Source organism: Scardinius erythrophthalmus (assembly GCF_964197995.2).
Source record: "Scardinius erythrophthalmus genome assembly, chromosome: 7".
NCBI lineage: Eukaryota > Metazoa > Chordata > Actinopteri > Cypriniformes > Leuciscidae > Scardinius > Scardinius erythrophthalmus.
This window is the reverse complement of record NC_138227.1, coordinates 48,170,317-48,242,405: the sequence shown is the minus strand read 5'-3', so window position 1 is coordinate 48,242,405 and position 72,089 is coordinate 48,170,317.

Genomic DNA, 72,089 nt, shown 5'->3' with positions numbered 1-72,089 from the left:
CTGTCGGAAGACTGCACACCGATGGAACTGGTGGAGAATTGAGCTCTTGTGGGGGACTGAACGCTGGTGGATGACTGCGCACCGATAGAACTGGTGGAGAATTGAGCTCTTGTGGGGGACTGAACTCTGTCGGAAGACTGCACACCGATGGAACTGGCGGAGAATTGAGCTCTTGTGGGGGACTGAACTCTGGTGGATGACTGCGCATCGATAGAACTGGCGGAGAATTGAGCTCTTGTGGGGGACTGAACTCTGTCGGAAGACTGCACACCGATGGAACTGGCGGAGAATTGAGCTCTTGTGGGGACTGAACTCTGGTGGATGACTGCACACCGATGTAACTGGTGGAGAATTGAGCTCTTGTGGGGGACTGAACTCTGATGGATGACTGTGCACCGATGGAACTGGCGGAGAATTGAGCTCTTGTGGGGGACTGAACTCTGGTGGATGACTGCACACCGATGGAACTGGCGGAGAATTGAGCTCTTGTGGGGGACTGAACTCTGGTGGATGACTGCACACCGATGGAACTGGTGGAGAATTGAGCTCTTGTGGGGGACTGAACTCTGTCGGAAGACTGTGCACCGATGGAACTGGTGGAGAATTGAGCTCTTGTGGGGGACTGAACTCTGTCGGAAGACTGCGCACCGATGGAACTGGTGGAGAATTGAGCTCTTGTGGGGGACTGAACTCTGGTGGATGACTGCGCACCGATGGAACTGGTGGAGAATTGAGCTCTTGAGGGGGACTGAACTCTGTTGGAAGACTGCGCACCGATGGAACTGGTGGAGAATTGAGCTCTTGTGGGGGACTGAACTCTGTCGGAAGACTGTGCACCGATGGAACTGGTGGAGAATTGAGCTCTTGTGGGGGACTGCACTCTGGGCGATTACTGCGCACTGATGGAACTGGTGGAGAATTGAGCTCTTGTGGGGGACTGAACTCTGATGGATGACTGTGCGTCGATGGAACTGGCGGAGAATTGAGCTCTTGTGGGGGACTGAACTCTGTCGGAAGACTGCGCACCGATGGAACTGGTGGAGAATTGAGCTCTTGTGGGGGACTGCACTCTGGGCGATTACTGCGCACTGATGGAACTGGTGGAGAATTGAGCTCTTGTGGGGGACTGAACTCTGATGGATGACTGTGCACCGATGGAACTGGCGGAGAATTGAGCTCTTGTGGGGGACTGAACTCTGTCGGAAGAAAGCGCACTGATGGAACTGGCGGAGAATTGAGCTCTTGTGAGGGACTGAACTGTCGAAAGACTGCTCACCGATGGAACTGGTGGAGAATTGAGCTCTTGTGGGGGACTGAACTCTGGTGGATGACTGTCCACCGATGGAACTGGTGGAGAATTGAGCTCTTGTGGGGGACTGAACTCTGGTGGATGACTGCACACTGATGGAACTGGTGGAGAATTGAGCTCTTGTGGGGGACTGAACTCTGTCAGAAGACTGCGCACCGATGGAACTGGTGGAGAATTGAGCTCTTGTGGGGGACTGAACTCTGGTGGATGACTGCGCACCGATGGAACTGGCGGAGAATTGTGCTCTTGTGGGGGACTGAACTCTGTCGGAAGACTGCGCACCGATGGAACTGGTGGAGAATTGAGCTCTTGTGGGGGACTGAACTCTGTCGGAAGACTACGCACCGATGGAACTGGTGGAGAATTGAGCTCTTGTGGGGGACTGAACTCTGGTGGATGACTGCACACCGATGGAACTGGTGGAGAATTGAGCTCTTGTGGGGGACTGAACTCTGTCGGAAGACTGCGCACCGATGGAACTGGCGGAGAATTGAGCTCTTGTGGGGGACTGAACTCTGGTGGATGACTGCACACTGATGGAACTGGTGGAGAATTGAGCTCTTGTGGGGGACTGAACTCTGTCAGAAGACTGCGCACCGATGGAACTGGTGGAGAATTGAGCTCTTGTGGGGGACTGAACTCTGGTGGATGACTGCGCACCGATGGAACTGGCGGAGAATTGAGCTCTTGTGGGGGACTGAACTCTGATGGATGACTGTGCACCGATGGAACTGGCGGAGAATTGAGCTCTTGTGGGGGACTGAACTCCTGTGGATGACTGCGCACCGATAGAACTGGCGGAGAATTGAGCTCTTGTGGGGGACTGAACTCTGTCGGAAGACTGCACACCGATGGAACTGGTGGAGAATTGAGCTCTTGTGGGGGACTGAACTCTGTCGGAAGACTGCGCACCGATGGAACTGGTGGAGAATTGAGCTCTTGTGGGGGACTGAACTCTGTCGGAAGACTGCACACAAATGGAACTGGTGGAGATTTGAGCTCTTGTGGGGGACTGAACTCTGATGGATGACTGCGCACCTATGGAACTGGTGGAGAATTGAGCTCTTGTGGGGGACTGAACTCTGGTGGATGACTGCACACTGATGGAATTGGTGGAGAATTGAGCTCTTGTGGGGGACTGAACTCTGTCAGAAGACTGTGCACTGATGGAACTGGTGGAGAATTGAGCTCTTATGGGGGACTGAACTCTGGGGGATGACTGTGCACCGATGGAACTGGCGGAGAATTGAGCTCTTGTGGGGGACTGAACTCTGATGGAAGACTGCGCACCGATGGAACTGGTGGAGAATTGAGCTCTTGTGAGGGACTGAACTGTCGAAAGACTGCGCACCGATGGAACTGGTGGAGAATTGAGCTCTTGTGGGGGACTGAACTCTGTCAGAAGACTGTGCACTGATGGAACTGGTGGAGAATTGAGCTCTTGTGGGGGACTGAACTCTGGTGGATGACTGCAAACTGATGGAACTGGTGGAGAATTGAGCTCTTGTGGGGGACTGAACTCTGTCAGAAGACTGCGCACCGATGGAACTGGTGGAGAATTGAGCTCTTGTGGGGGACTGAACTCTGGTGGATGACTGCGCATCGATGGAACTTGCAGAGAATTGAGCTCTTGTGGGGGACTGAACTCTGATGGATGACTATGCACCGATGGACCTGGTGGAGAATTTAGCTCTTGTGGGGGACTGAACTCTGGTGGATGACTATGCACCGATGGAACTGGCGGAGAATTGAGCTCTTGTGGGGGACTGAACTCTGTCGGAAGACTGCGCACAGATGGAACTGGCGGAGAATTGAGCTCTTGTGGGAGACTGAACTCTGGTGGATGACTGCACACCGATGGAACTGGTGGAGAATTGAGCTCTTGTGGGGGACTGAACTCTGTCGGAAGACTGCGCAGCGATGGAACTGGTGGAGAATTGAGCTCTTGTGGGGGACTGAACTCTGTCGGAAGACTGCACACAAATGGAACTGGTGGAGATTTGAGCTCTTGTGGGGGACTGAACTCTGATGGATGACTGCGCACCTATGGAACTGGTGGAGAATTGAGCTCTTGTGGGGGACTGAACTCTGGTGGATGACTGCACACTGATGGAATTGGTGGAGAATTGAGCTCTTGTGGGGGACTGAACTCTGTCAGAAGACTGTGCACTGATGGAACTGGTGGAGAATTGAGCTCTTGTGGGGGACTGAACTCTGTCAGAAGACTGCGCACCGATGGAACTGGTGGAGAATTGAGCTCTTGTGGGGGACTGAACTCTGGTGGATGACTGCGCACCGATGGAACTGGCGGAGAATTGAGCTCTTGTGGGGGACTGAACTCTGATGGATGACTGTGCACCGATGGAACTGGCGGAGAATTGAGCTCTTGTGGGGGACTGAACTCCTGTGGATGACTGCGCACCGATAGAACTGGCGGAGAATTGAGCTCTTGTGGGGGACTGAACTCTGTCGGAAGACTGCACACCGATGGAACTGGTGGAGAATTGAGCTCTTGTGGGGGACTGAACTCTGTCGGAAGACTGCGCACCGATGGAACTGGTGGAGAATTGAGCTCTTGTGGGGGACTGAACTCTGTCGGAAGACTGCACACAAATGGAACTGGTGGAGATTTGAGCTCTTGTGGGGGACTGAACTCTGATGGATGACTGCGCACCTATGGAACTGGTGGAGAATTGAGCTCTTGTGGGGGACTGAACTCTGGTGGATGACTGCACACTGATGGAATTGGTGGAGAATTGAGCTCTTGTGGGGGACTGAACTCTGTCAGAAGACTGTGCACTGATGGAACTGGTGGAGAATTGAGCTCTTATGGGGGACTGAACTCTGGGGGATGACTGTGCACCGATGGAACTGGCGGAGAATTGAGCTCTTGTGGGGGACTGAACTCTGATGGAAGACTGCGCACCGATGGAACTGGTGGAGAATTGAGCTCTTGTGAGGGACTGAACTGTCGAAAGACTGCGCACCGATGGAACTGGTGGAGAATTGAGCTCTTGTGGGGGACTGAACTCTGTCAGAAGACTGTGCACTGATGGAACTGGTGGAGAATTGAGCTCTTGTGGGGGACTGAACTCTGGTGGATGACTGCAAACTGATGGAACTGGTGGAGAATTGAGCTCTTGTGGGGGACTGAACTCTGTCAGAAGACTGCGCACCGATGGAACTGGTGGAGAATTGAGCTCTTGTGGGGGACTGAACTCTGGTGGATGACTGCGCATCGATGGAACTGGCAGAGAATTGAGCTCTTGTGGGGGACTGAACTCTGATGGATGACTATGCACCGATGGACCTGGTGGAGAATTTAGCTCTTGTGGGGGACTGAACTCTGGTGGATGACTGTGCACCGATGGAACTGGCGGAGAATTGAGCTCTTGTGGGGGACTGAACTCTGTCGGAAGACTGCGCACAGATGGAACTGGCGGAGAATTGAGCTCTTGTGGGAGACTGAACTCTGGTGGATGACTGCACACCGATGGAACTGGTGGAGAATTGAGCTCTTGTGGGGGACTGAACTCTGTCGGAAGACTGCGCAGCGATGGAACTGGTGGAGAATTGAGCTCTTGTGGGGGACTGAACTCTGTCGGAAGACTGCACACAAATGGAACTGGTGGAGATTTGAGCTCTTGTGGGGGACTGAACTCTGATGGATGACTGCGCACCTATGGAACTGGTGGAGAATTGAGCTCTTGTGGGGGACTGAACTCTGGTGGATGACTGCACACTGATGGAATTGGTGGAGAATTGAGCTCTTGTGGGGGACTGAACTCTGTCAGAAGACTGTGCACTGATGGAACTGGTGGAGAATTGAGCTCTTGTGGGGGACTGAACTCTGGTGGATGACTGCACACTGATGGAACTGGTGGAGAATTGAGCTCTTGTGGGGGACTGAACTCTGTCAGAAGACTGCGCACCGATGGAACTGGTGGAGAATTGAGCTCTTGTGAGGGACTGAACTGTCGAAAGACTGCGCACCGATGGAACTGGTGGAGAATTGAGCTCTTGTGGGGGACTGAACTCTGGTGGATGACTGCGCATCGATGGAACTGGCAGAGAATTGAGCTCTTGTGGGGGACTGAACTCTGGTGGATGACTGCGCATCGATGGAACTGGTGGAGATTTGAGCTCTTGTGGGGGACTGAACTCTGATGGATGACTGCGCACCTATGGAACTGGTGGAGAATTGAGCTCTTGTGGGGGACTGAACTCTGGTGGATGACTGCACACTGATGGAATTGGTGGAGAATTGAGCTCTTGTGGGGGACTGAACTCTGTCGGAAGACTGCACACAAATGGAACTGGTGGAGATTTGAGCTCTTGTGGGGGACTGAACTCTGATGGATGACTGCGCACCTATGGAACTGGTGGAGAATTGAGCTCTTGTGGGTGACTGAACTCTGTCAGAAGACTGTGCACTGATGGAACTGGTGGAGAATTGAGCTCTTGTGGGGGACTGAACTCTGGGGACTTTGCACCGATGGAACTGGCGGAGAATTGAGCTCTTGTGGGGGACTGAACTCTGATGGAAGACTGCGCACCGATGGAACTGGTGGAGAATTGAGCTCTTGTGAGGGACTGAACTGTCGAAAGACTGCGCACCGATGGAACTGGTGGAGAATTGAGCTCTTGTGGGGGACTGAACTCTGGTGGATGACTGCGCATCGATGGAACTGGCAGAGAATTGAGCTCTTGTGGGGGACTGAACTCTGGTGGATGACTGCGCATCGATGGAACTGGCAGAGAATTGAGCTCTTGTGGGGGACTGAACTCTGATGGATGACTGTGCACCGATGGAACTGGTGGAGAATTTAGCTCTTGTGGGGGACTGAACTCTGGTGGATGACTGCGCACCGATGGAACTGGCGGAGAATTGAGCTCTTGTGGGGGACTGAACTCTGTCGGAAGACTGCGCACAGATGGAACTGGCGGAGAATTGAGCTCTTGTGGGAGACTGAACTCTGGTGGATGACTGCACACCGATGGAACTGGTGGAGAATTGAGCTCTTGTGGGGGACTGAACTCTGTCGGAAGACTGCGCACCGATGGAACTGGTGAAGAATTGAGCTCTTGTGGGGGACTGAACTCTGTCGGAAGACTGCACACAAATGGAACTGGTGGAGATTTGAGCTCTTGTGGGGGACTGAACTCTGATGGATGACTGCGCACCTATGGAACTGGTGGAGAATTGAGCTCTTGTTGGGGACTGAACTCTGGTGGATGAGTGCACACTGATGGAATTGGTGGAGAATTGAGCTCTTGTGGGGGACTGAACTCTGTCAGAAGACTGTGCACTGATGGAACTGGTGGAGAATTGAGCTCTTGTGGGGGACTGAACTCTGGGGACTTTGCACCGATGGAACTGGCAGAGAATTGAGCTCTTGTGGGGGACTGAACTCTGTCGGAAGACTGCGCACAGATGGAACTGGCGGAGAATTGAGCTCTTGTGGGAGACTGAACTCTGGTGGATGACTGCACACCGATGGAACTGGTGGAGAATTGAGCTCTTGTGGGGGACTGAACTCTGTCGGAAGACTGCGCACCGATGGAACTGGTGGAGAATTGAGCTCTTGTGGGGGACTGAACTCTGTCGGAAGACTGCGCACCGATGGAACTGGTGGAGAATTGAGCTCTTGTGGGGGACTGAACTCTGTCGGAAGACTGCACACAAATGGAACTGGTGGAGATTTGAGCTCTTGTGGGGGACTGAACTCTGATGGATGACTGCGCACCTATGGAACTGGTGGAGAATTGAGCTCTTGTGGGGGACTGAACTCTGGTGGATGAGTGCACACTGATGGAATTGGTGGAGAATTGAGCTCTTGTGGGGGACTGAACTCTGTCAGAAGACTGTGCACTGATGGAACTGGTGGAGAATTGAGCTCTTGTGGGGGACTGAACTCTGGGGACTTTGCACCGATGGAACTGGCAGAGAATTGAGCTCTTGTGGGGGACTGAACTCTGATGGAAGACTGCGCACCGATGGAACTGGTGGAGAATTGAGCTCTTGTGAGGGACTGAACTGTCGAAAGACTGCGCACCGATGGAACTGGTGGAGAATTGAGCTCTTGTGGGGGACTGAACTCTGGTGGATGACTGTGCACCGATGGAACTGGTGGAGAATTGAGCTCTTGTGGGGGACTGAACTCTGGTGGATGACTGCACACTGATGGAACTGGTGGAGAATTGAGCTCTTGTGGGGGACTGAACTCTGTCAGAAGACTGCGCACCGATGGAACTGGTGGAGAATTGAGCTCTTGTGGGGGACTGAACTCTGTCGGAAGACTGCACACAAATGGAACTGGTGGAGATTTGAGCTCTTGTGGGGGACTGAACTCTGATGGATGACTGCGCACCTATGGAACTGGTGGAGAATTGAGCTCTTGTGGGGGACTGAACTCTGGTGGATGAGTGCACACTGATGGAATTGGTGGAGAATTGAGCTCTTGTGGGGGACTGAACTCTGTCAGAAGACTGTGCACTGATGGAACTGGTGGAGAATTGAGCTCTTGTGGGGGACTGAACTCTGGGGACTTTGCACCGATGGAACTGGCAGAGAATTGAGCTCTTGTGGGAGACTGAACTCTGTCGGAAGACTGCGCACAGATGGAACTGGCGGAGAATTGAGCTCTTGTGGGAGACTGAACTCTGGTGGATGACTGCACACCGATGGAACTGGTGGAGAATTGAGCTCTTGTGGGGGACTGAACTCTGTCGGAAGACTGCGCACCGATGGAACTGGTGGAGAATTGAGCTCTTGTGGGGGACTGAACTCTGTCGGAAGACTGCGCACCGATGGAACTGGTGGAGAATTGAGCTCTTGTGGGGGACTGAACTCTGTCGGAAGACTGCACACAAATGGAACTGGTGGAGATTTGAGCTCTTGTGGGGGACTGAACTCTGATGGATGACTGCGCACCTATGGAACTGGTGGAGAATTGAGCTCTTGTGGGGGACTGAACTCTGGTGGATGAGTGCACACTGATGGAATTGGTGGAGAATTGAGCTCTTGTGGGGGACTGAACTCTGTCAGAAGACTGTGCACTGATGGAACTGGTGGAGAATTGAGCTCTTGTGGGGGACTGAACTCTGGGGACTTTGCACCGATGGAACTGGCAGAGAATTGAGCTCTTGTGGGGGACTGAACTCTGATGGAAGACTGCGCACCGATGGAACTGGTGGAGAATTGAGCTCTTGTGAGGGACTGAACTGTCGAAAGACTGCGCACCGATGGAACTGGTGGAGAATTGAGCTCTTGTGGGGGACTGAACTCTGGTGGATGACTGTGCACCGATGGAACTGGTGGAGAATTGAGCTCTTGTGGGGGACTGAACTCTGGTGGATGACTGCACACTGATGGAACTGGTGGAGAATTGAGCTCTTGTGGGGGACTGAACTCTGGTGGATGACTGCGCACCGATGGAACTGGCGGAGAATTGAGCTCTTGTGGGGGACTGAACTCTGATGGATGACTGTGCACCGATGGAACTGGCGGAGAATTGTGCTCTTGTGGGGGACTGAACTCTGTTGGAAGACTGCGCACCGATGGAACTGGTGGAGAATTGAGCTCTTGTGGGGGACTGAACTCTGTCGGAAGACTGCACACAAATGGAACTGGTGGAGATTTGAGCTCTTGTGGGGGACTGAACTCTGATGGATGACTGCGCACCTATGGAACTGGTGGAGAATTGAGCTCTTGTGGGGGACTGAACTCTGGTGGATGACTGCACACTGATGGAATTGGTGGAGAATTGAGCTCTTGTGGGGGACTGAACTCTGTCGGAAGACTGCACACAAATGGAACTGGTGGAGATTTGAGCTCTTGTGGGGGACTGAACTCTGATGGATGACTGCGCACCTATGGAACTGGTGGAGAATTGAGCTCTTGTGGGTGACTGAACTCTGTCAGAAGACTGTGCACTGATGGAACTGGTGGAGAATTGAGCTCTTGTGGGGGACTGAACTCTGGGGACTTTGCACCGATGGAACTGGCGGAGAATTGAGCTCTTGTGGGGGACTGAACTCTGATGGAAGACTGCGCACCGATGGAACTGGTGGAGAATTGAGCTCTTGTGAGGGACTGAACTGTCGAAAGACTGCGCACCGATGGAACTGGTGGAGAATTGAGCTCTTGTGGGGGACTGAACTCTGGTGGATGACTGTGCACCGATGGAACTGGTGGAGAATTGAGCTCTTGTGGGGGACTGAACTCTGGTGGATGACTGCACACTGATGGAACTGGTGGAGAATTGAGCTCTTGTGGGGGACTGAACTCTGTCAGAAGACTGCGCACCGATGGAACTGGTGGAGAATTGAGCTCTTGTGGGGGACTGAACTCTGGTGGATGACTGCGCACCGATGGAACTGGCGGAGAATTGAGCTCTTGTGGGGGACTGAACTCTGATGGATGACTGTGCACCGATGGAACTGGCGGAGAATTGTGCTCTTGTGGGGGACTGAACTCCTGTGGATGACTGCGCACCGATAGAACTGGCGGAGAATTGAGCTCTTGTGGGGGACTGAACTCTGTCGGAAGACTGCACACCGATGGAACTGGTGGAGAATTGAGCTCTTGTGGGGGACTGAACGCTGGTGGATGACTGCGCACCGATAGAACTGGTGGAGAATTGAGCTCTTGTGGGGGACTGAACTCTGTCGGAAGACTGCACACCGATGGAACTGGCGGAGAATTGAGCTCTTGTGGGGGACTGAACTCTGGTGGATGACTGCGCATCGATAGAACTGGCGGAGAATTGAGCTCTTGTGGGGGACTGAACTCTGTCGGAAGACTGCACACCGATGGAACTGGCGGAGAATTGAGCTCTTGTGGGGACTGAACTCTGGTGGATGACTGCACACCGATGTAACTGGTGGAGAATTGAGCTCTTGTGGGGGACTGAACTCTGATGGATGACTGTGCACCGATGGAACTGGCGGAGAATTGAGCTCTTGTGGGGGACTGAACTCTGGTGGATGACTGCACACCGATGGAACTGGCGGAGAATTGAGCTCTTGTGGGGGACTGAACTCTGGTGGATGACTGCACACCGATGGAACTGGTGGAGAATTGAGCTCTTGTGGGGGACTGAACTCTGTCGGAAGACTGTGCACCGATGGAACTGGTGGAGAATTGAGCTCTTGTGGGGGACTGAACTCTGTCGGAAGACTGCGCACCGATGGAACTGGTGGAGAATTGAGCTCTTGTGGGGGACTGAACTCTGGTGGATGACTGCGCACCGATGGAACTGGTGGAGAATTGAGCTCTTGAGGGGGACTGAACTCTGTTGGAAGACTGCGCACCGATGGAACTGGTGGAGAATTGAGCTCTTGTGGGGGACTGAACTCTGTCGGAAGACTGTGCACCGATGGAACTGGTGGAGAATTGAGCTCTTGTGGGGGACTGCACTCTGGGCGATTACTGCGCACTGATGGAACTGGTGGAGAATTGAGCTCTTGTGGGGGACTGAACTCTGATGGATGACTGTGCGTCGATGGAACTGGCGGAGAATTGAGCTCTTGTGGGGGACTGAACTCTGTCGGAAGACTGCGCACCGATGGAACTGGTGGAGAATTGAGCTCTTGTGGGGGACTGCACTCTGGGCGATTACTGCGCACTGATGGAACTGGTGGAGAATTGAGCTCTTGTGGGGGACTGAACTCTGATGGATGACTGTGCACCGATGGAACTGGCGGAGAATTGAGCTCTTGTGGGGGACTGAACTCTGTCGGAAGAAAGCGCACTGATGGAACTGGCGGAGAATTGAGCTCTTGTGAGGGACTGAACTGTCGAAAGACTGCTCACCGATGGAACTGGTGGAGAATTGAGCTCTTGTGGGGGACTGAACTCTGGTGGATGACTGTCCACCGATGGAACTGGTGGAGAATTGAGCTCTTGTGGGGGACTGAACTCTGGTGGATGACTGCACACTGATGGAACTGGTGGAGAATTGAGCTCTTGTGGGGGACTGAACTCTGTCAGAAGACTGCGCACCGATGGAACTGGTGGAGAATTGAGCTCTTGTGGGGGACTGAACTCTGGTGGATGACTGCGCACCGATGGAACTGGCGGAGAATTGAGCTCTTGTGGGGGACTGAACTCTGATGGATGACTGTGCACCGATGGAACTGGCGGAGAATTGAGCTCTTGTGGGGGACTGAACTCCTGTGGATGACTGCGCACCGATAGAACTGGCGGAGAATTGAGCTCTTGTGGGGGACTGAACTCTGTCGGAAGACTGCACACCGATGGAACTGGTGGAGAATTGAGCTCTTGTGGGGGACTGAACGCTGGTGGTTGACTGCGCACCGATAGAACTGGCGGAGAATTGAGCTCTTGTGGGGGACTGAACTCTGTCGGAAGACTGCACACCGATGGAACTGGCGGAGAATTAAGCTCTTGTGGGGGACTGAACTCTGGTGGATGACTGCGCACCGATAGAACTGGCGGAGAATTGAGCTCTTGTGGGGGACTGAACTCTGTCGGAAGACTGCACACCGATGGAACTGGCGGAGAATTGAGCTCTTGTGGGGGACTGAACTCTGGTGGATGACTGCACACTGATGTAACTGGTGGAGAATTGAGCTCTTGTGGGGGACTGAACTCTGATGGATGACTGTGCACCGATGGAACTGGCGGAGAATTGAGCTCTTGTGGGGGACTGAACTCTGGTGGATGACTGCACACCGATGGAACTGGCGGAGAATTGAGCTCTTGTGGGGGACTGAACTCTGGTGGATGACTGCACACCGATGGAACTGGTGGAGAATTGAGCTCTTGTGGGGGACTGAACTCTGTCGGAAGACTGCGCACCGATGGAACTGGTGGAGAATTGAGCTCTTGTGGGGGACTGAACTCTGTCGGAAGACTGCGCACCGATGGAACTGGTGGAGAATTGAGCTCTTGTGGGGGACTGAACTCTGGTGGATGACTGCACACCGATGGAACTGGTGGAGAATTGAGCTCTTGAGGGGGACTGAACTCTGTTGGAAGACTGCGCACCGATGGAACTGGTGGAGAATTGAGCTCTTGTGGGGGACTGAACTCTGTCGGAAGACTGCGCACCGATGGAACTGGTGGAGAATTGAGCTCTTGTGGGGGACTGCACTCTGGGCGATTACTGCGCACTGATGGAACTGGTGGAGAATTGAGCTCTTGTGGGGGACTGAACTCTGATGGATGACTGTGCACCGATGGAACTGGCGGAGAATTGAGCTCTTGTGGGGGACTGAACTCTGTCGGAAGACTGCACACAAATGGAACTGGTGGAGATTTGAGCTCTTGTGGGGGACTGAACTCTGATGGATGACTGCGCACCTATGGAACTGGTGGAGAATTGAGCTCTTGTGGGGGACTGAACTCTGGTGGATGACTGCACACTGATGGAATTGGTGGAGAATTGAGCTCTTGTGGGGGACTGAACTCTGTCAGAAGACTGTGCACTGATGGAACTGGTGGAGAATTGAGCTCTTATGGGGGACTGAACTCTGGGGGATGACTGTGCACCGATGGAACTGGCGGAGAATTGAGCTCTTGTGGGGGACTGAACTCTGATGGAAGACTGCGCACCGATGGAACTGGTGGAGAATTGAGCTCTTGTGAGGGACTGAACTGTCGAAAGACTGCGCACCGATGGAACTGGTGGAGAATTGAGCTCTTGTGGGGGACTGAACTCTGTCAGAAGACTGTGCACTGATGGAACTGGTGGAGAATTGAGCTCTTGTGGGGGACTGAACTCTGGTGGATGACTGCAAACTGATGGAACTGGTGGAGAATTGAGCTCTTGTGGGGGACTGAACTCTGTCAGAAGACTGCGCACCGATGGAACTGGTGGAGAATTGAGCTCTTGTGGGGGACTGAACTCTGGTGGATGACTGCGCATCGATGGAACTGGCAGAGAATTGAGCTCTTGTGGGGGACTGAACTCTGATGGATGACTATGCACCGATGGACCTGGTGGAGAATTTAGCTCTTGTGGGGGACTGAACTCTGGTGGATGACTATGCACCGATGGAACTGGCGGAGAATTGAGCTCTTGTGGGGGACTGAACTCTGTCGGAAGACTGCGCACAGATGGAACTGGCGGAGAATTGAGCTCTTGTGGGAGACTGAACTCTGGTGGATGACTGCACACCGATGGAACTGGTGGAGAATTGAGCTCTTGTGGGGGACTGAACTCTGTCGGAAGACTGCGCAGCGATGGAACTGGTGGAGAATTGAGCTCTTGTGGGGGACTGAACTCTGTCGGAAGACTGCACACAAATGGAACTGGTGGAGATTTGAGCTCTTGTGGGGGACTGAACTCTGATGGATGACTGCGCACCTATGGAACTGGTGGAGAATTGAGCTCTTGTGGGGGACTGAACTCTGGTGGATGACTGCACACTGATGGAATTGGTGGAGAATTGAGCTCTTGTGGGGGACTGAACTCTGTCAGAAGACTGTGCACTGATGGAACTGGTGGAGAATTGAGCTCTTGTGGGGGACTGAACTCTGTCAGAAGACTGCGCACCGATGGAACTGGTGGAGAATTGAGCTCTTGTGGGGGACTGAACTCTGGTGGATGACTGCGCACCGATGGAACTGGCGGAGAATTGAGCTCTTGTGGGGACTGAACTCTGATGGATGACTGTGCACCGATGGAACTGGCGGAGAATTGAGCTCTTGTGGGGGACTGAACTCCTGTGGATGACTGCGCACCGATAGAACTGGCGGAGAATTGAGCTCTTGTGGGGGACTGAACTCTGTCGGAAGACTGCACACCGATGGAACTGGTGGAGAATTGAGCTCTTGTGGGGGACTGAACTCTGTCGGAAGACTGCGCACCGATGGAACTGGTGGAGAATTGAGCTCTTGTGGGGGACTGAACTCTGTCGGAAGACTGCACACAAATGGAACTGGTGGAGATTTGAGCTCTTGTGGGGGACTGAACTCTGATGGATGACTGCGCACCTATGGAACTGGTGGAGAATTGAGCTCTTGTGGGGGACTGAACTCTGGTGGATGACTGCACACTGATGGAATTGGTGGAGAATTGAGCTCTTGTGGGGGACTGAACTCTGTCAGAAGACTGTGCACTGATGGAACTGGTGGAGAATTGAGCTCTTATGGGGGACTGAACTCTGGGGGATGACTGTGCACCGATGGAACTGGCGGAGAATTGAGCTCTTGTGGGGGACTGAACTCTGATGGAAGACTGCGCACCGATGGAACTGGTGGAGAATTGAGCTCTTGTGAGGGACTGAACTGTCGAAAGACTGCGCACCGATGGAACTGGTGGAGAATTGAGCTCTTGTGGGGGACTGAACTCTGTCAGAAGACTGTGCACTGATGGAACTGGTGGAGAATTGAGCTCTTGTGGGGGACTGAACTCTGGTGGATGACTGCAAACTGATGGAACTGGTGGAGAATTGAGCTCTTGTGGGGGACTGAACTCTGTCAGAAGACTGCGCACCGATGGAACTGGTGGAGAATTGAGCTCTTGTGGGGGACTGAACTCTGGTGGATGACTGCGCATCGATGGAACTGGCAGAGAATTGAGCTCTTGTGGGGGACTGAACTCTGATGGATGACTATGCACCGATGGACCTGGTGGAGAATTTAGCTCTTGTGGGGGACTGAACTCTGGTGGATGACTGTGCACCGATGGAACTGGCGGAGAATTGAGCTCTTGTGGGGGACTGAACTCTGTCGGAAGACTGCGCACAGATGGAACTGGCGGAGAATTGAGCTCTTGTGGGAGACTGAACTCTGGTGGATGACTGCACACCGATGGAACTGGTGGAGAATTGAGCTCTTGTGGGGGACTGAACTCTGTCGGAAGACTGCGCAGCGATGGAACTGGTGGAGAATTGAGCTCTTGTGGGGGACTGAACTCTGTCGGAAGACTGCACACAAATGGAACTGGTGGAGATTTGAGCTCTTGTGGGGGACTGAACTCTGATGGATGACTGCGCACCTATGGAACTGGTGGAGAATTGAGCTCTTGTGGGGGACTGAACTCTGGTGGATGACTGCACACTGATGGAATTGGTGGAGAATTGAGCTCTTGTGGGGGACTGAACTCTGTCAGAAGACTGTGCACTGATGGAACTGGTGGAGAATTGAGCTCTTGTGGGGGACTGAACTCTGGTGGATGACTGCACACTGATGGAACTGGTGGAGAATTGAGCTCTTGTGGGGGACTGAACTCTGTCAGAAGACTGCGCACCGATGGAACTGGTGGAGAATTGAGCTCTTGTGAGGGACTGAACTGTCGAAAGACTGCGCACCGATGGAACTGGTGGAGAATTGAGCTCTTGTGGGGGACTGAACTCTGGTGGATGACTGCGCATCGATGGAACTGGCAGAGAATTGAGCTCTTGTGGGGGACTGAACTCTGGTGGATGACTGCGCATCGATGGAACTGGTGGAGATTTGAGCTCTTGTGGGGGACTGAACTCTGATGGATGACTGCGCACCTATGGAACTGGTGGAGAATTGAGCTCTTGTGGGGGACTGAACTCTGGTGGATGACTGCACACTGATGGAATTGGTGGAGAATTGAGCTCTTGTGGGGGACTGAACTCTGTCGGAAGACTGCACACAAATGGAACTGGTGGAGATTTGAGCTCTTGTGGGGGACTGAACTCTGATGGATGACTGCGCACCTATGGAACTGGTGGAGAATTGAGCTCTTGTGGGTGACTGAACTCTGTCAGAAGACTGTGCACTGATGGAACTGGTGGAGAATTGAGCTCTTGTGGGGGACTGAACTCTGGGGACTTTGCACCGATGGAACTGGCGGAGAATTGAGCTCTTGTGGGGGACTGAACTCTGATGGAAGACTGCGCACCGATGGAACTGGTGGAGAATTGAGCTCTTGTGAGGGACTGAACTGTCGAAAGACTGCGCACCGATGGAACTGGTGGAGAATTGAGCTCTTGTGGGGGACTGAACTCTGGTGGATGACTGCGCATCGATGGAACTGGCAGAGAATTGAGCTCTTGTGGGGGACTGAACTCTGGTGGATGACTGCGCATCGATGGAACTGGCAGAGAATTGAGCTCTTGTGGGGGACTGAACTCTGATGGATGACTGTGCACCGATGGAACTGGTGGAGAATTTAGCTCTTGTGGGGGACTGAACTCTGGTGGATGACTGCGCACCGATGGAACTGGCGGAGAATTGAGCTCTTGTGGGGGACTGAACTCTGTCGGAAGACTGCGCACAGATGGAACTGGCGGAGAATTGAGCTCTTGTGGGAGACTGAACTCTGGTGGATGACTGCACACCGATGGAACTGGTGGAGAATTGAGCTCTTGTGGGGGACTGAACTCTGTCGGAAGACTGCGCACCGATGGAACTGGTGGAGAATTGAGCTCTTGTGGGGGACTGAACTCTGTCGGAAGACTGCACACAAATGGAACTGGTGGAGATTTGAGCTCTTGTGGGGGACTGAACTCTGATGGATGACTGCGCACCTATGGAACTGGTGGAGAATTGAGCTCTTGTTGGGGACTGAACTCTGGTGGATGAGTGCACACTGATGGAATTGGTGGAGAATTGAGCTCTTGTGGGGGACTGAACTCTGTCAGAAGACTGTGCACTGATGGAACTGGTGGAGAATTGAGCTCTTGTGGGGGACTGAACTCTGGGGACTTTGCACCGATGGAACTGGCAGAGAATTGAGCTCTTGTGGGGGACTGAACTCTGTCGGAAGACTGCGCACAGATGGAACTGGCGGAGAATTGAGCTCTTGTGGGAGACTGAACTCTGGTGGATGACTGCACACCGATGGAACTGGTGGAGAATTGAGCTCTTGTGGGGGACTGAACTCTGTCGGAAGACTGCGCACCGATGGAACTGGTGGAGAATTGAGCTCTTGTGGGGGACTGAACTCTGTCGGAAGACTGCGCACCGATGGAACTGGTGGAGAATTGAGCTCTTGTGGGGGACTGAACTCTGTCGGAAGACTGCACACAAATGGAACTGGTGGAGATTTGAGCTCTTGTGGGGGACTGAACTCTGATGGATGACTGCGCACCTATGGAACTGGTGGAGAATTGAGCTCTTGTGGGGGACTGAACTCTGGTGGATGAGTGCACACTGATGGAATTGGTGGAGAATTGAGCTCTTGTGGGGGACTGAACTCTGTCAGAAGACTGTGCACTGATGGAACTGGTGGAGAATTGAGCTCTTGTGGGGGACTGAACTCTGGGGACTTTGCACCGATGGAACTGGCAGAGAATTGAGCTCTTGTGGGGGACTGAACTCTGATGGAAGACTGCGCACCGATGGAACTGGTGGAGAATTGAGCTCTTGTGAGGGACTGAACTGTCGAAAGACTGCGCACCGATGGAACTGGTGGAGAATTGAGCTCTTGTGGGGGACTGAACTCTGGTGGATGACTGTGCACCGATGGAACTGGTGGAGAATTGAGCTCTTGTGGGGGACTGAACTCTGGTGGATGACTGCACACTGATGGAACTGGTGGAGAATTGAGCTCTTGTGGGGGACTGAACTCTGTCAGAAGACTGCGCACCGATGGAACTGGTGGAGAATTGAGCTCTTGTGGGGGACTGAACTCTGTCGGAAGACTGCACACAAATGGAACTGGTGGAGATTTGAGCTCTTGTGGGGGACTGAACTCTGATGGATGACTGCGCACCTATGGAACTGGTGGAGAATTGAGCTCTTGTGGGGGACTGAACTCTGGTGGATGAGTGCACACTGATGGAATTGGTGGAGAATTGAGCTCTTGTGGGGGACTGAACTCTGTCAGAAGACTGTGCACTGATGGAACTGGTGGAGAATTGAGCTCTTGTGGGGGACTGAACTCTGGGGACTTTGCACCGATGGAACTGGCAGAGAATTGAGCTCTTGTGGGAGACTGAACTCTGTCGGAAGACTGCGCACAGATGGAACTGGCGGAGAATTGAGCTCTTGTGGGAGACTGAACTCTGGTGGATGACTGCACACCGATGGAACTGGTGGAGAATTGAGCTCTTGTGGGGGACTGAACTCTGTCGGAAGACTGCGCACCGATGGAACTGGTGGAGAATTGAGCTCTTGTGGGGGACTGAACTCTGTCGGAAGACTGCGCACCGATGGAACTGGTGGAGAATTGAGCTCTTGTGGGGGACTGAACTCTGTCGGAAGACTGCACACAAATGGAACTGGTGGAGATTTGAGCTCTTGTGGGGGACTGAACTCTGATGGATGACTGCGCACCTATGGAACTGGTGGAGAATTGAGCTCTTGTGGGGGACTGAACTCTGGTGGATGAGTGCACACTGATGGAATTGGTGGAGAATTGAGCTCTTGTGGGGGACTGAACTCTGTCAGAAGACTGTGCACTGATGGAACTGGTGGAGAATTGAGCTCTTGTGGGGGACTGAACTCTGGGGACTTTGCACCGATGGAACTGGCAGAGAATTGAGCTCTTGTGGGGGACTGAACTCTGATGGAAGACTGCGCACCGATGGAACTGGTGGAGAATTGAGCTCTTGTGAGGGACTGAACTGTCGAAAGACTGCGCACCGATGGAACTGGTGGAGAATTGAGCTCTTGTGGGGGACTGAACTCTGGTGGATGACTGTGCACCGATGGAACTGGTGGAGAATTGAGCTCTTGTGGGGGACTGAACTCTGGTGGATGACTGCACACTGATGGAACTGGTGGAGAATTGAGCTCTTGTGGGGGACTGAACTCTGGTGGATGACTGCGCACCGATGGAACTGGCGGAGAATTGAGCTCTTGTGGGGGACTGAACTCTGATGGATGACTGTGCACCGATGGAACTGGCGGAGAATTGTGCTCTTGTGGGGGACTGAACTCTGTTGGAAGACTGCGCACCGATGGAACTGGTGGAGAATTGAGCTCTTGTGGGGGACTGAACTCTGTCGGAAGACTGCACACAAATGGAACTGGTGGAGATTTGAGCTCTTGTGGGGGACTGAACTCTGATGGATGACTGCGCACCTATGGAACTGGTGGAGAATTGAGCTCTTGTGGGGGACTGAACTCTGGTGGATGACTGCACACTGATGGAATTGGTGGAGAATTGAGCTCTTGTGGGGGACTGAACTCTGTCGGAAGACTGCACACAAATGGAACTGGTGGAGATTTGAGCTCTTGTGGGGGACTGAACTCTGATGGATGACTGCGCACCTATGGAACTGGTGGAGAATTGAGCTCTTGTGGGTGACTGAACTCTGTCAGAAGACTGTGCACTGATGGAACTGGTGGAGAATTGAGCTCTTGTGGGGGACTGAACTCTGGGGACTTTGCACCGATGGAACTGGCGGAGAATTGAGCTCTTGTGGGGGACTGAACTCTGATGGAAGACTGCGCACCGATGGAACTGGTGGAGAATTGAGCTCTTGTGAGGGACTGAACTGTCGAAAGACTGCGCACCGATGGAACTGGTGGAGAATTGAGCTCTTGTGGGGGACTGAACTCTGGTGGATGACTGTGCACCGATGGAACTGGTGGAGAATTGAGCTCTTGTGGGGGACTGAACTCTGGTGGATGACTGCACACTGATGGAACTGGTGGAGAATTGAGCTCTTGTGGGGGACTGAACTCTGTCAGAAGACTGCGCACCGATGGAACTGGTGGAGAATTGAGCTCTTGTGGGGGACTGAACTCTGGTGGATGACTGCGCACCGATGGAACTGGCGGAGAATTGAGCTCTTGTGGGGGACTGAACTCTGATGGATGACTGTGCACCGATGGAACTGGCGGAGAATTGTGCTCTTGTGGGGGACTGAACTCCTGTGGATGACTGCGCACCGATAGAACTGGCGGAGAATTGAGCTCTTGTGGGGGACTGAACTCTGTCGGAAGACTGCACACCGATGGAACTGGTGGAGAATTGAGCTCTTGTGGGGGACTGAACGCTGGTGGATGACTGCGCACCGATAGAACTGGTGGAGAATTGAGCTCTTGTGGGGGACTGAACTCTGTCGGAAGACTGCACACCGATGGAACTGGCGGAGAATTGAGCTCTTGTGGGGGACTGAACTCTGGTGGATGACTGCGCATCGATAGAACTGGCGGAGAATTGAGCTCTTGTGGGGGACTGAACTCTGTCGGAAGACTGCACACCGATGGAACTGGCGGAGAATTGAGCTCTTGTGGGGACTGAACTCTGGTGGATGACTGCACACCGATGTAACTGGTGGAGAATTGAGCTCTTGTGGGGGACTGAACTCTGATGGATGACTGTGCACCGATGGAACTGGCGGAGAATTGAGCTCTTGTGGGGGACTGAACTCTGGTGGATGACTGCACACCGATGGAACTGGCGGAGAATTGAGCTCTTGTGGGGGACTGAACTCTGGTGGATGACTGCACACCGATGGAACTGGTGGAGAATTGAGCTCTTGTGGGGGACTGAACTCTGTCGGAAGACTGTGCACCGATGGAACTGGTGGAGAATTGAGCTCTTGTGGGGGACTGAACTCTGTCGGAAGACTGCGCACCGATGGAACTGGTGGAGAATTGAGCTCTTGTGGGGGACTGAACTCTGGTGGATGACTGCGCACCGATGGAACTGGTGGAGAATTGAGCTCTTGAGGGGGACTGAACTCTGTTGGAAGACTGCGCACCGATGGAACTGGTGGAGAATTGAGCTCTTGTGGGGGACTGAACTCTGTCGGAAGACTGTGCACCGATGGAACTGGTGGAGAATTGAGCTCTTGTGGGGGACTGCACTCTGGGCGATTACTGCGCACTGATGGAACTGGTGGAGAATTGAGCTCTTGTGGGGGACTGAACTCTGATGGATGACTGTGCGTCGATGGAACTGGCGGAGAATTGAGCTCTTGTGGGGGACTGAACTCTGTCGGAAGACTGCGCACCGATGGAACTGGTGGAGAATTGAGCTCTTGTGGGGGACTGCACTCTGGGCGATTACTGCGCACTGATGGAACTGGTGGAGAATTGAGCTCTTGTGGGGGACTGAACTCTGATGGATGACTGTGCACCGATGGAACTGGCGGAGAATTGAGCTCTTGTGGGGGACTGAACTCTGTCGGAAGAAAGCGCACTGATGGAACTGGCGGAGAATTGAGCTCTTGTGAGGGACTGAACTGTCGAAAGACTGCTCACCGATGGAACTGGTGGAGAATTGAGCTCTTGTGGGGGACTGAACTCTGGTGGATGACTGTCCACCGATGGAACTGGTGGAGAATTGAGCTCTTGTGGGGGACTGAACTCTGGTGGATGACTGCACACTGATGGAACTGGTGGAGAATTGAGCTCTTGTGGGGGACTGAACTCTGTCAGAAGACTGCGCACCGATGGAACTGGTGGAGAATTGAGCTCTTGTGGGGGACTGAACTCTGGTGGATGACTGCGCACCGATGGAACTGGCGGAGAATTGAGCTCTTGTGGGGGACTGAACTCTGATGGATGACTGTGCACCGATGGAACTGGCGGAGAATTGAGCTCTTGTGGGGGACTGAACTCCTGTGGATGACTGCGCACCGATAGAACTGGCGGAGAATTGAGCTCTTGTGGGGGACTGAACTCTGTCGGAAGACTGCACACCGATGGAACTGGTGGAGAATTGAGCTCTTGTGGGGGACTGAACGCTGGTGGTTGACTGCGCACCGATAGAACTGGCGGAGAATTGAGCTCTTGTGGGGGACTGAACTCTGTCGGAAGACTGCACACCGATGGAACTGGCGGAGAATTAAGCTCTTGTGGGGGACTGAACTCTGGTGGATGACTGCGCACCGATAGAACTGGCGGAGAATTGAGCTCTTGTGGGGGACTGAACTCTGTCGGAAGACTGCACACCGATGGAACTGGCGGAGAATTGAGCTCTTGTGGGGGACTGAACTCTGGTGGATGACTGCACACTGATGTAACTGGTGGAGAATTGAGCTCTTGTGGGGGACTGAACTCTGATGGATGACTGTGCACCGATGGAACTGGCGGAGAATTGAGCTCTTGTGGGGGACTGAACTCTGGTGGATGACTGCACACCGATGGAACTGGCGGAGAATTGAGCTCTTGTGGGGGACTGAACTCTGGTGGATGACTGCACACCGATGGAACTGGTGGAGAATTGAGCTCTTGTGGGGGACTGAACTCTGTCGGAAGACTGCGCACCGATGGAACTGGTGGAGAATTGAGCTCTTGTGGGGGACTGAACTCTGTCGGAAGACTGCGCACCGATGGAACTGGTGGAGAATTGAGCTCTTGTGGGGGACTGAACTCTGGTGGATGACTGCACACCGATGGAACTGGTGGAGAATTGAGCTCTTGAGGGGGACTGAACTCTGTTGGAAGACTGCGCACCGATGGAACTGGTGGAGAATTGAGCTCTTGTGGGGGACTGAACTCTGTCGGAAGACTGCGCACCGATGGAACTGGTGGAGAATTGAGCTCTTGTGGGGGACTGCACTCTGGGCGATTACTGCGCACTGATGGAACTGGTGGAGAATTGAGCTCTTGTGGGGGACTGAACTCTGATGGATGACTGTGCACCGATGGAACTGGCGGAGAATTGAGCTCTTGTGGGGGACTGAACTCTGTCGGAAGACTGCGCACCGATGGAACTGGTGGAGAATTGAGCTCTTGTGGGGGACTGCACTCTGGGCGATTACTGCGCACTGATGGAACTGGTGGAGAATTGAGCTCTTGTGGGGGACTGAACTCCTGTGGATGACTGCGCACCAATAGAACTGGCGGAGAATTGAGCTCTTGTGGGGGACTGAACTCTGTCGGAAGACTGCACACCGATGGAACTTGTGGAGAATTGAGCTCTTGTGGGGCACTGAACTCTCTCGGAAGACTGCGCACTGATGGAACTGGCGGAGAATTGAGCTCTTGTGGGGGACTGAACTCTGATGGAAGACTGCGCACCGATGGAACTGGTGGAGAATTGAGCTCTTGTGGGGGACTGCACTCTGGGGGATTACTGCGCACCGATGGAACTGGTGGAGAATTGAGCTCTTGTGGGGGACTGAACTCTGATGGATGACTGTGCACCGATGGAACTGGCGGAGAATTGAGCTCTTGTGGGGGACTGAACTCTGTCGGAAGACTGCGCACCGATGGAACTGGTGGAGAATTGAGCTCTTGTGGGGGACTGAACTCTGTCGGAAGACTGCGCACCGATGGAACTGGCGGAGAATTGAGTTCTTGTGGGGGACTGAACTCTGATGGAAGACTGCGCACCGATGGAACTGGCGGAGAATTGAGCTCTTGTGGGGGACTGAACTCTGATGGAAGACTGCGCACCGATGGAACTGGTGGAGAATTGAGCTCTTGTGGGGGACTGAACTCTGTCGGAAGACTGCGCACCGATGGAACTGGCGGAGAATTGAGCTCTTGTGGGGGACTGAACTCTGTCGGAAGACTGCGCACCGATGGAACTGGCGGAGAATTGAGCTCTTGTGGGGGACTGAACTCTGTCGGAAGACTGCGCACCGATGGAACTGGCGGAGAATTGAGCTCTTGTGGGGGACTGAACTCTGATGGAAGACTGCGCACCGATGGAACTGGCGGAGAATTGAGCTCTTGTGGGGGACTGAACTCTGTCGGAAGACTGCGCACCGATGGAACTGGTGGAGAATTGAGCTCTTGTGGGGGACTGAACTCTGTCGGAAGACTGCGCACCGATGGAACTGGCGGAGAATTGAGCTCTTGTGGGGGACTGAACTCTGATGGAAGACTGCGCACCGATGGAACTGGCGGAGAATTGAGCTCTTGTGGGGGACTGAACTCTGTTGGAAGACTGCGCACCGATGGAACTGGCGGAGAATTGAGCTCTTGTGGGGGACTGAACTCTGTCGGAAGACTGCGCACCGATGGAACTGGCGGAGAATTGAGCTCTTGTGGGGGACTGAACTCTGGTGGATGACTGTGCACCGATGGAACTGGTGGAGAATTGAGCTCTTGTGGGGGACTGAACTCTGGTGGATGACTGCACACTGATGGAACTGGTGGAGAATTGAGCTCTTGTGGGGGACTGAACTCTGATGGAAGACTGCGCACCGATGAAACTGGCGGAGAATTGAGCTCTTGTGGGGGACTGAACTCTGTTGGAAGACTGCGCACCGATGGAACTGGCGGAGAATTGAGCTCTTGTGGGGGACTGAACTCTGGTGGATGACTGTGCACCGATGGAACTGGTGGAGAATTGAGCTCTTGTGGGGGACTGAACTCTGGTGGATGACTGCACACTGATGGAACTGGTGGAGAATTGAGCTCTTGTGGGGGACAGAACTCTGGTGGATGACTGCGCACCGATGGAACTGGCGGAGAATTGAGCTCTTGTGGGGGACTGAACTCTGGTGGATGACTGCACACTGATGGAACTGGTGGAGAATTGAGCTCTTGTGGGGGACTGAACTCTGGTGGATGACTGCGCACCGATGGCACTGGCGGAGAATTGAGCTCTTGTGGGGGACTGAACTCTGTTGGAAGACTGCGCACCGATGGAACTGGCGGAGAATTGAGCTCTTGTGGGGGACTGAACTCTGTCGGAAGACTGCGCACCGATGGAACTGGCGGAGAATTGAGCTCTTGTGGGGGACTGAACTCTGGTGGATGACTGTGCACCGATGGAACTGGTGGAGAATTGAGCTCTTGTGGGGGACTGAACTCTGGTGGATGACTGCACACTGATGGAACTGGTGGAGAATTGAGCTCTTGTGGGGGACTGAACTCTGGTGGATGACTGCGCACCGATGGAACTGGCGGAGAATTGAGCTCTTGTGGGGGACTGAACTCTGATGGATGACTGTGCACCGATGGAACTGGCGGAGAATTGAGCTCTTGTGGGGGACTGAACTCCTGTGGATGACTGCGCACCGATAGAACTGGCGGAGAATTGAGCTCTTGTGGGGGACTGAACTCTGTCGGATGACTGTGCACCGATGGAACTGGTGGATAATTGAGCTCTTGTGGGGGACTGAACTCTGGTGGATGACTGCACACTGATGGAACTGGTGGAGAATTGAGCTCTTGTGGGGGACTGAACTCTGGTGGATGACTGCGCACCGATGGAACTGGCGGAGAATTGAGCTCTTGTGGGGGACTGAACTCTGGTGGATGACTGCACACTGATGGAACTGGTGGAGAATTGAGCTCTTGTGGGGGACTGAACTCTGGTGGATGACTGCGCACCGATGGAACTGGCGGAGAATTGAGCTCTTGTGGGGGACTGAACTCTGTTGGAAGACTGCGCACCGATGGAACTGGCGGAGAATTGAGCTCTTGTGGGGGACTGAACTCTGTCGGAAGACTGCGCACCGATGGAACTGGCGGAGAATTGAGCTCTTGTGGGGGACTGAACTCTGGTGGATGACTGTGCACCGATGGAACTGGTGGAGAATTGAGCTCTTGTGGGGGACTGAACTCTGGTGGATGACTGCACACTGATGGAACTGGTGGAGAATTGAGCTCTTGTGGGGGACTGAACTCTGGTGGATGACTGCGCACCGATGGAACTGGCGGAGAATTGAGCTCTTGTGGGGGACTGAAATCTGATGGATGACTGTGCACCGATGGAACTGGCGGAGAATTGAGCTCTTGTGGGGGACTGAACTCCTGTGGATGACTGCGCACCGATAGAACTGGCGGAGAATTGAGCTCTTGTGGGGGACTGAACTCTGTCGGAAGACTGCACACCGATGGAACTGGTGGAGAATTGAGCTCTTGTGGGGGACTGAACGCTGGTGGTTGACTGCGCACCGATAGAACTGGCGGAGAATTGAGCTCTTGTGGGGGACTGAACTCTGTCGGAAGACTGCACACCGATGGAACTGGCGGAGAATTAAGCTCTTGTGGGGGACTGAACTCTGGTGGATGACTGCGCACCGATAGAACTGGCGGAGAATTGAGCTCTTGTGGGGGACTGAACTCTGTCGGAAGACTGCACACCGATGGAACTGGCGGAGAATTGAGCTCTTGTGGGGGACTGAACTCTGGTGGATGACTGCACACCGATGTAACTGGTGGAGAATTGAGCTCTTGTGGGGGACTGAACTCTGATGGATGACTGTGCACCGATGGAACTGGCGGAGAATTGAGCTCTTGTGGGGGACTGAACTCTGGTGGATGACTGCACACCGATGGAACTGGCGGAGAATTGAGCTCTTGTGGGGGACTGAACTCTGGTGGATGACTGCACACCGATGGAACTGGTGGAGAATTGAGCTCTTGTGGGGGACTGAACTCTGTCGGAAGACTGCGCACCGATGGAACTGGTGGAGAATTGAGCTCTTGTGGGGGACTGAACTCTGTCGGAAGACTGCGCACCGATGGAACTGGTGGAGAATTGAGCTCTTGTGGGGGACTGAACTCTGGTGGATGACTGCACACCGATGGAACTGGTGGAGAATTGAGCTCTTGAGGGGGACTGAACTCTGTTGGAAGACTGCGCACCGATGGAACTGGTGGAGAATTGAGCTCTTGTGGGGGACTGAACTCTGTCGGAAGACTGCGCACCGATGGAACTGGTGGAGAATTGAGCTCTTGTGGGGGACTGCACTCTGGGCGATTACTGCGCACTGATGGAACTGGTGGAGAATTGAGCTCTTGTGGGGGACTGAACTCTGATGGATGACTGTGCACCGATGGAACTGGCGGAGAATTGAGCTCTTGTGGGGGACTGAACTCTGTCGGAAGACTGCGCACCGATGGAACTGGTGGAGAATTGAGCTCTTGTGGGGGACTGCACTCTGGGCGATTACTGCGCACTGATGGAACTGGTGGAGAATTGAGCTCTTGTGGGGGACTGAACTCCTGTGGATGACTGCGCACCAATAGAACTGGCGGAGAATTGAGCTCTTGTGGGGGACTGAACTCTGTCGGAAGACTGCACACCGATGGAACTTGTGGAGAATTGAGCTCTTGTGGGGCACTGAACTCTCTCGGAAGACTGCGCACTGATGGAACTGGCGGAGAATTGAGCTCTTGTGGGGGACTGAACTCTGGTGGATGACTGCACACCGATGTAACTGGTGGAGAATTGAGCTCTTGTGGGGGACTGAACTCTGATGGATGACTGTGCACCGATGGAACTGGCGGAGAATTGAGCTCTTGTGGGGGACTGAACTCTGGTGGATGACTGCACACCGATGGAACTGGCGGAGAATTGAGCTCTTGTGGGGGACTGAACTCTGGTGGATGACTGCACACCGATGGAACTGGTGGAGAATTGAGCTCTTGTGGGGGACTGAACTCTGTCGGAAGACTGCGCACCGATGGAACTGGTGGAGAATTGAGCTCTTGTGGGGGACTGAACTCTGTCGGAAGACTGCGCACCGATGGAACTGGTGGAGAATTGAGCTCTTGTGGGGGACTGAACTCTGGTGGATGACTGCACACCGATGGAACTGGTGGAGAATTGAGCTCTTGAGGGGGACTGAACTCTGTTGGAAGACTGCGCACCGATGGAACTGGTGGAGAATTGAGCTCTTGTGGGGGACTGAACTCTGTCGGAAGACTGCGCACCGATGGAACTGGTGGAGAATTGAGCTCTTGTGGGGGACTGCACTCTGGGCGATTACTGCGCACTGATGGAACTGGTGGAGAATTGAGCTCTTGTGGGGGACTGAACTCTGATGGATGACTGTGCACCGATGGAACTGGCGGAGAATTGAGCTCTTGTGGGGGACTGAACTCTGTCGGAAGACTGCGCACCGATGGAACTGGTGGAGAATTGAGCTCTTGTGGGGGACTGCACTCTGGGCGATTACTGCGCACTGATGGAACTGGTGGAGAATTGAGCTCTTGTGGGGGACTGAACTCCTGTGGATGACTGCGCACCAATAGAACTGGCGGAGAATTGAGCTCTTGTGGGGGACTGAACTCTGTCGGAAGACTGCACACCGATGGAACTTGTGGAGAATTGAGCTCTTGTGGGGCACTGAACTCTCTCGGAAGACTGCGCACTGATGGAACTGGCGGAGAATTGAGCTCTTGTGGGGGACTGAACTCTGATGGAAGACTGCGCACCGATGGAACTGGTGGAGAATTGAGCTCTTGTGGGGGACTGCACTCTGGGGGATTACTGCGCACCGATGGAACTGGTGGAGAATTGAGCTCTTGTGGGGGACTGAACTCTGATGGATGACTGTGCACCGATGGAACTGGCGGAGAATTGAGCTCTTGTGGGGGACTGAACTCTGTCGGAAGACTGCGCACCGATGGAACTGGTGGAGAATTGAGCTCTTGTGGGGGACTGAACTCTGTCGGAAGACTGCGCACCGATGGAACTGGCGGAGAATTGAGCTCTTGTGGGGGACTGAACTCTGATGGAAGACTGCGCACCGATGGAACTGGCGGAGAATTGAGCTCTTGTGGGGGACTGAACTCTGATGGAAGACTGCGCACCGATGGAACTGGTGGAGAATTGAGCTCTTGTGGGGGACTGAACTCTGTCGGAAGACTGCGCACCGATGGAACTGGCGGAGAATTGAGCTCTTGTGGGGGACTGAACTCTGTCGGAAGACTGCGCACCGATGGAACTGGCGGAGAATTGAGCTCTTGTGGGGGACTGAACTCTGTCGGAAGACTGCGCACCGATGGAACTGGCGGAGAATTGAGCTCTTGTGGGGGACTGAACTCTGATGGAAGACTGCGCACCGATGGAACTGGCGGAGAATTGAGCTCTTGTGGGGGACTGAACTCTGTCGGAAGACTGCGCACCGATGGAACTGGTGGAGAATTGAGCTCTTGTGGGGGACTGAACTCTGTCGGAAGACTGCGCACCGATGGAACTGGCGGAGAATTGAGCTCTTGTGGGGGACTGAACTCTGATGGAAGACTGCGCACCGATGGAACTGGCGGAGAATTGAGCTCTTGTGGGGGACTGAACTCTGTTGGAAGACTGCGCACCGATGGAACTGGCGGAGAATTGAGCTCTTGTGGGGGACTGAACTCTGTCGGAAGACTGCGCACCGATGGAACTGGCGGAGAATTGAGCTCTTGTGGGGGACTGAACTCTGTAGAAAGACTGCGCACCGATGGAACTGGCGGAGAATTGAGCTCTTGTGGGGGACTGAACTCTGTTGGAAGACTGCGCACCGATGGAACTGGTGGAGAATTGAGCTCTTGTGGGGGACTGAACTCTGTTGGAAGACTGCGCACCGATGGAACTGGTGGAGAATTGAGCTCTTGTGGGGGACTGAACTCTGTCGGAGGACTGCGCACTAATCGAACTGGCGGAGGACTGAAAAATAATGCTGTGAACTGAAAACTAAGAGGAAATGAAGGAATGTACATTAGGCAAAGACTAGAAAATTATTGAACCATGTCAAAGACGGCACTCACCGAGTTTTGTGTGGAAGACTGGTCATTCAAATCATTGGTCATATTCTCTCCAGAAGCAGAACCTGATGACTGGTAGACCCTTTCGCCAGGCATGTCAACCTCAAAGCATCAGTCATCAGAGCTGTCTGTTTCAGCCTTGGAAAATAATACAGCACAGATGAGATCTCTAGTTAAACAATGTATCTTGCATAGTTTGTGGTATTGTTGCCACTTCACAAGAGTTTTCAACAGTGACTGCAAATGTGAAAATGAATTCAAAAAACAGAAAGCTAAAAGTAAATTATGAAGTATAAAACAAGTTAACATTGCATAACATACATTTATACACTACAGTTGTGCTCATAAGTTTACATACCCCTTGCAGAATGTGCAAAATGTTAATAATTCAAATAAAATAAGAGTGGTCGTGAAAATTGCATATTATTTTTTATTTAGTACTGGCCTAAATAAACTATTTCACATAACAGATATTTACATATACTCCACAAGAAAACATAATAACTGAATTTATAAAAATGACCCCATTCAAACGTTTACATTCTCCTATGTGTCATTTCCTGGATGATCCACGACTGTTTTTATATTTTGTGATAGTTGTTCATAAGTCCCTTGTTGGTCCTGAGCAGTTCAACCGCCTGTTATTCTTCAGAAAAATCCTCCATTTTTGAACAGGATGATGATTTGTAAATTCTTCTCATTTTGTTTAACGATCATACTTCAGAAGCTACATAAATATTTATTTTGTCTTCTGGGAAACATACAAGTACAATTTACCCTGATCGTCCAATTTAAAAAGTTTACACCCCCCATCTCTTAATGCATTTTGTTGCCTTTTTGAGCATGAGTAAATGTTTTCACCTTTTGTTATAGTTATGTATGAGTCACTCAATTGTCCTCAGTGTTAAAATATGGATCTCAGAATCATACAGCCACTGTTGGAAAGGGTTCAAATATGCAGAAGATGCTGGAAAACCAAAGAATGTGAACGAGTTGGAGGATTTTTCTGAAGAACAAGTCAAGTCAAGTCAAGTCAAGTTTATTTATATAGCGCTTTTCACAACACAGGTTGTATCAAAGCAGCTTCACAGTAATAAATTAGAACAATACATCAATGTTTGTTTCTAGTGGAACGTCTACGTTCGGTAATGCTGATCAATAGTATCGTTGATTGATTAATTCAATTAAATATCCCCAAATATCCCCAACTGAGCAAGCCAAAGGCAACAGTGGCAAGGAACCGAAAAACTCCATCAGGTGACCTAATGGAGAAAAAAAAACCTTGGGAGAACCCGGGCTCAGTCGGGGGCCAGTTCTCCTCTGGCGTTTATGAACTAGAGGTCGGATTTAACTGTAGGATTAAAAGTATTATATGAATGCCTGGCTGAAGAGATGCGTCTTTAATCTAGTTTTAAACTGGGAGAGCGAGTCTGAGCAACGAACAGTATCCGGAAGACTATTCCAGAGTTTTGGTGCTAAATGTGAAAATGCTCTCCCTCCTTTGGTGGATCTGGATATCCTAGGTATGACCAAAAGCCTCGAATTTAGTGACCTTAAAGAGCGCGATGGATTATAGGGCGATAGAAGATCGGTTAAATAGACTGGAGCTAAGCCGTTTAGGGCTTTATAAGTCAGTAGCAATACCTTGTAATTAATACGGGACTTTATAGGTAACCAATGTAGGGATGATAAAATCGGTGTTATATGATCATATTTTCTTGATCTAGTTAGAACTCTAGCGGCGGCATTTTGGACTAACTGTAGCTTGTTTATTAAGGATGCAGGACAACCGGCTAATAACGCATTACAGTAATCTAGTCTCGAGGTCATGAATGCATGAACTAACTTTTCTGCGTCAGAAACTGATAGCATATTACGTAGCTTAGCAATGTTTCTAAGGTGGAAAAAGGCTGTTCTTGTAACATATGAAATATGATTTTCAAAAGACAGGTTGCAGTCTAATATAACACCCAGGTCTTTTACTGTAGAGGATGAAGTAACAGGACATCCTACTATGTTAAAGTTGTATTGTGAGAGGTTTTGTGGGTGGTTTTTTGAACCGATAAGTAGTACCTCTGTCTTGTCTGGATTTAATAAAAGAAAATTATGCGTCATCCAATCTTTTATATCTTTAACACACTCTGTCAATTTGGATAATTTAGCGTTTTCATCTGGCCGTGATGAAATATAGATTTGAGTGTCATCAGCATAACAATGGAAACTAATTCCATGTTTCCTTATAATATTTCCAAGTGGTAGCATATATATTGAGAATAATAGAGGGCCTAACACAGATCCCTGCGGCACTCCATAGTTTACTGGAGTTATGATAGATTTTTCTCCATTTAAATAAACAAAATGGTAGCGGTCAGATAAATACGATCTAAACCAGCTTAATGCTTGTCCTTGAACACCAGTATAATTTTGTAGTCGATCTAAGAGTATTGTATGATCTATAGTATCGAACGCAGCACTAAGATCAAGTAAAACTAATATTGAGATACAGCCTTGGTCAGAAGCTAAAAGTAAATCATTTGTGATTTTAACGAGCGCAGTTTCAGTGCTATGATGCGGCCTGAATCCAGACTGAAACTTTTCATAGGTGTCATTTTCTTGTAAGAAAGAGCCCAGTTGAGCGGACACAACTTTTTCTAGTATTTTAGACATAAAAGGTAGATTTGAAATGGGTCTATAATTTACTAGATTATTCGGATCTAATTGTGGTTTCTTAATGAGAGGTTTTATAACTGCCAGTTTAAATGTTCTTGGAACATGACCTAAAGATAAAGACGAGTTAATAATATTGAGGAGAGGCTCTTCCACTACAGGTAACACTTCTTTCAATAGTTTAGTTGGTATGGGATCTAATAAACATGTTGTTGTTTTAGAGGAAATGATAAATTTATTTAACTCTTTTTGTTCTATAGTTGAAAAGCACTGTAATTGTTCTTGCGGCGTGATAATTGAGGCTGAATTATAAGGCGCGATTGAGGATTGAACGTTTACAATTGTGGTTCTGATGTTTTCTATTTTCTCAGTGAAGAACTTCATGAAATCATTACTACTAAACTGTAATGGAATACTTTGTTCAGGAGACATCTGTTTATTTGTTAGTCTCGCCACGGTGTTAAATAAGAACTTGTTATGGTTGTTTTCTATTAGTTTGCGTAGATGCTCAGCCCTGGCCGCTTTTAGGGCCTTTTTATAACGTGACATACTGTCTTTCCATGCGATTCTAAAGACCTCTAAGTTGGTTTGTTTCCATTTACGCTCTAAATTACGGGTTTCTCTCTTTAGAACACGCGTAGTACTGTTGTACCATGGTGCTTTACTTTTCTCTCTGACCTTTTTTAATCTAATGGGCGCAACAATATCCAATGATCCAGAGAGAATGGTGCTCATAGTGCTAGTTAATTCCTCAAGTTCATCTGTTTGTTTGGGTTCACTGAGCAGCTGAGACAGATCCGATAAGCTGTTTGAAAAATTATCTATGGTGGATGGAAGGATTGTTCTGCCTAATCGATAACGCGGCGCAGCATGATATATTACAGGAGTACGTAATATGCAAGTTACCATGTAATGGTCAGTGACATCGTCACTTTGTGGAATGATATCTATATCGGTTGGATCGGTTCCATGTGATATAATTAAATCGAGTGTATGATTAAATCGATGAGTCGGTCCGGTAATGTTTTGCTTGACCCCAAAGGAGTTTAATAAATCTGTAAACGCAGCCCCTAACGCATCATTTTGATTATCTACATGGATATTAAAGTCTCCAACAATTAATGCTTTATCGAAGTTAACTAATAGGTCTGAGAGAAAATCTGCAAACTCTTTTAGGAAATCAGCGTAAGGCCCAGGCGGTCTATATACGGTAGCCAAGGCTAGAGATAATAGGGATGTTTTTCGAACATCTAAGAGCGTAACATTTAGTACAAGTACTTCAAATGAAATAAACTTATAACCCGTTTTCTGAGTAACATTGAGAAAATCTCTATAGATTGTTGCAACACCGCCGCCACGACCATTCAGACGGGGCTCGTGCTTATAGGAGTATCCTGATGGAGTAGACTCATTTAAACCGAAATAATCATTTGGTTTAAGCCAGGTTTCAGTAAGGCAAAGTACATCGAAGCTATTATCTGTGACTATTTCATTTACAATAACTGCCTTAGGTGTGAGTGATCTAATGTTTAGAAGACCTAGCTTTAAAAATTGTATTTGATTACCAATAGCAACATTTTCTGGTTTAATAACAATTAGATTTTTTCTAGATCCTGCAGTAGATTTATGATTTGATCTCACTAAACGAGGAATAGACACAGTTTCTATGCAATGTTCTACACTATTTATATCAGTTAAATTGGTGCAGCAGAGACTATGATTTGGACTTTTGTTTACTAGTCAAAAGGTATTTAACATTTTGGAGATGTTATCTGACAGAAGATCCGATCCGAATCTGCTTGGGTGTAAGCCATCAGCACGGTAAAGCCTAGGACGCTCCCAAAACAGATTCCAATTATTTACAAAGAGAAGTTTCTGCTCATTGCACCATGACATTAACCATTCATTAAGCGCAAATAATCTACTAAACTTTTCATGACCTAGTCGATACGTGGGAAGCGGTCCTGACACAATAATCGTTATATCAGGCGATGTGCTGCGTACCGTATCGATCAGATTCCTGAAGTCTTTCTTCAAAACCTCCGTTTGGCGCAGTCTGATGTCGGCCCCTCCCGCGTGCAGGACAACGGTTCCGACGCGCTCGTTCAGAATCTCGGGAACGTGAGCAGCGATTTCAGAAACACGAGCACCAGGAAAGCAGTGACTATGCACCTTACTTTTATTTAACGTAGCGTGTACGTGTCGAACGATGGAATCGCCGATGATCACAGCATCGCGTTCTGTTTCGCGAAGAGGGGAGAAGCGGTTTTGTGTGGATATCTCGAAAACCGGGAGGGTCGGAGAGAGTTTTCTTGGTCTAGACCTGACTCGCGACTTCCGCTGCGGAAAAATCCAGGCTTCGTGATGGCATGTTGGAGCCGGAGTGAACGAGACCATGGCTGATCGCGACCTCGACGTTCGGGACCGATGTTGAGGAACGCACGGAGTAGACGAGGTCGGAGTCAGCGGGTTAGTAACATTAATCTCTGATTTGTGTGCCTCGGCACGTGATGTTTCGAGAGCCAAACGCCGGTCTATCAGCTCGGCTTTTCTTACTAAAAGGTCGTGGATCTGTTTCTCAACAGCTTCCAGCTCAGACTGCACCGCGTGCAGCTCAAATGTGTCCTCACCTGCACCAAAAGGTAGACTACTTACATTTGATATATTCGCCATTTTAACAGATGGACAGTAAGTTAAGTTAGCAACGACGCTACCAGTGGTGCTATCAATATTAATACTAATTTATGGCTTAAGTCTTGGATATAATCCGTCTTTTCAGTGGTACGGGTGTAGAGTAGACGCACGATAGGCGAAAAAATGTTTGTTTGTAACTTAAATGAGTGCGGAGAAGACGCGTTCAGCCGTGATCCACGGACGTAACCTATAAGAGTATCCAGCGTTGGATCACTAGGCTTGAGACGCGTCTACTCAACAATCCGCGTTATAACTATGAGGTGAGGAAAAGTAGAAAATGTTCGTTGTAAGTGAGTTTAAAGAGAAATCAAGAATTATAAATCAATCGATGGAGCTCCAAAGACAACAACGCGCTCAGACGCGACGCATGCGCATTCGAAACAGGAAGTTCAAAATCACTAGTGCTCAAAACAGCATGCAGTTGAACTGCTCAGGACCAACAAGGTACTCATGAACAGCTATCGCAAAATATAAAAACAGTCATGGATTATCCAGGAAATGATACACAGGAGTATGTAAACTTTTCAATAGGGTCATTTTTATAAATTCAGTTATAATTTTGTCTCGTGGAGTATATGTAAACATCTGTTAGTGAACAGTGAGAGTACAAAAAAAAAAAAAAAACATGCAATTTTCATGATCCCTCTTTTTTTATTTCAATTATTAACATTTTGCACATTCTGCAAAGGGTATGTAAACTAGCACAACTGTATATGGCCTAAAATAAAGCAAAACCCTATAAGGAAGCCCATATGGTTAAGAAAAATAATAATAATTAAAATTCATTAAAACAATACACCAGTCTTACCAAGAGTAGTGGTCTTGAGGGTTTTACATATAAGGCCTTCAACTTGAACACCTTTAAAATCAAGCTGCCATCCAGTTCCTGACATTCACTTAACTTAGGTGTAATGAGCTTGTTGCCACATCCCATAAGTATTTCCAAACTGCACACAATGAAAACCAGTGGTACTAATACACTATCAAATAATACATCTCACAGTAAAACATTTACAATAACAAAAAAAAAAAAAAAAAAAAATTGTAAAACACATTTACCTTACATCAAGTGGCACTTTTTCTTTGAAGCCTTCTTTGATTTTCCTTAAAACCGTTGTACTATCCCATGCTTTGTCAAATTTAAACGCATTTAATACGTGTCCAATCTCATGCAAGTGCTGTTTTTTCTTTTGCTTTACAACAGCATTATCGTCAGGAGAGGTCAACAGTATAACATCCTTATTAAAAGTCCTATGGTATTGTGTCCTGGGCCTGTAAAAACAACCACAGCTTAAAAAAAGCAAACTTCAACAGCATTTATCACAAATTACTTGCCACCATTAGTTAAAGCTGCAATCCATAACTTTTTTGGGTTAAAAATGATCTGAAATCAATATTTGGAAAAGTACATAACCAGCCAGTGTTCAAAACTATTGCCTTACTTTAGACCGATTCAGTATCTTGCAATAATGTTTTCTAATTTGAGTGGTAAGGGTAGGTTTTAGCGGGAGATTCCAGCATGGCACTGCATCATTACGTCATGTCTGTAAACATAAAGAAGTTTTCCCGGCTAGTAGGCTATGGCATGTGAGGATCCTGCAGGTGGCAGATATAGTCTTTTCTTACAGCAGCTATAATAATTAAATTTATCATTTTGATGGCGGATTGTAATTCAGAAAGGATTATGTGTTTATGAAACACATGTGAATGAAATTATATTCCAGTTTTAAATGTGCTTCTGATTACAGATAGCCTGGGATTACACAAGATTTGTATATGAAAGAAAATCAGTTTGAAGGGAGCATAGTTTGCTTTTTGGGTTAAAATAATTTTTTTATATGAAAATCGAATGGTATGACAATTAGTTATTAGACTGTACAGAAATTGAAATCTACATGATAATACACACTATACTCATAGTCACGCAATGTTATTAACAATAATAATTTGAGAATAAAGTATAACGCGTGTAATTTGCATAGCGTCTGGAAGCTATGATGTGCGATGTATATGTATTATATGTTATATGTATGTGCGAGTGTTTATAGGTGTATATGCATGGAAGTTTATATGTATGTGCGAGTGTTTATAGGTGTGTCTGCGTGCAGACTCCCGCAGCCCCAACACAATGGCCCAAGAACTTGAGTCCACAGGTTGTGGGCACCGCTCACTTAAACGTTTTACATATATAAATATTTGCATGCTGAACGGTGTGTATCTGCACAAAAAGTGGAAATCTAAGAAGTGATGTGCATGCAATAGCATCTTAAAGCTAGGCTTTTTGTGGCTCTGTGGCGCTCACAGCAACCTGTCAGATGGCCTTATTTCTGCTAGTGACAACCAAAAATGAGCCAATCACTGTTCGCAGCGCTTCTAGAATTCTTCGAAGAATTGACCAATGAGAAAAAAAGCTGGTGATACGTCACTGGCCAAACAAAGTGTATGACCGTCGCTAAGGCCCATAGTGATGCGTTGGCCAATCAGTGAATGACTCATGCCTAGATATTGACCAATCAGGTTCTCGGCGGGTGTTATAATAAGATTGAATCATCATCGCTACTCTAACATTAACATTTTACCCTTGTAAAAAATACTTAAATACTCATAACTATTTTTGACCGGCACATTACAGTTGAATTAACGATAATCTTCAGCGGCTGTTATACTAAGTTTGTCGCCTGTTGCAGCTGTTAATATATAGCTGTAAATATAACGTTACAGTTGTTTATTACCGGCACATTTGTCGACGGCGTAGAAACTGAGGTAAGTGTACATTTATATTTCTTTAACGTTATACACAGGCCATTCATTGTTTTTTCGCCCTAAATGTTTGTTTGTTGGGTATTTGTTGTTTTTGGGGGTATTTGTGTGCTTAAAATACAGTACTTCGCTATTATTCGTATTTTACAGTGTTTGAGAGGTGTAAGGTGATTTTGGTCTTTCAATCATTAACGTTAGTTTTTTAACCACTAAAAGTGTTACTTGAAGCCCACTTAGTAAAACCATTCACTATCTAATCTTCAGACCAACTGCTCTTTACACCCAGTAACCAAAACTAAATAAATAAATAAATAAAATATTATTTAACGTTACTGTAGATACATCATTCAAAACTGGTAACTTACTTAATTTGGTAATCACTGCAATTTAAATTTCTCACTCATTTACTGATTACCCACACCCCATTATCATGCTGGAAAACACGTATTTATTCTGTTAGATTTCAAACATCATTGTATTGGAAAACAAATAAAATTAGCACCTTTGCATTTCTGTCTATTTTAGAAATTTACAGAATACTGAATATGCATATGAGTCAAGTCACCTTTATTTCTATATTTCTTTATACAATACATGTTGTTTCAAAGCTTAACAACAGAAACACATTCATATTCTGCTGTAAAACAGCTCTAACAGGACATTAGTGTAAAAAAAAAACAGCATGTCAGTTCGATAACAGTGTAAAGTTCATCAATTGTGCATACATACTATATATACAGTGTATTATTTGTGCATGTACATGTACATGTCACTATCTGTGTTTAGTTTGCCATGTATAATGGCTATTTGATGTATTTATTTGATGTTTGCATGTAGAGATACTATGCAGTCACACCATTTGTAAAATAGTTTTGAATGAAGTGTTTGTTTTTGCAAGAGATGTGTGAAGTTCTGCGTGTAATGTGTGTTTTTTATGTTTATTTTATAGAATGGAGCCTAAATTCAGGAGGAAACCTGAAGGGAGCCTTAATATGTGTGACTCTTTGGTCGCTCTAAGGGTGAAGGAAGAAAACAAAAAGAAACCCTGGTCTCGGGCTCTCTCCCCAGAAAGGTTTTTGGAAACTGCAAGGCGAGCTGTAGTGCACCAAGGTGAAGACCCAAGCAAAAAATTGCACGTTCTTGGCCAACATACGATGCAGTTTGGGGTCTTCAAAGGTCAAACCTTTAAGTGGGTTGCTGAAAATGCTCTGGGAAATGCTGGGTATCTGGTGGCAAGCATGAGGATGGAATCAACGGAAGTGAGAGACTCAAAAAACAATCATGCAAATAAAGCAGCTTTTGCAGACTACATTGGGCTTTTCCCAGAGGGTCGTGAAGCCATCCGTATTAAGGCCGAAAATATGGATTCCACAGGCTCCCGGCAGAAGTCTTCAAGTGCCCCACAGTCCTCATCCACAGGCTCCCAGCAGAAGTCTCCCAGTGCCCCACAGTCCATGCCATCAGTCTCATCTGTCCACTCCCTGCTGATTGGCAGATCACAAAATTCACAAAGCCTTGATAAAGCCGTCAAAAAAATGTTAAGATCACCTGTAGCCCAACCAGGTAAGGAGTCTTTATAAATATGTTGTTTTTCCGTAATCTGTCAGTGTATACAGTGTTTATTAGTATAGAATAAAGTGCATTACAATTTGCATAGTTTTATGAAATATTTTAATGTTTTTCCAAAGAAGTCACTTATGTTCTGCAAGCTTGCATTTATTTGGTTTAAAAATACGGTGAAATCAGTACAACTGTGAAATATTTTGTTTACAATTTAAAATAACTGTTTCTATTAATATAAATGTATCTATATTCTAAACTACAGTGATTATTAGTACAGAGTAGAGATCTCAACCAACTGTGCCAGTAGAATCTACAAGTGTGGCCTCATTTGCATCATCTGAGCAGGGTGACCATGAGCTGGTTGAACAGGCAGACTTGCTGGAATCGCAAGTGTCCAGTAAGTCCCCGAACATCTGAAAGATATTTTGTTTTATTTTGTAAGGTCACATATTAAAATTTTATGGGGTTTTTTTTCCTGTTAATTTTGCACAGGTAAACAAATGTGCCTCCCAGTGGGCTGGACTCACACATTGCCACTTGCTGATCAGCTGTGGATATCAAAGGCTTTGTTTAAGTTTTCATCCCACAACCAACCTGAAATGGACTATGCCAGAGTGGACAGGATGTGGTTGTACCCACCACAACAGCACTTTGCAGTTACTGGAGTACCAGGGACAGAGCGCTACTTTGGCCACCCCTTTTTTCTTTGGATGCCAAGAAAGCTGTGGAGAGTTCAACTCACATGTCCACATTCAGACTGTGTTAAGGAGGAGCTCACATCAGCAGGACTGCACCAGAAAATCCGACAGGTAGTCGATGTTAAAACGTCCTACTTTATGGCATCTGAGTACCTGTCTTGTAGGAAATGCAAGAGGAAAGTCATCAGCTGGAGCTTTGACATCATATCACAGCTCGACATCAGTCATAGGCTTCACTTTCCCTGCATTCTTACCTCAAAGTTGGCATGTGACATGACAGTGGTCCGCCTTCTGCGTCAGAGAGGTCTGGGAAACAGCAGCAGTCAAGTGTAGAAGAAGCTTGAGGAGCAGCACTCTGAGATCTGGCTGCAGAAGGTTGTCCAGTTTCTGACAGATTGCCAGAGTTTCCACAAAGGGATCACCACAGGTCTTGTTATGCCTGTGTCTTTCGAACACCCACCTGCTATGCTCCCTGTACCCAAGCACTGGTGGCTGATGCAGGTGTATGCTCAGGATGTCCTTCAAAGACTGGATGAGGTCAAAGCCAGTATAACATCACTGTTTGGACGTGTGCTGAAAATGGATTCCACCAAGAAGGTTGCACGCAAGCTTGCTGGTCACAGTGCTGGAACAGCCACCTGGATCACAAATGTTGGAAATGAACATGGTCAGGTCATCATATCTGTTCTTACAGCAAGTGAAGGCTTTGGATTGGCACAGATGGTTGCTGGCATCATTAAAAGGTACAGGGATGCTGCAGCGCCTCTGCCTGTACTGCTGTATGTCGACAGAGACTGCTGTGGGGGTACTCACCTGAAAAAGATGTTTGCTGAATGGAAGGACATGGAAATCAGACTCAACATCTGGCATTTCATGACACGGATTTCTGTGGGGTGCACAACAGATTCACATCAGCTGTATGCAACTTTCATGGCTCACCCCAGCCGCTGTATTTTCTCCTGGGACCAGGAGGACATGGACAGGCTTATAGCAGCAAAGCGTGCAGAGTTGGAGGCACAGCTCATGAAACCTTCAGATGCTGATGTTTTGCGGCGCCTCAGCAAGAGTGAACTGGCCCTTCACTGCAAAAGAACCACACATGGCACAAGGGAGACTGTGGATCTCATCACCCAGCTGATCCAGACCTTTGAAGGGGAGAGGGGACGTGACACTTTGGGTGTGCCTCTCATCAATTCAGCTCGAATGGCAGAGGAAACATGTGGCCTGCATTCAAGATCCCCCTGGTGTACAGCTCTATGTGCAGACAGGAACCCTGAAAAAGGGAGGGCACACTCTGCCAACATTTAGGTGTGCCAGAGGTTCGACTTCATTGGAATCTTTCCACCTGCATCTAAACCGGTTCATACCAGGTAAAGTAACTGTCCTGTAAGTCTTTTAAAGTAAATGTATCATGGTTGTAAGTAACGCAATATTAAAGTGTTCTTTCCTTTAAATTTTTGGGACGTTGGCCAGTGATACATTTTTCCAAGCCTACCTGGATGGATTAGCCCGGTGGAATGAGGACAGAGCAGATGCTGCAACCTCTCAGGGCGTGCAGAAGCACCATTCATACAGTGGCCTCCTTCGTCATGCTGCTAATGTGCTGGGAGAAGATGTTCTTGGACAGAAGATAGTGCCATATGTTAGTCCACAACAATATACTGGTACGTTCATTACAGTTGTCTGTCAAGTGTTTTTTGCTAGTTTCAGCTCGACGCAGTTATCACATCAATTTTTGGAAAATTATGGAATTTTGGAATGGAAAATGTGTAGGAAATTCCCTGTAGGAACCTGTGGACTTTGATGATTTGACTCTCTCTGCCTTGGATGAAGAAGAGCCTCCTTGTGTGTTACCCTCTAAATCATGTGCAGTCCCATCAGAGGATCCACACATGTTGCCCTCTACACCATCCACACCACCCTCAGACGATCCACACACGTTGCCCTCTACACCATCCACAACACCCTCAGAGGATCCACACGTGTTGCCCTCTACACCTTATGCAGTCACCTCACCTTCTTTTGGTCCCTTGCCAACTCCACCTGCCACGCAGTCTGCGCCACCTCTACAATGGAAAACTGTCACAGAAACCTGTCCAGTGAGGTGTCTTCCTGTGCAATGCCATCTGCTTTTCCTGACGTAAGAATTCAGACTTTTCATACATTTTATGTACTGGGTTGTTTAAACAAAGGTATAGTTGAAGACTTCAGATGCAAAAGCCTCCAAGTCCGTCTGACGTTTTTTGTCTAAAATAATTTTTTTATCAGACTTCTATGTTTATGTTCAGTTATTTCACTTTAATGGTAATGGAAAGGCCTTATTCTAATTATTATATTCTATTCTTATTACCTATTGTCTCTGTTTATTTATTTATTCATTCATTTATAAATTCCATGTATATAAAGTTTCTGTGTGTGTGTATATATGCGCTGGTGGTCAAAATATGTTTATGTTTTTGAAAGAAGCCTGCATTTAATTACTCAAAAATACAGAAAAAATAAAAAAGCTATTTTAAAAGTGTAATAATTTGAACATATTTTTCAAATGTAATTTATTCCTGTGATGGTAAAACTGAATTTTCAACAGCCACTTTTTTTTTTTTTTTTTGGATTCGGTTGGACCTGACAACATCAAAGGTTTTGGTGCAGTCCAGAACTTAGCAGAGACATTGGTTGAACTCAGGGAACACAGTCTTGCCTTGACAAGAGAAGAATCTGCACAAATGATTAGTTTGTGGCAAGGACTAGCAGACTACGACAAAGAAAAGACTGTGTACTCTCCACGCCACAAATCTTCCCTGAAGACAGGCCGGTTTAGGGCAACCAAAAAAATTGTGGCACCAGGGGTAGAGAGTACAAGGAGGTAAGACCTTTTGCATCATATTTTCCCATGTCTGGCTGTTCCTTGAATAGTATGACTACATAGCAACCAGTTAGAATTGTCTCTCCACATTTTCAGATGCTTTGTTGGAGCAAACAGTCCTGCACAGTGGCCTGACTGCAACAGAATTGTCGAGGCAGTTTTTGGGAAACTGTGCGCTCTCTATCCCAACCCTGTGCGTAAAGAAGGAGTTAAAATCTCAAGATTTAACTTGATTGCACATGCCTACAAACACATCAGAGAGTGCATCTTGAGCAACGCAGAAGTGATGCAGCAGACCACCCTCCAGTTACCTCCAGTCAATGCAGCTACACTTACACAGTGGTGAGTTTAGACACTTATATTTTTGCTCCGTTAGGATTTGTAATTAATGCATCAAGAAAGCAAGTGAATCATTACACCCCTGTTTAACACTCATTTATTTGTCATTTCTAGGTACAGCAGACGTACAAAAACGAATGAGAGGAGCATTTTGACTCAGGGACTCCATGCACCAGATGCCCCAATGACAGCACCAGATAGGCTTCCACCTGCATTACAGAAAGAACAGAATCTGCAGCGTGGGAGTAATGACAAGCCTCATTTTTTTTAACTTGCCTCCAAATACAGCTGGGACGGCCAAAATCAGATCTGGGCCACCAATACCTCAGATGATACTGCCACCACAACTTGCACCGACCTCACTCATGGCAGGGCAGCCATCTAGACCACTCCCAGCTATCCTTCCTACTCCGGTTTCCTTCCAACCTGTAATGTTCATTGTAGCACCACCTGGACAAGCTATGCCAGCAGCAGCATCAGCAGCACAGCCTTCTGTACCATACACTACTGAGTACTACAGAAAGAAAAAGCAGGAAAGGGAGCAGATGGGCATGAAGTCAAGAAAATATGTCCGGAAGACCGAAGTAATCCTTTGCAAGAAGTGCAGCAAGGAGAGAAACCCACCATCTCATCTCCAGTATTTTGGCAATTGGTACTGTGAGGAGACAGCCACTGAGTCATTCACCGACTGGAGGGCAGCACTGCAGACACGAGGATATGGCAAAAAGAGACCAAGAAGTGAGGAGAAGTGAAAGGAGGAACTTCCGACAATTTGGAACATTCAACAGTGGAAGACAGGACTAAACTGCACCACAACATTTGCACTAATTGTCTGATATTATATTATATTATATTATATTATATTATATTATATTTATATTATATTATATTATATTAATGTATTTATTGTATGTATATTATTATAATTAATTTTACTATTGATATTAATAGTATATTACAATTACTATACTCGTAATATACTCGTATATTACTATACACTATTCTGACAGTGACATAAAACTGACATACCAGCCAGAGCTAAAAGCACTTTATGTGAAATAAAGTATAGTGTAGTATATACAGTGAGGAAAATAAGTAGTTGAACACCCTGCTATTTTGCAAGTTCTCCCACTTAGGAATCATGGAGGGGTCTGAAATTGTCATCGTAGGTGCATGTCCACTGTGAGAAACATAATCAAAAAAAAAAATAAAAAATCCAGAAATCACAATGTATGATTTTTTAACTATTTATTTGTATGATACAGCTGCAAATAAGTATTTGAACACCTGAGAAAATCAATGTTAATATTTGGTACAGTAGCCTTTGTTTGCAATTACAGAGGTCAAACATTTCCTGTAGTTTTTCACCAGGTTTGCACACACTGAAGGAGGGATTTTGGCCCACTCCTCCACACAGATCTTCTCTAGATCAGTCAGGTTTCTGGGCTGTCGCTGAGAAACACGGAGTTTGAGCTCCCTCCAAAGATTCTCTATTGGGTTTAGGTCTGGAAACTGGCTAGGCCACGCCAGAACCTTGATATGCTTCTTACAGAGCCACTCCTTGGTTATCCTGGCTGTGTGCTTCGGGTAATTGTCATGTTGGAAGACCCAGCCTCGACCCATCTTCAATGCTCTAACTGAGGGAAGGAGGTTGTTCCCCAAAATCTCGCAATACATGGCCCCGGTCATCCTCTCCTTAATACAGTGCAGTCGCCCTGTCCCATGTGCAGAAAAACACCCCTAAAGCATGATGCTACCACCCCTATGCTTCACAGTAGGGATGGTGTTCTTGGGATGGTACTCAACATTCTTCTTCCTCCAAACACGGTTAGTGGAATTATGACCAACAAGTTCTATTTTGGTCTCATCTGACCACATGACTTTCTCCCATGACTCCTCTGGATCATCCAAATGGTCATTTGCAAACTTAAGACGGGCCTTGACATGTGCTGGTTTAAGCAGGGGAACCTTCCGTGCCATGCATGATTTCAAACCATGACGTCTTAGTGTATTACCAACAGTAACCTTGGAAACGGTGGTCCCAGCTCTTTTCAGGTCATTTCTGGGCTGGTTTCTCACCTTTCTTAGGATCATTGAGACCCCACGAGGTGAGATCTTGCATGGAGCCCCAGTCCGAGGGAGATTGACAGTCATGTTTAGCTTCTTCCATTTTCTAATGATTGCTCCAACAGTGGACCTTTTTTCACCAAGCTGCTTGGCAATTTCCCCGTAGCCCTTTCCAGCCTTGTGGAGGTGTACAATTTTGTCTCTAGTGTCTTTGGACAGCTCTTTGGTCTTGGCCATGTTAGTAGTTGGATTCTTACTGATTGTATGGGGTGGACAGGTGTCTTTATGCAGCTAACGACCTCAAACAGGTGCATCTAATTTAGGATAATAAATGGAGTGGAGGTGGACATTTTAAAGGCAGACTAACAGGTCTTTGAGGGTCAGAATTCTAGCTGATAGACAGGTGTTCAAATACTTATTTGCAGCTGTATCATACAAATAAATAGTTAAGAAATCATGTATTGTGATTTCTGGATTTTTTTTTTTTTAGATTATGTCTCTCACAGTGGACATGCACCTACGATGACAATTTCAGACCCCTCCATGATTTCCAAGTGGGAGAACTTGCAAAATAGCAGGGTGTTCAAATACTTATTTTCCTCACTATATATATATATATATATATATTAGATATTTTGGATCTGTTATTTATGATTATTTTCAAAAAGTTAACTCAATATTTTAGATACCCTGTCAAAATTGCACTGCAGTTAATGTTCGTTTTGGTATATTTATTATTTAGATTGATGTGTCAAAATTGCACTGTAGTAAATGTTTGTTTTGGTTTACTATTTATAATTTTAGATTGATGTGTCACAATATCACTGCTGTGTTAAATGTTTTTATTGACTTCTAAAAAATCTATGCAAAAAAAAAAAAATCTATGCAAATAAAAAGGGTTGTTCATCTTTGACCTCACATTATTGTACAAATATTCATTATATTCAATAGGCAGAATACAAATATTCTGCCTATTTGTATTCTCACAATATTTGTACCTGTAAACACTTTTCTATCTAAATACTTAAACTTACAACATTTTAAAGGGGGTGGGGGTAATTGCTTACAGTTAAAAAAACTCTTCCAGTATTACATAACTGTAAATCACACAATAAAAAAAGCTTATATTATATTTCTAAATAAAATGATGGGAACATTATATATATTTTTCCTCACATTGTAGCATTGTAAACTTAAATTACTTCGTCATTTATGGTCATGCAGAGCCACTTCAAATGGCTATATGTGGCCACTTCAAATCAAAACATTGTGCTTTTGTAAAATAAAGAAAATAAACAGGGTGTGCGTTCTGCCTCTCCATCGCGGTGAACTTTTTTTTCTTGAGCATGTTGATAAACTGAACCAACAATACTCAGCGAATACTTGTCACACATTTATGAGCCATATACCTTTATAAACATTTAAGTGTGTACTTTTAAATGATCGGATTCAAACTGAAAACAAATATTCTCTGTTTAAGTAATTTGTATAAAACCAACAAGATGTCCAGCTTCTCAAACGCTTCCTAATTATTTTTAATTTGAACACGCCCACTCGCGCAAAAGACATTCACATGCAAATCTCCACATGGAACGCGCTCATTACCTCAAAAACAAAACACCAAAACACTTCACAAGTCTCTGCTTTTCGTCGAGTTTGAAAGACGCGCCGTGAGCTTACATTGGATTTAGGCTACCTCAGAAGAAGAAGAACGTGATTTGAAGACAAGAAAGATGTAAGGTAAGAAATTCTTACATATTAGTTTGTTATTGTTGCATAAATTTCACATTGCAGTTGAACTGTTGCTAGATATATGGTGAATATTATAATATTTAGACCCGTGAGAGAGAGAATAGAGGACACCTTCCATTAAAAAACTGACAGGTTTATTGCTTTATGGCCCTCAAAACCACGCCCCCTTTTGAGCGTGGGAATTTTCCACATTAGCTCCTCCCACTTATGGGCTGCACATACACCGTGGGAAAATCAGACTTTTGACACACCTCCTTAGGGGTTGAACATCTGAAGCGTGGGAAAATTTCCCAACGTACAGTAGTTCTAAACGGTGTATGTTTAAAAACGATATAAACTTTTTAAGAAATGTACAATAAAGACATAGTCACAAATGAGATCAGTGTTTTTATTAAAGAAGACAGATGTACATTCATCACTTTCAAAAACATAAATGAAATAAGTTTAAATTACATTTTTCTCTAAAAGAGTTATTTAAAATGAGTTAGTGTTATTTAAATATGTTAAAACATTAAAACAAGTTAAGAGTTTTTTTTTTCATTTACAAAAACATAATTTAAAAAAACAGTATTTTGTAAAACGTTTAGATAAAACACAAACACAAACCTAACCTACACCCATGATATGCTCAAGCCTTACTTGATTGAATTATGTTTTTATATTTTATATTTATATGTTTATATATTTTCAGCTGCTGCCATGTTCTTTTAATAATTAAAATTAGTTTTAATAACATACTGTTCTTCCAGTTTCACCTCAGATATTATAACAGTTGGGTAAGTTACTTGTATTACTAACTACAAATGACATCTTCAACAGTGTAATTAGATTAATGTAATAATGACAATCTTTAGAAAGCATTGGTTTACTTATTACTAATTACTAAATCCCATGTCAACCTCAACCACTTGAACAATACAAGGAGAGACAAGAAACAGCACTTTTAATGCTTTCAAATAAACAATATACAATTGCATGAATTGACCAAAGTGTAAAAAGGGAGAAGGTTACATTAAAAATATACCTTTTAAAAATGTATGTTAAATATTCAGAATTGTTCTATAGTCTAATGCAATTACATCACATTTTACTTTAAATTACAGAAGAATTAAGAGTAATCCCTTTAATTAAATTACAGTATTAATGTTCTAATACTGTAAAATTACAGTAATAATGTTCGTACTGGTGAGAAATGTGAAGACCTTTTTGTCTGGCGCTGTTGCCATGGTGACTCATAATATCTGCGCTCTATTGATAATGCCTTTTTATAGTTGTGGTGTATGCGCTAAACTCAGAGTAGGTCAACTCAGAGTTGATTGAACTAACTCAATTCAGCTGTTCTGTAACCGAAAACTCAGAGTTTCCCATCTCAGGGTAAGTCAACTCAGAGTTCAAGTTTTAACTCAGAGTTGGTTGAACCTCCTTTCTGAAACAGGCCCCAGGTCTCAAGGGAATATCTGAACTCATTTCATTTTGGCCCTACACTCTCCATACTAATGCAGGGCTCCAGACTGCGACCAAATGGTCGCATTTTGCGACCAAAATTTGAGAGTGTGCGACTAAATTTTACATCCAGTCGCACATGTGCGACCAGTAAATTTCATCTCGTTCATAGTGGGCGACAACCGACGTCGCGTCTGCGATGCTTTGTTTACAACATCACGACAAGAAGACTAGCATGTTTAATTTTTTAACGGTCCTCCATGAAGGGTTCCGAGTGAATGAGTGTGTGTGTGCGCGCGAGTGAATGAGTGTGTGTGTGTGTGTGCGCCCGCGTGCGAGTGAGTGAGTGAGTGAGTGAGCGAGCGAGAGAGAGAGTGAGAGAGTGTGTGCGCGAGTGAGTGAGTGAGTGTGTGCGTGCGTGCGTGCGTTAGTCTATGTGCCTGTATGTGAGTGAGTGCGTGTGTACATGTGCGAGTGAATATGTGTGTGAGACGGCTCGAGATGACTGGTTGTAAAGCAATGTGTAGTCTGACAATGTTTCTTGTCCAGGACATGACAAGATTTTTAGGAGTCGAAATCGTGTAATCTGATACATTGAATATAGTAACAGACAAAAAAATTGCGTATTCTGAACCAGGCATAACTATAACTATGGTATACTGTGGTTATGAAAGTAGCCTACACATCTTTTTACAGCACTTCAAAACTATATCCTATTAAAATGTTTTTTTTTTTAATGTGTCGACCAAAACATTTTTGTTCATCCTTTAAAGATTGTCTCTATTTATAAAACTGAAAGTTTCAAGAAGTAGGAAAACTCACACTTATTTTTTTTTAAAAAGAAGACTAAATTACCATTGTAAACATAGCTGCAGAGGATGCTTATTGGCTATTTTCACTCCCTAATATCTATTTTGTCACTCATTTTGCTTTTGAAATAATATTAAGACATTATGAAGGATAATAATTAAATTTAACTTTATCTATACACCTCAAATTTATCTCAGTGCTTTGTAATCCCACAGTGCTACCAAATACTTTCTGTAGAACTTAAGAGCCGCGGCCCTCAGATGTTAGTCTGGAGCCCTGTGATCTTAAAATAAAACTACACCATAATTTCTGTACGCTTAATCTATTTATTATCAAAGCATTTGTCTGTAATAGTTATTTAGGGGGAAAATGTGAAGGTGTGCCCCTAAATTTTCTGCTTGCGCTCCTAAAATTTTAAGTCAGGGGCTACAGCGCTCCTAATAAAAAAAGTTAGTCTGGAGCCCTGTAATGCCTAAAATGTTTCCTGAGCTTTCTTCTGACATGAAAGGGCTAAATCCAGAAATATATCCATGTATTATTCTTCATATACGTAAAGACTTTGTTTCTACAAATATCCATATGCTTGACTTTATCAATAGGTAGTAGCAGATTTCGAGCCTAAGCCAGGGGCTTGCAAAGCATTCTTGAAGCGCATCTGCACAGCTAGTTTTTTAATTGTCTCTCTCATTTAAAACAGGTGAATCAAATAATTGACTGATTATTAACGTACTCAATGATCGGACTTGGGTGTGCCCAATAAGGAAAACAAGAAACAAGTGCTGCATTGGCTTCTGAAAAAGTTGGAAAATTTTAGGCAAATGTCAGTCTGGCAAAGACGTCTATGCAAAGGGATAGCATTTGTGACTCTGGTGGGACCCAAAAACCAACAACCTTTTTAAAGCCTTCATTTGCAACTGAGAAGTCCAGATTGTCTTTCCTGCTGAGACCGTTTCACCTGAAAAGTTTGAATGACTACTCCTAGAAGACACAGATTAGGCACTGCTGGGATTCGAACCCAGGATCTCCTGTTTACTAGACAGGCGCTTTGACCAACTAAGCCACAGCGCCAGGTACTGTCCCTGGTTCGATGATTTTGTATACAAAGTGTAAAAGAGGACAAAGTCTAAAAGAGGACATTCACGACTCTGGTGGGACTCAAACCCACAAACTTTGAATACCTCTATTCACAACCTAGAAGTCCAATGCGCTATCCATTGCGCCACAGAGCCACAAAAAGCCTAGTTTTAAGACGCTATTGCATGCACATCACTTCTTAGATTTCTACTTTTTGTGCAGCTACACGCTGTTCAGCATGCACATTTTTACATATGTAAAATGTTTAAGTGAACGGTGCCCACATCCTGTGGCATAGGCACTGCTGAGATTTGAACCCAGGATCTCCTGTTTACAAGACAGGCGCTTTGACCAGCTAAGCCACAGCGCCAGATACAAGAGTGCAGTGAAATTTGTCGGTAAAACAAGTCTAAAGGAGGCAGCACATCAGGAAAATAGCTGATTACGTCATGAAAGAGGTCCCTTAGAGGTAAGAGGATTGTTTCCAAAACAAGAGGGGCTTTCAGGTCTAAAGGGAATGTCTGAACTCATTTCATTTTGGCCCTACACTCTCCATACTCATGCCTAAAATGTTTCCTGAGCTTTCTTCTGACATGAAAGGGCAAAATCCAGAAAGATATCCATGTATTATTCTTCATATCCGTAAAGACTTTGTTTCTACAAATATCCATAGGCTTGACTTTATCAATAGGTAGTAGCAGATTTCGAGCCTAAGCCAGGGGCTTGCAAAGCATTCTTGAAGCGCATCTGCACAGCATAGTTTTTAATCGTCTCTCTCATTTAAAACAGGTGAATCAAATAATTGACTGATTATTAACGTACTCAATGATCGGACTTGGGTGTGCCCAATTAGGAAAACAAGAAACAAGTGCTGCGTTGGCTTCTGAAAAAGCTGGAAAAGTTTAAGCAAATGTCAGTCTGGCAAAGACGTCTATGCAAAGGGATAGCATTTGTGACTCTGGTGGGACCCAAAAGCCAACAACCTTTTTAAAGCCTTCATTTGCAACCGAGAAGTCCAGATTGTCTTTCCTGCTGAGACGGTTCCACCTGAAAAGTTTGAATGACTACTCCTAGAAGACACAGATTAGACACTGCTGGGATTCGAACCCAGGATCTCCTGTTTACTAGACAGGCACTTTGACCAACTAAGCCACAGCGCCAGGTACAGTCCCTGGTTCGATGATTTTGTATACAAAGTGTAAAAGAGGACAAAGTCTAAAAGAGGACATTCACGACTCTGGTGGGACTCGAACCCACAACCTTTGAATACCTCCATTCACAACCTAGAAGTCCAATGCGCTATCCATTGCGCCACAGAGCCACAAAAAGCCTAGTTTTAAGACGCTATTGCATGCACATCACTTCTTAGATTTCCACTTTTTGTGCAGCTACACACTGTTCAGCATGCACATTTTTACATAATGTAAAATGTTTAAGTGAGCGGTGCCCACATCCTGTGGCATAAGCACTGCTGGGATTTGAACCCAGGATCTCCTGTTTACAAGACAGGCGCTTTGACCAGCTAAGCCACAGCGCCAGATACAAGAGTGCAGTGAAATTTGTCGGTAAAACAAGTCTAAAGGAGGCAGCACATCAGGAAAATAGCTGATTACGTCATGAAAGAGGTCCCTTAGAGGTAAGAGGATTGTTTCCAAAACAGGAGGGGCTTTCAGGTCTCAAGGGAATGTCTGAACTCATTTCATTTTGGCCCTACACTCTCCATACTCATGCCTAAAATGTTTCCTGAGCTTTCTTCTGACATGAAAGGGCAAAATCCAGAAAGATATCCATGTATTATTCTTCATATCCGTAAAGACTTTGTTTCTACAAATATCCATAGGCTTGACTTTATCAATAGGTAGTAGCAGATTTCGAGCCTAAGCCAGGGGCTTGCAAAGCATTCTTGAAGCGCATCTGCACAGCATAGTTTTTAATTGTCTCTCTCATTTAAAACAGGTGAATCAAATAATTGACTGATTATTAACATACTCAATGATCGGACTTGGGTGTGCCCAATAAGGAAAACAAGAAACAAGTGCTGCGTTGGCTTCTGAAAAAGCTGGAAAAGTTTAAGCAAATGTCAGTCTGGCAAAGACGTCTATGCAAAGGGATAGCATTTGTGACTCTGGTGGGACCCAAAAGCCAACAACCTTTTTAAAGCCTTCATTTGCAACCGAGAAGTCCAGATTGTCTTTCCTGCTGAGACGGTTCCACCTGAAAAGTTTGAATGACTACACCTAGAAGACACAGATTAGGCACTGCTGGGATTCGAACCCAGGATCTCCTGTTTACTAGACAGGCACTTTGACCAACTAAGCCACAGCGCCAGGTACAGTCCCTGGTTCGATGATTATGTATACAAAGTGTAAAAGAGGACAAAGTCTAAAAGAGGACATTCACGACTCTGGTGAGACTCGAACCCACAAACTTTGAATACCTCCATTTACAACCTAGAAGTCCAATGCGCTATCCATTGCGCCAAAGAGCCACAAAAAGCCTAGTTTTAAGACGCTATTGCATGCACATCACTTCTTAGATTTCCACTTTTTGTGCAGCTACACACTGTTCAGCATGCACATTTTTACAACAACCTTTTTAAAGCCTTCATTTGCAACCGAGAAGTCCAGATTGTCTTTCCTGCTGAGATGGTTTCACCTGAAAAGTTTGAATGACTACTCCTAGAAGACACAGATTAGGCACTGCTGGGATTCGACCCAGGATCTCCTGTTTACTAGACAGGCGCTTTGACCAACTAAGCACAGCGCCAGGTACTGTCCCTGGTTCGATGATTTTGTATACAAAGTGTAAAAGAGGACAAAGTCTAAAAGAGGACATTCACAACTCTGGTGGGACTCGAACCCACAACCTTTGAATACCCCCATTCACAACCTAAATTCCAATGCGCTATCCATTGCGCCACAGAGCCACAAAAAGCCTAGTTTTAAGACGCTATTGCATGCACATCACTTCTTAGATTTCCACTTTTTGTGCAGCTACACACCGTTCAGCATGCACATTTTTACATATGTAAAATGTTTAAGTGAACAGTGCCCACATCCTGTGGCATAGGCACTGCTGGGATTTGAACCCAGGATCTCCTGTTTACAAGACAGGCGCTTTGACCAGCTAAGCCACAGCGCCAGATACAAGAGTGCAGTGAAATTTGTCGGTAAAACAAGTCTAAAGGAGGCAGCACATCAGGAAAATAGCTGATTACGTCATGAAAGAGGTCCCTTAGAGGTAAGAGGATTGTTTCCAAAACAGGAGGGGCTTTCAGGTCTCAAGGGAATGTCTGAACTCATTTCATTTTGGCCCTACACTCTCCATACTCATGCCTAAAATGTTTCCTGAGCTTTCTTCTGACATGAAAGGGCAAAATCCAGAAAGATATCCATGTATTATTCTTCATATCCGTAAAGACTTTGTTTCTACAAATATCCATAGGTTTGACTTTATCAATAGGTAGTAGCAGATTTCGAGCCTAAGCCAGGGGCTTGCAAAGCATTCTTGAAGCGCATCTGCACAGCATAGTTTTTAATTGTCTCTCTCATTTAAAACAGGTGAATCAAATAATTGACTGATTATTAACGTACTCAATGATCGGACTTGGGTGTGCCCAATAAGGAAAACAAGAAACAAGTGCTGCGTTGGCTTCTGAAAAAGCTGGAAAAGTTTAAGCAAATGTCAGTCTGGCAAAGACGTCTATGCAAAGGTATAGCATTTGTGACTCTGGTGGGACCCAAAAACCAACAACCTTATTAAAAGCCTTCATTTGCAACCGAGAAGTCCAGATTGTCTTTCCTGCTGAGACGGTTTCACCTGAAAAGTTTGAATGACTACTCCTAGAAGACACAGATTAGGCACTGCTGGGATTCGAACCCAGGATCTCCTGTTTACTAGACAGGCGCTTTGACCAACTAAGCCACAGCGCCAGGTACAGTCCCTGGTTCGATGATTTTGTATACAAAGTGTAAAAGAGGACAAAGTCTAAAAGAGGACATTCACGACTCTGGTGGGACTCGAACCCACAACCTTTGAATACCTCCATTCACAACCTAGAAGTCCAATGCGCTATCCATTGCGCCACAGAGCCACAAAAAGCCTAGTTTTAAGACGCTATTGCATGCACATCACTTCTTAGATTTCTACTTTTTGTGCAGCTACACGCTGTTCAGCATGCACATTTTTACATATGTAAAATGTTTAAGTGAACGGTTCCCACATCCTGTGGCATAGGCACTGCTGGGATTTGAACCCAGGATCTCCTGTTTACAAGACAGGCGCTTTGACCAGCTAAGCCACAGCGCCAGATACAAGAGTGCAGAGAAATTTGTCGGTAAAACAAGTCTAAAGGAGGCAGCACATCAGGAAAATAGCTGATTACGTCATGAAAGAGGTCCCTTAGAGGTAAGAGGATTGTTTCCAAAACAGGAGGGGCTTTCAGGTCTAAAGGGAATGTCTGAACTTATTTCATTTTGGCCCTACACTCTCCATACTCATGCCTAAAATGTTTCCTGAGCTTTCTTCTGACATGAAAGGGCAAAATCCAGAAAGATATCCATGTATTATTCTTCATATCCGTAAAGACTTTGTTTCTACAAATATCCATAGGCTTGACTTTATCAATAGGTAGTAGCAGATTTCGAGCCTAAGCCAGGGGCTTGCAAAGCATTCTTGAAGCGCATCTGCACAGCATAGTTTTTAATTGTCTCTCTCATTTAAAACAGGTGAATCAAATAATTGACTGATTATTAACGTACTCAATGATCGGACTTGGGTGTGCCCAATTAGGAAAACAAGAAACAAGTGCTGCGTTGGCTTCTGAAAAAGCTGGAAAAGTTTAAGCAAATGTCAGTCTGGCAAAGACGTCTATGCAAAGGTATAGCATTTGTGACTCTGGTGGGACCCAAAAACCAACAACCTTTTTAAAGCCTTCATTTGCAACCGAGAAGTCCAGATTGTCTTTCCTGCTGAGACGGTTTCACCTGAAAAGTTTGAATGACTACTCCTAGAAGACACAGATTAGGCACTGCTGGGATTGGAACCCAGGATCTCCTGTTTACTAGACAGGCGCTTTGACCAACTAAGCCACAGCGCCAGGTACAGTCCCTGGTTCGATGATTTTGTATACAAAGTGTAAAAGAGGACAAAGTCTAAAGGAGGACATTCACGACTCTGGTGGGACTCGAACCCACAACGTTTGAATACCTCCATTCACAACCTAGAAGTCCAATGCGCTATCCATTGCGCCACAGAGCCACAAAAAGCCTAGTTTTAAGACGCTATTGCATGCACATCACTTCTTAGATTTCCACTTTTTGTGCAGCTACACACTGTTCAGCATGCACATTTTTACAACAACCTTTTTAAAGCCTTCATTTGCAACCGAGAAGTCCAGATTGTCTTTCCTGCTGAGACGGTTTCACCTGAAAAGTTTGAATGACTACTCCTAGAAGACACAGATTAGGCACTGCTGGGATTCGAACCCATGATCTCCTGTTTACTAGACAGGCGCTTTGACCAACTAAGCCACAGCGCCAGGTACTGTCCCTGGTTCGATGATTTTGTATACAAAGTGTAAAAGAGGACAAAGTCTAAAAGAGGACATTCACGACTCTGGTGGGACTCGAACCCACAACCTTTGAATACCTCCATTCACAACCTAGAAGTCCAATGCGCTATCCATTGCACCACAGAGCCACAAAAAGCCTAGTTTTAAGACGCTATTGCATGCACATCACTTCTTAGATTTCCACTTTTTGTGCAGCTACACACTGTTCAGCATGCACATTTTTACACATGTAAAATGTTTAAGTGAGCGGTGCCCACATCCTGTGGCATAGGCATTGCTGGGATTTGAACCCAGGATCTCCTGTTTACAAGACAGGCGCTTTGACCAGCTAAGCCACAGCGCCAGATACAAGAGTGCAGTGAAATTTGTCGGTAAAACAAGTCTAAAGGAGGCAGCACATCAGGAAAATAGCTGATTACGTCATGAAAGAGGTCCCTTAGAGGTAAGAGGATTGTTTCCAAAACAGGAGGGGCTTTCAGGTCTCAAGGGAATGTCTGAACTCATTTCATTTTGGCCCTACACTCTCCATACTCATGCCTAAAATGTTTCCTGAGCTTTCTTCTGACATGAAAGGGCAAAATCCAGAAAGATATCCATGTATTATTCTTCATATCCGTAAAGACTTTGTTTCTACAAATATCCATAGGCTTGACTTTATCAATAGGTAGTAGCAGATTTCGAGCCTAAGCCAGGGGCTTGCAAAGCATTCTTGAAGCGCATCTGCACAGCATAGTTTTTAATTGTCTCTCTCATTTAAAACAGGTGAATCAAATAATTGACTGATTATTAACATACTCAATGATCGGACTTGGGTGTGCCCAATAAGGAAAACAAGAAACAAGTGCTGCGTTGGCTTCTGAAAAAGCTGGAAAAGTTTAAGCAAATGTCAGTCTGGCAAAGACGTCTATGCAAAGGTATAGCATTTGTGACTCTGGTGGGACCCAAAAACCAACAACCTTATTAAAAGCCTTCATTTGCAACCGAGAAGTCCAGATTGTCTTTCCTGCTGAGACGGTTTCACCTGAAAAGTTTGAATGACTACTCCTAGAAGACACAGATTAGGCACTGCTGGGATTCAACCCAGGATCTCCTGTTTACTAGACAGGCGCTTTGACCAACTAAGCCACAGCGCCAGGTACAGTCCCTGGTTCGATGATTTTGTATACAAAGTGTAAAAGAGGACAAAGTCTAAAAGAGGACATTCACGACTCTGGTGGGACTCGATCCCACAACCTTTGAATACCTCCATTTACAACCTAGAAGTCCAATGCGCTATCCATTGCGCCACAGAGCCACAAAAAGCCTAGTTTTAAGACGCTATTGCATGCACATCACTTCTTAGATTTCCACTTTTTGTGCAGCTACACACTGTTCAGCATGCACATTTTTACAACAACCTTTTTAAAGCCTTCATTTGCAACCGAGAAGTCCAGATTGTCTTTCCTGCTGAGACGGTTTCACCTGAAAAGTTTGAATGACTACTCGTAGAAGACACAGATTAGGCACTGCTGGGATTCGAACCCAGGATCTTCTGTTTACTAGACAGGCGCTTTGACCAACTAAGCCACAGCGCCAGGTACTGTCCCTGGTTCGATGATTTTGTATACAAAGTGTAAAAGAGGACAAAGTCTAAAAGAGGACATTCACGACTCTGGTGGGACTCGAACCCACAAACTTTGAATACCTCCATTCACAACCTAGAAGTCCAATGCGCTATCCATTGCGCCACAGAGCCACAAAAAGCCTAGTTTTAAGACGCTATTGCATGCACATCACTTCTTAGATTTCTACTTTTTGTGCAGCTACACACTGTTCAGCATGCACATTTTTACATAATGTAAAATGTTTAAGTGAACGGTGCCCACATCCTGTGGCATAGGCACTGCTGGGATTTGAACCCAGGATCTCCTCTTTACAAGACAGGCGCTTTGACCAGCTAAGCCACAGCGCCATATACAAGAGCGCAGTGAAATTTGTCGGTAAAACAAGTCTAAAGGAGGCAGCACATCAGGAAAATAGCTGATTACGTCATGAAAGAGGTCCCTTAGAGGTAAGAGGATTGTTTCCAAAACAGGAGGGGCTTTCAGGTCTCAAGGGAATGTCTGAACTCATTTCATTTTGGCCCTACACTCTCCATACTCATGCCTAAAATGTTTCCTGAGCTTTCTTCTGACATGAAAGGGCAAAATCCAGAAAGATATCCATGTATTATTCTTCATATCCGTAAAGACTTTGTTTCTACAAATATCCATAGGCTTGACTTTATCAATAGGTAGTAGCAGATTTCGAGCCTAAGCCAGGGGCTTGCAAAGCATTCTTGAAGCGCATCTGCACAGCATAGTTTTTAATTGTCTCTCTCATTTAAAACAGGTGAATCAAATAATTGACTGATTATTAACGTACTCAATGATCGGACTTGGGTGTGCCCAATAAGGAAAACAAGAAACAAGTGCTGCGTTGGCTTCTGAAAAAGCTGGAAAAGTTTAAGCAAATGTCAGTCTGGCAAAGACGTCTATGCAAAGGGATAGCATTTGTGACTCTGGTGGGACCCAAAAGCCAACAACCTTTTTAAAGCCTTCATTTGCAACCGAGAAGTCCAGATTGTCTTTCCTGCTGAGACGGTTTCACCTGAAAAGTTTGAATGACTACTCCTAGAAGACACAGATTAGGCACTGCTGGGATTCGAACCCAGGATCTCCTGTTTACTAGACAAGCGCTTTGACCAACTAAGCCACAGCGCCAGGTACAGTCCCTGTTTCGATGATTTTGTATACAAAGTGTAAAAGAGGACAAAGTCTAAAAGAGGACATTCACGACTCTGGTGGGACTCGAACCCACAACCTTTGAATACCGCCATTCACAACCTAGAAGTCCAATGCGCTATCCATTGCACCACAGAGCCACAAAAAGCCTAGTTTTAAGACGCTATTGCATGCACATCACTTCTTAGATTTCCACTTTTTGTGCAGCTACACACTGTTCAGCATGCACATTTTTACATATGTAAAATGTTTAAGTGAACAGTGCCCACATCCTGTGGCATAGGCACTGCTGGGATTTGAACCCAGGATCTCCTGTTTACAAGACAGGCGCTTTGACCAGCTAAGCCACAGCGCCAGATACAAGAGTGCAGTGAAATTTGTCGGTAAAACAAGTCTAAAGGAGGCAGCACATCAGGAAAATAGCTGATTACGTCATGAAAGAGGTCCCTTAGAGGTAAGAGGATTGTTTCCAAAACAGGAGGGGCTTTCAGGTCTCAAGGGAATGTCTGAACTCATTTCATTTTGGCCCTACACTCTCCATACTCATGCCTAAAATGTTTCCTGAGCTTTCTTCTGACATGAAAGGGCAAAATCCAGAAAGATATCCATGTATTATTCTTCATATCCGTAAAGACTTTGTTTCTACAAATATCCATAGGCTTGACTTTATCAATAGGTAGTAGCAGATTTCGAGCCTAAGCCAGGGGCTTGCAAAGCATTCTTGAAGCGCATCTGCACAGCATAGTTTTTAATTGTCTCTCTCATTTAAAACAGGTGAATCAAATAATTGACTGATTATTAACGTACTCAATGATCGGACTTGGGTGTGCCCAATAAGGAAAACAAGAAACAAGTGCTGCGTTGGCTTCTGAAAAAGCTGGAAAAGTTTAAGCAAATGTCAGTCTGGCAAAGACGTCTATGCAAAGGGATAGCATTTGTGACTCTGGTGGGACCCAAAAGCCAACAACCTTTTTAAAGCCTTCATTTGCAACCGAGAAGTCCAGATTGTCTTTCCTGCTGTGACGGTTCCACCTGAAAAGTTTGAATGACTACTCCTAGAAGACACAGATTAGGCACTGCTGGGATTCGAACCCAGGATCTCCTGTTTACTAGACAGGCACTTTGACCAACTAAGCCACAGCGCCAGGTACAGTCCCTGGTTCGATGATTTTGTATACAAAGTGTAAAAGAGGACAAAGTCTAAAAGAGGACATTCACGACTCTGGTGGGACTCGACCCACATCCTTTGAATACCTCCATTCACAACGTAGAAGTCCAATGCGCTATCCATTGCGCCACAGAGCCACAAAAAGCCTAATTTTAAGACGCTATTGCATGCACATCACTTCTTAGATTTCCACTTTTTGTGCAGCTACACACTGTTCAGCATGCACATTTTTACATGATGTAAAATGTTTAAGTGAGCGGTGCCCACATCCTGTGGCATAGGCACTGCTGGGATTTGAACCCAGGATCTCCTGTTTATAAGACAGGCGCTTTGACCAGCTAAGCCACAGCGCCAGATACAAGAGTGCAGTGAAATTTGTCGGTAAAACAAGTCTAAAGGAGGCAGCACATGAAAGAGGTCATGAAAGAGGTCCCTTAGAGGTAAGAGGATTGTTTCAAAACAGGAGGGGCTTTCAGGTCTCAAGGGAATGTCTGAACTCATTTCATTTTGGCCCTACACTCTCCATACTCATGCCTAAAATGTTTCCTGAGCTTTCTTCTGACATGAAAGGGCAACATCCAGAAAGATATCCATGTATTATTCTTCATATCCGTTAAGACTTTGTTTCTACAAATATCCATAGGCTTGACTTTATCAATAGGTAGTAGCAGATTTCGAGCCTAAGCCAGGGGCTTGCAAAGCATTCTTGAAGCGCATCTGCACAGCATAGTTTTTAATTGTCTCTCTCATTTAAAACAGGTGAATCAAATAATTGACTGATTATTAACGTACTCAATGATCGGACTTGGGTGTGCCCAATAAGGAAAACAAGAAACAAGTGCTGCGTTGGCTTCTGAAAAAGCTGGAAAAGTTTAAGCAAATGTCAGTCTGGCAAAGACGTCTATGCAAAGGGATAGCATTTGTGACTCTGGTGGGACCCAAAAGCAAACAACCTTTTTAAAGCCTTCATTTGCAACCGAGAAGTCCAGATTGTCTTTACTGCTGAGACGGTTCCACCTGAAAAGTTTGAATGACTACTCCTAGAAGACACAGATTAGGCACTGCTGGGATTCGAACCCAGGATCTCCTGTTTACTAGACAGGCACTTTGACCAACTAAGCCACAGCGCCAGGTACAGTCCCTGGTTCGATGATTTTGTATACAAAGTGTAAAAGAGGACAAAGTCTAAAAGAGGACATTCACGACTCTGGTGGGACTCGAACCCACAACCTTTGAATACCTCCATTCACAACCTCGAAGTCCACTGCGCTATCCATTGCGCCACAGAGCCACAAAAAGCCTAGTTTTAAGACGCTATTGCATGCACATCACTTCTTAGATTTCCACTTTTTGTGCAGCTACACACTGTTCAGCATGCACATTTTTACATAATGTAAAATGTTTAAGTGAGCGGTGCCCACATCCTGTGGCATAGGCACTGCTGGGATTTGAACCCAGGATCTCCTGTTTACAAGAGAGGCGCTTTGACCAGCTAAGCCACAGCGCCAGATACAAGAGTGCAGTGAAATTTGTCGGTAAAACAAGTCTAAAGGAGGCAGCACATGAAAGAGGTCATGAAAGAGGTCCCTTAGAGGTAAGAGGATTGTTTCCAAAACAGGAGGGGCTTTCAGGTCTCAAGGGAATGTCTGAACTCATTTCATTTTGGCCCTACACTCTCCATACTCATGCCTAAAATGTTTCCTGAGCTTTCTTCTGACATGAAAGGGCAAAATCCAGAAAGATATCCATGTATTATTCTTCATATCCGTAAAGACTTTGTTTCTACAAATATCCATAGGCTTGACTTTATCAATAGGTAGTAGCAGATTTCGAGCCTAAGCCAGGGGCTTACAAAGCATTCTTGAAGCGCATCTGCACAGCATAGTTTTTAATTGTCTCTCTCATTTAAAACTGGTAAATCAAATAACTGACTGATTATTAACGTACTCAATGATCGGACTTGGGTGTGCCCAATAAGGAAAACAAGAAACAAGTGCTGCGTTGGCTTCTGGAAAAGTTGGAAAAGTTTAAGCAAATGTCAGTCTGGCAAAGACGTCTATGCAAAGGGATAGCATTTGTGACTCTGGTGGGACCCAAAAACCAACAACCTTTTTAAAGCCTTCATTTGCAACCGAGAAGTCCAGATTGTCTTTCTTGCTGAGACGGTTTCACCTGAAAAGTTTGAATGACTACTCCTAGAAGACACAGATTAGGCACTGCTGGGATTCGAACCCAGGATCTCCTATTTACTAGACAGGCGCTTTGACCAACTAAGCCACAGCGCCAGGTACTGTCCCTGGTTCGATGATTTTGTATACAAAGTGTAAAAGAGGACAAAGTCTAAAAGAGGACATTCACGACTCTGGTGGGACTCGACCCCACAACCTTTGAATACCTCCATTCACAACCTAGCAGTCCAACACGCTATCCATTGCGCCACAGAGCCACAAAAAGCCTAGTTTTAAGATGCTATTGCATGCACATCACTTCTTAGATTTCCACTTTTTGTGCAGCTACACACTGTTCAGCATGCACATTTTTATATATGTAAAATGTTTAAGTGAGCGGTGCCCACATCCTGTGGCATAGGCACTGCTGGGATTTGAACCCAGGATCTCCTGTTTACAAGACAGGCGCTTTGACCAGCTAAGCCATAGCGCCAGATACAAGAGTGCAGTGAAATTTGTCGGTAAAACAAGTCTAAAGGAGGCAGCACATCAGGAAAATAGCTGATTACGTCATGAAAGAGGTCCCTTAGAGGTAAGAGGATTGTTTCCAAAACAGGAGGGGCTTTCAGGTCTCAAGGGAATGTCTGAACTCATTTCATTTTGGCCCTACACTCTCCATACTCATGCCTAAAATGTTTCCTGAGCTTTCTTCTGACATGAAAGGGCAAAATCCAGAAAGATATCCATGTATTATTCTTCATATCCGTAAAGACTTTGTTTCTACAAATATCCATAGGCTTGACTTTATCAATAGGTAGTAGCAGATTTCGAGCCTAAGCCAGGGGCTTGCAAAGCATTCTTGAAGCGCATCTGCACAGCATAGTTTTTAATTGTCTCTCTCATTTAAAACAGGTGAATCAAATAATTGACTGATTATTAACGTACTCAATGATCGGACTTGGGTGTGCCCAATAAGGAAAACAAGAAACAAGTGCTGCGTTGGCTTCTGAAAAAGCTGGAAAAGTTTAAGCAAATGTCAGTCTGGCAAAGACGTCTATGCAAAGGGATAGCATTTGTGACTCTGGTGGAACCCAAAAACCAACAACCTTTTTAAAGCTTTCATTTGCAACCGAGAAGTCCAGATTGTCTTTCCTGCTCAGACAGTTTCACCTGAAAAGTTTGAATGACTACTCCTAGAAGACACAGATTAGGCACTGCTGGGATTCGAACCCAGGATCTCCTGTTTACTAGACAGGCGCTTTGACCAACTAAGCCACAGCACCAGGTACTGTCCCTGGTTCGATGATTTTGTATACAAAGTGTAAAAGAGGACAAAGTCTAAAAGAGGACATTCACGACTCTGGTGGGACTCGAACCCACAACCTTTGAATACCTCCATTCACAACCTAGAAGTCCAATGCGCTATCCATTGCGCCACAGAGCCACAAAAAGCCTAGTTTTAAGACGCTATTGCATGCACAGCACTTCTTAGATTTCCACTTTTTGTGCAGCTACACACTGTTCAGCATGCACATTTTTACATATGTAAAATGTTTAAGTGAACGGTGCCCACATCCTGTGGCATAGGCACTGCTGGGATTTGAACCCAGGATCTCCTGATTACAAGACAGGCGCTTTGACCAGCTAAGCCACAGCGCCAGATACAAGAGTGCAGTGAAATTTGTCGGTAAAACAAGTCTAAAGGAGGCAGCACATCAGAAAAATAGCTGATTACGTCATGATGAGGTCCCTTAGAGGTAAGAGGATTGTTTCCAAAACAGGAGGGGCTTTCATGTCTCAAGGGAATGTCTGAACTCATTTCATTTTGGCCCTACACTCTCCATACTCATGCCTAAAATGTTTCCTGAGCTTTCTTCTGACATGAAAGGGCAACATCCAGAAAGATATCCATGTATTATTCTTCATATCCGTAAAGACTTTGTTTCTACAAATATCCATAGGCTTGACTTTATCAATAGGTAGTAGCAGATTTCGAGCCTAAGCCAGGGGCTTGCAAAGCATTCTTGAAGCGCATCTGCACAGCATAGTTTTTAATTGTCTCTCTCATTTAAAACAGGTGAATCAAATAATTGACTGATTATTAACGTACTCAATGATCGGACTTGGGTGTGCCCAATAAGGAAAACAAGAAACAAGTGCTGCGTTGGCTTCTGGAAAAGCTGGAAAAGTTTAAGCAAATGTCAGTCTGGCAAAGACGTCTATGCAAAGGGATAGCATTTGTGACTCTGGTGGGACCCAAAAGCCAACAACCTTTTTAAAGCCTTCATTTGCAACCGAGAAGTCCAGATTGTCTTTACTGCTGAGACGGTTCCACCTGAAAAGTTTGAATGACTACTCCTAGAAGACACAGATTAGGCACTGCTGGGATTCGAACCCAGGATCTCCTGTTTACTAGACAGGCACTTTGACCAACTAAGCCACAGCGCCAGGTACAGTCCCTGGTTCGATGATTTTGTATACAAAGTGTAAAAGAGGACAAAGTCTAAAAGAGGACATTCATGACTCTGGTGGGACTCGAACCCACAACCCCTTAATACCTCCATTCACAACCTAGAAGTCCAATGCGCTATCCATTGCGCCACAGAGCCACAAAAAGTCTAGTTTTAAGACGCTATTGCATGCACATCACTTCTTAGATTTCCACTTTTTGTGCAGCTGCACACTGTTCAGCATGCACATTTTTACATAATGTAAAATGTTTAAGTGAGCGGTGCCCACATCCTGTGGCATAGGCACTGCTGGGATTTGAACCCAGGATCTCCTGTTTACAAGACAGGCGCTTTGACCAGCTAAGCCACAGCGCCAGATACAAGAGTGCAGTGAAATTTGCCGGTAAAACAAGTCTAAAGGAGGCAGCACATCAGGAAAATAGCTGATTACATCATGAAAGAGGTCCCTTAGAGGTAAGAGGATTGTTTCCAAAACAGGAGGGGCTTTCAGGTCTAAAGGGAATGTCTGAACTCATTTCATTTTGGCCCTACACTCTCCATACTCATGCCTAAAATGTTTCCTGAGCTTTCTTCTGACATGAAAGGGCAAAATCCAGAAAGATATCCATGTATTATTCTTCATATCCGTAAAGACTTTGTTTCTACAAATATCCATAGGCTTGACTTTATCAATAGGTAGTAGCAGATTTCGAGCCTAAGCCAGGGGCTTGCAAAGCATTCTTGAAGCGCATCTGCACAGCATAGTTTTTAATTGTCTCTCTCATTTAAAACTGGTAAATCAAATAATTGACTGATTATTAACGTACTCAATGATCGGACTTGGGTGTGCCCAATAAGGAAAACAAGAAACAAGTGCTGCGTTGGCTTCTGAAAAAGCTGGAAAAGTTTAAGCAAATGTCAGTCTGGCAAAGACGTCTATGCAAAGGGATAGCATTTGTGACTCTGGTGGGACCCAAAAGCCAACAACCTTTTTAAAGCCTTCATTTGCAACCGAGAAGTCCAGATTGTCTTTACTGCTGAGACGGTTCCACCTGAAAAGTTTGAATGACTACTCCTAGAAGACACAGATTAGGCACTGCTGGGATTCGAACCCAGGATCTCCTGTTTACTAGACAGGCACTTTGACCAACTAAGCCACAGCGCCAGGTACAGTCCCTGGTTCGATGATTTTGTATACAAAGTGTAAAAGAGGACAAAGTCTAAAAGAGGACATTCACGACTCTGGTGGGACTCGAACCCACAACCTTTGAATACCTCCATTCACAACCTAGAAGTCCAATGCGCTATCCATTGCGCCACAGAGCCACAAAAAGCCTAGTTTGAAGACGCTATTACATGCACATCACTTCTTAGATTTCCACTTTTTGTGCAGCTACACACTGTTCAGCATGCACATTTTTACATAATGTAAAATGTTTAAGTGAGCGGTGCCCACATCCTGTGGCATAGGCACTGCTGGGATTTGAACCCAGGATCTCCTGTTTACAAGACAGGCGCTTTGACCAGCTAAGCCACAGCGCCAGATACAAGAGTGCAGTGAAATTTGTCGGTAAAACAAGTCTAAAGGAGGCAGCACATCAGGAAAATAGCTGATTACGTCATGAAAGAGGTCCCTTAGAGGTAAGAGGATTGTTTCCAAAACAGGAGGGGCTTTCAGGTCTCAAGGGAATGTCTGAACTCATTTCATTTTGGCCCTACACTCTCCATACTCATGCCTAAAATGTTTCCTGAGCTTTCTTCTGACATGAAAGGGCAAAATCCAGAAAGATATCCATGTATTATTCTTCATATCCATAAAGACTTTGTTTCTACAAATATCCATAGGCTTGACTTTATCAATAGGTAGTAGCAGATTTCGAGCCTAAGCCAGGGGCTTGCAAAGCATTCTTGAAGCGCATCTGCACAGCATAGTTTTTAATTGTCTCTCTCATTTAAAACTGGTAAATCAAATAATTGACTGATTATTAACGTACTCAATGATCGGACTTGGGTGTGCCCAATAAGGAAAACAAGAAACAAGTGCTGCGTTGGCTTCTGGAAAAGTTGGAAAAGTTTAAGCAAATGTCAGTCTGGCAAAGACGTCTATGCAAAGGGATAGCATTTGTGACTCTGGTGGGACCCAAAAACCAACAACCTTTTTAAAGCCTTCATTTGCAACCGAGAAGTCCAGATTGTCTTTCCTGCTGAGACGGTTTCACCTGAAAAGTTTGAATGACTACTCCTAGAAGACACAGATTAGGCACTGCTGGGATTCGAACCCAGGATCTCCTGTTTACTAGACAGGCGCTTTGACCAACTAAGCCACAGCGCCAGGTACTGTCCCTGGTTCGATGATTTTGTATACAAAGTGTAAAAGAGGACAAAGTCTAAAAGAGGACATTCACGACTCTGGTGGGACTCGAACCCACAACCTTTGAATACCTCCATTCACAACCTAGAAGTCCAATGCGCTATCCATTGCGCCACAGAGCCACATAAAGCCTAGTTTTAAGACGCTATTGCATGCACAGCACTTCTTAGATTTCTACTTTTTGTGCAGCTACACACTGTTCAGCATGCACATTTTTACATATGTAAAATGTTTAAGTGAACGGTGCCCACATCCTGTGGCATAGGCACTGCTGGGATTTGAACCCAGGATCTCCTGTTTACAAGACAGGCGCTTTGACCAGCTAAGCCACAGCGCCAGATACAAGAGTGCAGTGAAATTTGTCGGTAAAACAAGTCTAAAGGAGGCAGCACATCAGGAAAATAGCTGATTACGTCATGATGAGGTCCCTTAGAGGTAAGAGGATTGTTTCCAAAACAGGAGGGGCTTTCAGGTCTCAAGGGAATGTCTGAACTCATTTCATTTTGGCCCTACACTCTCCATACTCATGCCTAAAATGTTTCCTGAGCTTTCTTCTGACATGAAAGGGCAAAATCCAGAAAGATATCCATGCATTATTCTTCATATCCGTAAAGACTTTGTTTCTACAAATATCCATAGGCTTGACTTTATCAATAGGTAGTAGCAGATTTCGAGCCTAAGCCAGGGGCTTGCAAAGCATTCTTGAAGCGCATCTGCACAGCATAGTTTTTAATTGTCTCTCTCATTTAAAACAGGTGAATCAAATAATTGACTGATTATTAACGTACTCAATGATCGGACTTGGGTGTGCCCAATAAGGAAAACAAGAAACAAGTGCTGCGTTGGCTTCTGAAAAAGCTGGAAAAGTTTAAGCAAATGTCAGTCTGGCAAAGACGTCTATGCAAAGGGATAGCATTTGTGACTCTGGTGGGACCCAAAAGCCAACAACCTTTTTAAAGCCTTCATTTGCAACCGAGAAGTCCAGATTGTCTTTACTGCTGAGACGGTTCCACCTGAAAAGTTTGAATGACTACTCCTAGAAGACACAGATTAGGCACTGCTGGGATTCGAACCCAGGATCTCCTGTTTACTAGACAGGCGCTTTGACCAACTAAGCCACAGCGCCAGGTACAGTCCCTGGTTCGATGATTTTGTATACAAAGTGTAAAAGAGGACAAAGTCTAAAAGAGGACATTCACGACTCTGGTGGGACTCGAACCCACAACCTTTGAATACCTCCATTCACAACCTAGAAGTCCAATGCGCTATCCATTGCGCCACAGAGCCACAAAAAAGCCTAGTTTTAAGACGCTATTGCATGCACATCACTTCTTAGATTTCCACTTTTTGTGCAGCTACACACTGTTCAGCATGCACATTTTTACATATGTAAAATGTTTAAGTGAACGGTGCCCACATCCTGTGGCATAGGCACTGCTGGGATTTGAACCCAGGATCTCCTGTTTACAAGACAGGCGCTTTGACCAGCTAAGCCACAGCGCCAGATACAAGAGTGCAGTGAAATTTGTCGGTAAAACAAGTCTAAAGGAGGCAGCACATCAGGAAAATAGCTGATTACGTCATGAAAGAGGTCCCTTAGAGGTAAGAGGATTGTTTCCAAAACAGGAGGGGCTTTCAGGTCTCAAGGGAATGTCTGAACTCATTTCATTTTGGCCCTACACTCTCCATACTCATGCCTAAAATGTTTCCTGAGCTTTCTTCTGACATGAAAGGGCAAAATCCAGAAAGATATCCATGTATTATTCTTCATATCCGTAAAGACTTTGTTTCTACAAATATCCATAGGCTTGACTTTATCAATAGGTAGTAGCAGATTTCGAGCCTAAGCCAGGGGCTTGCAAAGCATTCTTGAAGCGCATCTGCACAGCATAGTTTTTAATTGTCTCTCTCATTTAAAACTGGTAAATCAAAGTGAGCGGTGCCCACATCCTGTGGCATAGGCACTGCTGGGATTTGAACCCAGGATCTCCTGTTTACGAGACAGGCGCTTTGACCAGCTAAGCCACAGCGCCAGTTACAAAAGTGCAATGAAATTTGTCTGTAAAACAAGTCTAAAAGAGGCAGCACATCAGGAAAATAGCTGATTACGTCATGAAAGAGGTCCCTTAGAGGTAAGAGGATTGTTTCCAAAACATGAGGGGCTTTCAGGTCTCAAGGGAATGTCTGAACTCATTTCATTTTGGCCCTACACTCTCCATACTCATGCCTAAAATGTTTCCTGAGCTTTCTTCTGACATGAAAGGGCAAAATCCAGAAAGATATAAATGCATTATTCTTCATATCCGTAAAGACTTTGTTTCTACAAATATCCATAGGCTTGACTTTATCAATAGGTAGTAGCAGATTTCGAGCCTAAGCCAGGGGCTTGCAAAGCATTCTTGAAGCGCATCTGCACAGCATAGTTTTTAATTGTCTCTCTCATTTAAAACAGGTGAATCAAATAATTGACTGATTATTAACGTACTCAATGATCGGACTTGGGTGTGCCCAATAAGGAAAACAAGAAACAAGTGCTGCGTTGGCTTCTGAAAAAGCTGGAAAAGTTTAAGCAAATGTCAGTCTGGCAAAGACGTCTATGCAAAGGGATAGCATTTGTGACTCTGGTGGGACCCAAAAGCCAACAACCTTTTTAAAGCCTTCATTTGCAACCGAGAAGTCCAGATTGTCTTTACTGCTGAGACGGTTCCACCTGAAAAGTTTGAATGACTACTCCTAGAAGACACAGATTAGGCACTGCTGGGATTCGAACCCAGGATCTCCTGTTTACTAGACAGGCGCTTTGACCAACTAAGCCACAGCGCCAGGTACAGTCCCTGGTTCGATGATTTTGTATACAAAGTGTAAAAGAGGACAAAGTCTAAAAGAGGACATTCACGACTCTGGTGGGACTCGAACCCACAACCTTTGAATACCTCCATTTACAACCTAGAAGTCCAATGCGCTATCCATTGCGCCACAGAGCCACAAAAAAGCCTAGTTTTAAGACGCTATTGCATGCACATCACTTCTTAGATTTCCACTTTTTGTGCAGCTACACACTGTTCAGCATGCACATTTTTACATATGTAAAATGTTTAAGTGAACGGTGCCCACATCCTGTGGCATAGGCACTGCTGGGATTTGAACCCAGGATCTCCTGTTTACAAGACAGGCGCTTTGACCAGCTAAGCCACAGCGCCAGATACAAGAGTGCAGTGAAATTTGTCGGTAAAACAAGTCTAAAGGAGGCAGCACATAAGGAAAATAGCTGATTACGTCATGAAAGAGGTCCCTTAGAGGTAAGAGGATTGTTTCCAAAACAGGAGGGGCTTTCAGGTCTCAAGGGAATGTCTGAACTCATTTCATTTTGGCCCTACACTCTCCATACTCATGCCTAAAATGTTTCCTGAGCTTTCTTCTGACATGAAAGGGCAAAATCCAGAAAGATATCCATGTATTATTCTTCATATCCGTAAAGACTTTGTTTCTACAAATATCCATAGGCTTGACTTTATCAATAGGTAGTAGCAGATTTCGAGCCTAAGCCAGGGGCTTGCAAAGCATTCTTGAAGCGCATCTGCACAGCATAGTTTTTAATTGTCTCTCTCATTTAAAACTGGTAAATCAAAGTGAGCGGTGCCCACATCCTGTGGCATAGGCACTGCTGGGATTTGAACCCAGGATCTCCTGTTTACGAGACAGGCGCTTTGACCAGCTAAGCCACAGCGCCAGTTACAAAAGTGCAATGAAATTTGTCTGTAAAACAAGTCTAAAAGAGGCAGCACATCAGGAAAATAGCTGATTACGTCATGAAAGAGGTCCCTTAGAGGTAAGAGGATTGTTTCCAAAACATGAGGGGCTTTCAGGTCTCAAGGGAATGTCTGAACTCATTTCATTTTGGCCCTACACTCTCCATACTCATGCCTAAAATGTTTCCTGAGCTTTCTTCTGACATGAAAGGGCAAAATCCAGAAAGATATAAATGCATTATTCTTCATATCCGTAAAGACTTTGTTTCTACAAATATCCATAGGCTTGACTTTATCAATAGGTAGTAGCAGATTTCGAGCCTAAGCCAGGGGCTTGCAAAGCATTCTTGAAGCGCATCTGCACAGCATAGTTTTTAATTGTCTCTCTCATTTAAAACAGGTGAATCAAACTAGATGTACCGCATCGCGGTACAAAATATGACCGCCGCTCAGGCCTGCACTGGCTTTCCACAAAAATAAATGACGTGGAGTAATTTGGCTGTATTGCGTGTTTATGTATATACCTAAAAAAAGTAGTAGTATGTGCATGTCTGTCTGTGTGTGTGTGTGTGTGTGTGTGTGTGTGTGTGTTTGTGTATGTGTGTGTCTGTGTGTGTGTGTGTGTGTGTGTGTGTGTGTCTGTGCATGTATGTATGTGTGCGTACATGTGTGCGCGTGTGTGTTTGTGTGTGTGTGTCTGTCCATGTGGATTTGTATGTGTGTGTATGGGTGTGTGTCTGTGCGTGTGGATATCAGTGTGTGTGCATGCTTGCGTTTGTTTGTATTCCTGCATGTGTGTGTGTGACAGTATCATCCTAAACCAGCAACCCTTCGCTCAACAGCACCATCTACAGGCCGATGAGTGTACAGTCACTAAATGTGCACATAAATGAATTTATTTTATACCCCCCCATGGATGAAATTCTACGAAACTTAGCAGAGGATACCCCCAGAGGATGTCAAGTTAATCATACACATGAAATATGGTGCGGTTCTGAACATCTCCACTGAAGATAGGGGCGATTAAAGCAGAATAATATTGCATTTTCATTTTTTATGGGAGGGGCGCAAATCACAAATGAGTGATTATGGGCTAGGTTGATGTGGGCCCTTAAGAGCAACATACCATAAAAATTTCTTCATCCTCGGTGCCACGGTTCAGGTAGTTATTTAGGAAAAACTGCATTTTTTTGGGTTTGGGGGGGCCCAGCGCGGGGGGGGGAGTGGCCCCCGGGGACCAAACAAAATTTTTCCTTAGAAGTCTAGTGGGGCTACATGCCCACCAAATTTCATGTTCCCCGGTGCTTCGTTGTGTCCCTGGTATCGTTGACGAAAAATTTACGGGGGCCCCAGCGCGGGGGGGGGGAGTGGCCCCCGGGGACCAAACAAAATTTTTCCGTAAAAGTCTAGTAGACCAACATACCATAAAAATTTCTTCATCCTCGGTGCCACGGTTCAGGTAGTTATTTAGGAAAAACTGCATTTTTTTGGGTTTGGGGGGGGCCCAGCGCGGGGGGGGGAG